The sequence below is a fragment of the Phascolarctos cinereus genome, unplaced genomic scaffold (genome assembly GCF_003287225.1).
Source record: "Phascolarctos cinereus isolate Bilbo 61053 unplaced genomic scaffold, phaCin_HiC Scaffold_9;HRSCAF=440, whole genome shotgun sequence".
NCBI classification, from domain to species: Eukaryota; Metazoa; Chordata; class Mammalia; order Diprotodontia; family Phascolarctidae; genus Phascolarctos; species Phascolarctos cinereus.
In genome coordinates, this window is record NW_027556402.1 from 257,089,361 (window position 1) to 257,157,878 (window position 68,518).

General features: G+C 51.8%; 4 protein-coding genes across 6 annotated transcripts in view; 3 read left to right on the plus strand and 1 right to left on the minus strand.

Moving 5' to 3' along the window:
• The first annotated feature begins 14,285 nt into the window (after positions 1 to 14,285).
• Positions 14,286 to 20,197, plus strand: NPAS4 (neuronal PAS domain protein 4). Its single transcript, XM_020968259.2, has 8 exons — positions 14,286 to 14,605; positions 15,258 to 15,409; positions 15,985 to 16,087; positions 16,217 to 16,484; positions 16,697 to 16,806; positions 17,281 to 17,416; positions 17,525 to 18,939; positions 19,405 to 20,197. Exons 1-8 carry the CDS (start codon positions 14,431 to 14,433, stop codon positions 19,431 to 19,433), a joined length of 2,388 nt encoding a protein of 795 aa, XP_020823918.1. The 5' UTR covers positions 14,286 to 14,430; the 3' UTR covers positions 19,434 to 20,197.
• Positions 20,198 to 22,393: 2,196 nt separating this feature from the next.
• MRPL11 (mitochondrial ribosomal protein L11) lies at positions 22,394 to 25,103 on the minus strand. 2 transcript variants are annotated; one of them, XM_078148196.1, is made up of 6 exons: positions 24,686 to 24,745; positions 23,861 to 24,379; positions 23,622 to 23,717; positions 23,166 to 23,259; positions 22,922 to 23,081; positions 22,394 to 22,670 (listed from the first exon to the last, which is right to left on the minus strand). In XM_078148196.1, exons 2-6 carry the CDS (start codon positions 23,921 to 23,923, stop codon positions 22,562 to 22,564), a joined length of 522 nt encoding a protein of 173 aa, XP_078004322.1. In that variant the 5' UTR covers positions 23,924 to 24,379; positions 24,686 to 24,745; the 3' UTR covers positions 22,394 to 22,561. The 2 variants fall into 2 exon arrangements, with proteins under 2 accessions (XP_078004322.1, XP_020824033.1); XM_020968374.2 differs by lacking the exon at positions 23,861 to 24,379 and having other exon boundaries at positions 24,686 to 25,103.
• Positions 25,104 to 40,837: 15,734 nt separating this feature from the next.
• On the plus strand, positions 40,838 to 55,492 carry PELI3 (pellino E3 ubiquitin protein ligase family member 3). The gene is given in 9 exon segments (XM_020968364.2): positions 40,838 to 41,046; positions 41,414 to 41,489; positions 42,204 to 42,273; positions 42,275 to 42,360; positions 43,832 to 43,961; positions 44,115 to 44,216; positions 46,402 to 46,596; positions 48,065 to 48,253; positions 54,302 to 55,492. Coding segments are annotated over 7 exon segments (1,341 nt in total). The 5' UTR covers positions 40,838 to 41,046; positions 41,414 to 41,489; position 42,204; the 3' UTR covers positions 54,872 to 55,492.
• Positions 55,493 to 60,498: 5,006 nt separating this feature from the next.
• DPP3 (dipeptidyl peptidase 3) overlaps positions 60,499 to 68,518 on the plus strand; it is an 11,066-nt gene continuing 3,046 nt past the window's right edge. Inside the window, exons 1-14 of one of the 2 annotated variants that reach the window (XM_020968272.2) lie at positions 60,499 to 60,559; positions 62,014 to 62,288; positions 62,492 to 62,581; positions 62,778 to 62,915; positions 64,765 to 64,839; positions 64,939 to 65,032; positions 65,766 to 65,896; positions 65,977 to 66,107; positions 66,190 to 66,248; positions 66,691 to 66,885; positions 67,328 to 67,440; positions 67,517 to 67,609; positions 68,223 to 68,285; positions 68,446 to 68,518. The exon at positions 68,446 to 68,518 is cut by the window's right edge and continues 52 nt beyond it. In XM_020968272.2, the coding sequence (XP_020823931.1) occupies positions 62,019 to 62,288; positions 62,492 to 62,581; positions 62,778 to 62,915; positions 64,765 to 64,839; positions 64,939 to 65,032; positions 65,766 to 65,896; positions 65,977 to 66,107; positions 66,190 to 66,248; positions 66,691 to 66,885; positions 67,328 to 67,440; positions 67,517 to 67,609; positions 68,223 to 68,285; positions 68,446 to 68,518 (1,525 nt within the window). In that variant the 5' untranslated portion in view covers positions 60,499 to 60,559; positions 62,014 to 62,018. Of the gene's footprint in view, positions 60,560 to 61,043; positions 61,274 to 62,013; positions 62,289 to 62,491; positions 62,582 to 62,777; positions 62,916 to 64,764; positions 64,840 to 64,938; positions 65,033 to 65,765; positions 65,897 to 65,976; positions 66,108 to 66,189; positions 66,249 to 66,690; positions 66,886 to 67,327; positions 67,441 to 67,516; positions 67,610 to 68,222; positions 68,286 to 68,445 lie in introns of those variants that run through there. The other variant, XM_078148585.1, reaches the window with a different exon arrangement.

The following is a 68,518-nucleotide window of genomic DNA, read 5'->3' on the forward strand; positions in this document are numbered from 1 at the left end:
CCCTTAACGAAAGCATTGTAGATTCTGGAGTTATTCATGTTATCACTAGTTTTCTCCCCTAATGATCTCCAGGTACCACATCTTGGCAGCTCTGGGGTGACACCCCACCCATTTGGGGTAACACATTCTTTGCTCCCCAGTGGCACATTTGAGCCTCACGCTAGCCTTGAAAAGATCAGCATGGCAAGTGACTGGTTATCTCCATTTTACAGAGAGGGAAACTGAGTCTCAGAGAAGGCGTATGACCTGTCCAAGGTAGTTAAGTGGGAGAGCCAGGACAGGAAGCCAGATCTACTGATTCCTGTTTTAGGGCTCCTGCTGACCTCACGCTCTAGAGCAAGAGTTCCAGATGAGGGTGTGTGAGCTTGTTTCTTTAAATATTTGATAACTGTATTGCAACATAATTTGTTTCCTTTGTAGTTTCATGGATTTTGTTTTATAGCTAGCACTTACATAAGTGCTTTAAGGTTTGCAAAGCACTTTATAAATATTATCTCTTCACAACAACCCTCAGAGGTAGGTGCTATTATCATCCCTGTTTTACAGAGGAGCAAACCCAGGGTCACACCGCTAGTAAGTGTCTGAGCCTGAATTGGAATGGATGTCCAGCACTCTATTCACTGTGCCAGCCAGTTGCCTAGGTTTTACATTTAAATTTTATGCCTTTAAAAACAGTATAATGAAAAGGACTTTCTAGGTTTCACCAGGCTCACTGCCCAAAGAATCCAGGTCACAAAAAAGGTTAAGGTCCCCTGATACAGAGAGATAGATGAAGGAGGAAGTATAGCTGGGCCTCTCTGGAGGGAAAAGGGCCCTGAGCAGAATTGCCTCTAAGGCTCTTTTGATATGATTGCTACAATCTCTGCCTTCCCAAAGACTTCTCTTCCCTAAAAGGCTCAGCTCAGACACATCTTCTCTGCACAGTTCCCATGATCCCCTCCTCCTTGGATTTTCCCAGAACAACCTGCTGCATCTTTCCTTGGCTCTTGTCTGTTAGCCTCTAACCTACACGATCCAGAATCTCAGAGTAGGAAGGAACCTTCATTGCTTCAAATATCTACACTGTCCCTGAAGGGCAAACGTCTCTGTGGAACATCTCCACCTAAGATCTACCCTTATATCAAGCAGTGGAGTTAGCCCTAGCTCTGGACCCAGAGGATGTGGATTCAAATATCTACCCACCTCTGATTTTATAAACAACTGGACCCCTGAGCCTTAGTTTCTTCATCTGTGAAAATCAGGAGGTTAGTCTAAGTGGTCTGTCAGGGCCCCTGAGGTTCTAAATCTGTGTGCACATCACTTCCCCTTCACCCCACCCCCAGTCACTGAGGATAGGCACTGTCATTGTGGGGCTTTGGGTCCCCAGTGCTTAGAACAGGGTCTGGCACATAGAAGGGACTTAGTAGATGTTTCATGAATTGAATTATACTTGTCCTAGCCCAGGTATGTTTTATATATTCTGTCCATGGCAGGTTTTTCTTCTGTGCTTAATTAGTATGAGGAGAAGAGGTCAGTAGGTGCGGGTGTATATTCAGGGGCAGGGACGTTGGATTCATACCATCTTGGAGATGAGAAAGGCTGTGACATGGAGGCACAGGCTACTTTTGGTAGATTGTGGATGGGAGAGTGAAGAGCTTCTGAAGTAAATTATAACTAACCTTGGCCACTGGGGATTTGCTCCGTTACATTTTCACCCAGATAGGGAACTTCCTCCACTTGGTGGCAGTGCTCAGGGCCATTGGGTCAAAGAAGGACAGTGTCCCCCACCACCCTCACAGGTGCCTTCACCATCATGCCCCTCTCTGGTGTCCCCCCTTTACCTTAACACAGATATCTAACAGGGCCAGGCCTGGGCTGCTAGCCTAACCAAGGTGGCAGGGATCATCAGTAATGGCCGTGTGTCTGGTGACGTAAGGTTTCCCAAGTGCTTTCTTCACGCCAACCCTGAGAAGTAGGAAATACAAGCATGATTGTCTCCATTGTGTAATCTAGGGACCTGTGGCACTAAGACGGGACGGGAGGGAAGGGAAGGGAGGGAAGGGAGGCTCCTCAGATTCCATTCCCTCCCCTCCTTCCCAGCCCCTCTGTTTGCTTCAAACAGTAAGCCAGATAGATCACAGTGGGCTGCTGCTTCCCTATGCTGTTTAGAGGAAGAAATGTGTTCAAAGGCTCCCCAAAACTCCAAAAAAGAAGCTGGAAGGGGCCTCAGTAGCTACCAGCCAGCCCTGATTTTAAACAGAATCATCTCTACCATCCCCAAACACTTGTTGTGCATCCATTGCTTGCAGCCCTCCAGTGGCAGGAGCCCACCCTCACCCCAGGCAGTTCACCCCACTTTGGACAGCTCCGATGGTCTGGGATATTTCCTGGCACCAAACACTTCGAAGAGAAAAAAGCCCCTAAGTCCAGGCCATCCCAGAGCTGCTGCCATTTGGGATTCAGCCCTCCAAGCTGGGATCCTGGAACCTGCAGGTGGCTGTGTTGGGCTCTCATCACAAACAAAGGGGATCTGGGTCTGGTAGGGTGGGGGGAGAAGGAGGAGAGATGAGCAAATCAGAGGAAGGACTGTGACTTCCGCATGCCAATTTGGGTGGTTTCCAGTGGTCCGATTGCTCAGCAGCTGGTCATCTCTGAGAAATATGGAAGTTGAGTCACCAAACACAGAATCTTACTGCTGGGCATATATCCTATGTCAAGGGCTGAGGGAGAGGGCCCATTCACACACAAATATTCACCTCACCATTTTTTTTGGTTAATCAGCATCTTCTGTGCCAGACAATAGCAGTGATAACTAGAATTTATGCAGGGCTTTAGTATTTGCAAAGTACTTTACATACATCATCTCACTTCATCCTCACAACAATGTTGGGGGGTAGGTGCTACTCTTATTCACCTTTTTGCAAATGAGGAAACTGAGGAAGATAGGGGTTAAGTGACTTGCCTGAGGTCACACATCTAGCAAGTTTCTGAATTCAGATCTTTTTGACTTGGGGGTAGCTAGTTGGCACAGTGGATAGAGTGCCCCCCTGGAGTCAGAAGGACAAGGGTTCAAATCCAGCCTCAGACACTTACAGTTGTGTGACCCTGGGCAAGTCATTTAATCCTGCTTGCCTCAGTTTCCACATCTGTAAAATGAGCTGGAGAATGAAATGGTCAACCACTCTAGGATCTCTGCCAAGAAAACCCCAAATGGGGTCAGGGAGAGTCGGACATGGCTGAAATGACTCAACCACACCGTCAACAGGGGCCTACAAGTGAAGATTATTACTGTTGGTCTTCATATCACAGATTTAGAGAAGGGACTGGACAGGTCATCTAATGCAACCTCTTCTGCTTACAGGTAAGGAAATGAAGCTTCAGCTCTTACATGAGGCCTTGACCGCTCTCTCCCCTAACCAGCTGCTAGATCTTCCTGGCCCCAAATTGCCTCGTGTATATATATATTTGTAAATTCTAGGTATTCATGTTGTTTTCCCTGATAGAATGTGAGCCCCTTGAGGGCAGGAACAGTTTCATTTTTGTCTTTGTATTTCCAGAGCCTAGCAAAGTTTGTGACACATAGCAGGTGCTTTCTGAATGCTTCGAAATGAAGCAACTTGCGAGACTACATAGATGGTAAGTGACAGAGCTGAGATTTGAACAGAGGCCCTGGTTTCAAATCCGACATGCTTTCCCACTGACCCCTGTCTGCTTCTGTCACTGGGGCAGCTGGTTTGGCTCAGTAGTTTTTCTTTGTTACGATAGGGTTCTATGGAGTTGCGCTCCTCAGAAAATGATGCTGTTAAAAAAAACCAATGTTTATCTAAAAAATATGGGCTTTGTATATACATGGTGTCCCAGTAGAGTTGAGGCCTCTCTTCTTGAACATCTCGGATTCTCTAAGACCTTGCTGAGAAATATTCCAGCAAAAGGGGACATTCTAGAGAATTCCAGAAGAGGTCATTGTTTGAGAGAATCCTGGGGTTCTGTGGGCCCAGTTGTCTAGTCCTCAAGTTGGGGGCTGAAGTAGTTATGTGACCACAAGGATGGAGGTAAGAGCTCCTTCACACCCAACCCATTGAATGGAAAGTGAATTCATTTAAATTCAAATCACCAGGATCCAGACATGGCAGTGGGTGCTGGAGATGTGAGAGGTAAAAGGTCTCCCTACCCTCAAGGAGAGCTGCTCCCAGCTTAAGGGCCAGTAAACAAAGTGGAGACAGAATAATTTCGGGAGAAAGTTAATAGCTGGGGGTCTGGGCAGCACTTGGAGATCAAGATAGGCTTCCTGAAGGAGGCAGCCCCCAGGCTGTGTTTTGAAGTTCTCCGGGCTGTAGAGTGGGAAAGGACCCAAGATGTCATCCAATCCAATTCCCTCATAGTTCATATGAGGAAGGAGGCAGCTAGATGGCACAGTGGGTAGAGCACCAGACCTGGAGTTAGGAAGACCTGAGTTCAAATCTGGCCTCAGACACTTACTAGCTGTGTGACCCTGGGCAAGTCATTTAACCCCAATTGCCTTTAAAAAAGAAGTTCATATGAGGAAACTGAGTCCCAGAGGGGAGTAGTGACCTGACCAAAAGCTCGGCTAACAGTGATGGATTTCTGAGTCCAATGTGTAGCACTCCTAATCACTCTGACTCCTGAGTCAATAAATGACAAGATCATCTTAGAAAGGGAGGCATTAGGTGGTGCCCAGCTTAGCACTTAAGCCTGAAACCACACAGTATCAATAAATATTGAATGGAATTAAATGGAATCTTTGTTTGCTTATGAGGCTAGTGAGATGCAAAGCTCAGGTAAGTCTTACAGCATGGTACATTTTGAAGGGCATTGGACTTGTAGTCAAGATTCACACTCAAATCCTGACTCTGCCCTGGATGCCTGTGTGACCTTGGGCGGGTCACTGGGCCTCTCTTGGTCTCAGTTTCCTCCTCTGTAGAATGAAAGGGGTTAGACAAGAGGGCTTCTGAGGAACCCTCTAATTCCAGATTTCTGATCCTTTCATCCTGAGCACAAACAGAAATAGCTGTACTGCCTGACTCGACAGATCAGAGAGAGGCTCGAACATGGTGCCACGTGAACTCTGGGGGAAGACTGTTGTTTCAGCTCACAGGGGTTTGGGGACGTTTCATGGAGGAGGTGGACTGAAAAAAAATGGGTAGGACTTTGACAGGTGAAGAGGGGGAGGAAAGACACGGAAAGAGCGTGAGCAAGGGCGCGGAGGCGGGATTACACGATCCTATTTAAAGATTGGAGACATCCCGGCTTCCCTAGGAAACTCAGCCCAGTATTTACTGCCTTTGCAGTCTGGAGGGGGTTCCACAAACCCAATCCCTCCTCCACAAACCTCAGCCTGTGTCCTCTCATGGCATCCAAGGTGGAGATGGAGAGGAACTGGGCATCATCACGAGAAGGTCTGCTTCTGCAGCAAGCCCCTTAAAACTAGCAAAGCAAGTATAATGTTCCCACTGTACAGATGAGGAAACTGAGGCCCAAAGGTGGGAAAGTGGCTTGTCCAAGGTCTCAGGGCTAACTGGTCAGTGTCACCAATAGGATTCTTACCTGGCCTCCTCAATCCAAGCTCAGAACCATTATACCTCCATCTCTCATCTCCAGGCCTTTGGACAAGCTATTCCCTATGACTGGAATTCACGTTCCTCTTTACCCCACCCTCTATGTTAGAATCTTTAACTCTCTTCAAGGCATAGACTAAGTGTTGCCTGACCCCCTCCCCCCTTCCAGTATTATTTGATATTTGTTCTGTGTGTACTTACTATGCATTTACCCTAGTAGAATGTAAGCTCCTTGAGGGCAGGGATTGTTTCTGATTTTTTTCCTTGTGTCATCAATTCTTAGATTGATGAATAAATGAATGAATGAATGAATGAGTAGATGGCCCAATTTTAGTTCTCGTTTTCCCACAGTGACCAACATGTAAGCCTTTTGCCATCTCTGTGGCTCACTTGACCTGTTGTGAGTTCTCCTAATCTCATTTCCTGCCATCCTTGAGCCCTGGTAGCTGTTTCTCAATTTATGTTTGGGGAGATGGGTTTCCCTCTGGGAAAGTGCATGCTGTGCCACATATAGTCAATTTCTCCAACTGATCCAGATCTGGTTGAAGAGGGAAGCCTGGCATCCAGGGCTGCCTACCCAGCCCAGATTTAAAATCTACTCCAAGTCATCCTCAAAGCCAAAGAAGGAAGTCAATGAAATAAGGAATCCAGACCTAGTTCCTGATGGGCACTGAGTGGCAAAATGCCAGTGCCCATCTGTCCATGGCTACCCAAGAGCCCTCCTCTAGAACATGCCTGATACGTGGTTACCTAACCATTACTCGAAACCATCCAATGGTGAGGCCTTCTCTCTCTCCTCTCTCCTCTCTCTCCTCTCTCCTCTCTCTCCTCTCTCTTTTCCTCTGCTTTCTCACCTTCCTTCACTACCTCCTGAGCTAGCCTATTGTACTTTAGAACAGCTTACAAAAGTAGGAAGGTTTTCCTGAATCCAGCCTCAGTCTGCCTGTCTGCAGCTCTACTCCTCCCCCACCCCATTTCTCCTTATTCTGCCCTCTGAGACCAAGCACAACAAATCTGATCTCTCTTTTGCGTGAAGACAGTGGCCACATCCCCAGCCCCCGAATCACCTCCTTCCCAGACTGCATAAACATGTCTAATACTCACTATCTGGTGTCCAGTCATCTCCCAGTCCACTTCTCAGTGTCTTTCCTAAGATGTGGGGCTCAGGACTGGACACGGGACCACCCATGTGGCCTGACAACTGGGCTATCACTTCTAGAATGCACTTCTAAAATCTGATTTTTATTGAGGTCTCTTGTTTTTACACTGTTTTTATTTTTGAACGTATTCCTTCCTGGCTCCCCTATCCAATAATAATCGTGTCTTGTAACAAAGATTTGAAAAGAGGAAACAGAAGCAACTCAGCCAAAGCACTTCACATATTGGTTGTCTTACAGTATATGCAATATTCCGACACAGCTCCTTCCTCCTCTCCCTGCAGCTTCAGTTATTGGGGGGGGGGGCAGGAAGGAAGGCTTCCATGTCATACCTTCCCACTTTGTGTGTTACTTGGCTCCTCATGTCTCCAGGAAGCCTCCTCTAACCACTTCATTGATCGACTTTTTCTGGAATCCCAAAGCCCCAAGTCTTGGCATGATACAATCTGACCCTTAGAAATACACAAATAAGGGTTCTTAGTCGTATCTCTTTCAACTATCTCTAGGCTTCCTAAGCTATGTCTTATACTTCTGCACCCACTAGGCCTAGTAGGATTATTTGAACTTAACACACATTGGATTCATTCTTGTTCCCCTGCTTGGAAGGGAAGGGTTTCTAGTCAAACTTATCTGTGGGATTTGTGTCTGGGGATAATGGGAAAAGCATGGGGTTTGGAGTCTGAGGATCTGGTCGGGTGGTTTTGTGCAAGTCATTTACTTATCCAGAAGTTATCTGAAAACAAAGTGTTTAGACTACCTTTCCAAACTGTAGTCCTATCATCTTTTGCATGTGCACCATTTCTGAGACCCAGAAAATCTTTTCTCTTCCCTAATTCACTAACTGACCATCTCCTCTGGAATCCAGCTCCCAGCCCACCTCCAGAAGCCTTGCCACCCAACTCTTAACGTATTTGAAGTTGTTGGAGGGTGCTTGTATTCTGGTTAAACCTTTTTGAGCGCCTAAATTCTCTCCCCAGTTAGACTGCAAGCTCTTTGAGGGTAGGAAGACCTCATATCCTGCATCCTCCATTTCCTGGGATACCCAGCATGGGATCTGTCCACGACACATGTTATCTGTCTGATATCATCCTCTTGAGGAAAATTTTTATCTAGAAATCAACTCCAAATCCCCAAGTCATGGGTTAGAAGATAACAAGTCCAAATCTCCCAAAGGGGTGGAACAGGGAATGGTGGCTGTTCATTGGCAGAGCCTGTGTATGTTGCCATGGGAACAGGAGGCAGAGAAACACTCCTGCAGAGAGATGCTGCTGAGGATCTTCCTGCACCTCTGAAGGCCCTGGCCTGTACACATTTTGTGAGGGGGTACTGCATAAAGGGCAGAGGAGAATGAGTGCTCCTGTCTGTCTATCTGTCCTCCCCATGGCTGCATCTTTAGAAGAGGCTCAGAGATGCTGGACTTCAGTAGTCATTTCTTCCTCACCCAATCCTCAACCAGAGAAAGGAAGCTGAGGGAAGGTGTGGTCTGTCTATGACCAAAGCATACATTGATAGACAATGCCCTTCTATATGTGAAGAAGGGAGAGACAGAAGAAATTTCCATTTGGCAAATTATAGAGCACAGCTTATACAACTTTAGCATGGGAAAAGTCCTTGGAACTTAGAACATAGCATACCAGAGATGGAAGGGACTTCACAACACCTAATAAATATTGTTAGAGCTGGGAGGGCCCTTAAAACATTGAATGTCATGGTAGGAACACAGAATATAGAATGCTACATCTAGAAGGAAGCTTAGAACATAGCCTGTCAGAGCTGGGAGGGACTTTAGATCATAGAACAGCAGAGCTGGAAGGAGCCTTAGAACACAGAGTATGAGGCACCTTAAAACACATAGCATAGAACACATGCTTCTTATTTCACAGAGCAGGAAATTTAAGACCCCAAGAGCAACAGTGACTTCCTAAGGTCCCATGGTAAATTAGCAGCCGTTAGGACCAAAATCCAGGTCTCCAGTACACTGCTCTTTCCAGTGATTCCAAATCTTGATGAAAGGCAGCTGACCCATATCATCCTGGTTTCAATATTGTAGGCAGAGATAACTAATCACTGGGGTCACTGTATTTTCCCAGCTATCTTCATCTCTGTGGTTGTGCCAAATTGTCTTGGAAGCTACTCAGACTCAGGAGCTGTCTCTACCCTAGCATACCCTGGAGTGGTGGATCTGTCCAGTTGGCTATTTGTGGACAAAGTTACAGTATGATTCTCTGGGTTCCAGTCCAGGGTGATCCCATTTCTGTAGTGAGCCAAGACCAGGGGCAAACCAGGGATTTAGAGCCATCAAAGCATTTGGCAGGAAAAGCTGAGCTCACACTTGAAAGTGATGTGTATTCCGTGGCTCCCTGCCAACCTTGGTCTAGAGCTTTCTGGGTATTGGGGTTAGCTTGGGTCCTCTCTAGAGCTGTCACCTACATTCAGAGCTTCCTTGGATCTTGGGCTGAACCACAGTCAGTAGTCTAGAGGTCAACAGAGTGTCTGCCTCTACCCCAGTATAATAGGCAGTTAGCTCAAGGCATAGAGGATCTTTCTGGAGCCTTCTGGTCCACCATCTGACCTGATAAGTCTATCTCAAATCTCAGTCTAAGCTGAGATTCTTGGACTTCTGTTCAATTTCTCTCTAATGCCAAAGGATGCCAGGAGGTTAAACCTCCATCTAGAATAGGCATATCTGTCCAAGTTGACAGCTGAAGTATTCTAACACCTCCCTAGAGATGTTTTGACTCTTCAAGACTCCAGGAAGCCCTAAGGCTTCCGTAGACAGACCATAGCTCTCTAGAGAAAAAGATTACCACCCAACATCCATTTCTCTCCACAGATGGTCTGTCTAGCCAAAGCCCCTGAAAGAGATTAGCCCCTACTCTTCCCTCCTTCCTGATAAGGTGGCCAGTGAGAAGGGGGGTGTTCCCCCAGGAACCCTCTAAAACCATTCAAGGCAGGAGCCAGGGACTGCATGGCCTGTTCTGGCTATAAAAAGCCCTTTTTCGGGAAAAAAATCATAAAGGAAGAAATCAGCCAATCCCTCCCTGCTGCCATCACCTCTTCTTGGTGAATTTTCGGGGAAGGAGTGGGAGGGTTGCCATGGCAACAGATGCGAGAGCTCGGCTCCGTAAAGAAGGGACCTTGATATTTTTTTTCTCTTTCTCTCTCTTGGTTTTGTGTATATGTGTGTGTGTATGTGTGTGCACACTCCACAGATTTTTTTAGATCTAAAGCAACCCCTCCTCTCCCTGCAGCACCCCAAATATGGAGCGATGGAAAACCACTCACTCCCCCAGGGCAAGGAAAATTGAGAACGGCTCCAGGAGGAGGGAAGCCCCCTTCCCTAGCATGGAAGGCTCACCTTCCCCCTGAAGAAGTTGCATGCATTGGGGAGGGGTGCTTCCCAGAGATTTGGGGACTAATTGTGGAAATGGGATGGGGGGGTGAGTGGGGCTAAGGAAGGGATTGAAGGAGGGGCCTGGGGTGAAGAGGGTTTGATCAGATAACACAGGAGACTGAGCAAGAGAAGGCAAAATGAGTTGAACTTGGGACTGCAAGGGCAGACAGAGCTTCATACACAGTCCTACTGACACAGACAGACAGACAGACATACCCAAGTATCTGTTATGCAGATACAGATAAACACACAGAGAGATACATATAAATAGTTCCCCACACAGCTAGATGTAGACATGCAGAGACAGACCCATATGCAGACCCAGACCCAGATAGACATATACACATAAACACAGCCACACAAATATGGACAGAGCTCCATACATACACATGCATATAAATATACACAGACCCACAAAGATAGATGCAAACAAGATGCACACAGACACAGATATACCTAGATTCACATACATGGATGCACACAGACACAAACACACATATAAACACACAGACACACAAAGGCAGCTACATACACAGTTAACCTCATGTTCACATGTATGTTCCCATAGCTCAGCTCCTATATGAGCCATTGCATACACACACACACACACACACACACACACACACACACACACACATCCCCCTATCCCAGCACTAAAAGGCTTCATGGGTATGTGAACATTTGTTTGTGTTTGTGCATGTTATTTGTGTATATGTCTCAAGCACTGAGTCTTTTTCCTTCTGCCATCTCATTTTACTTGTCCCCTGCCCCTTTATCTCAAGAGCTTCCTTGCCTAACCCCTAGCCCCTCTTTTTCCAGGAAAACTGGGGTCCCTAGTCCCCTAGTTTGCATAGAGCAAAGCCTTTCATTCCTCAGTCTATCCAGCGCCCTCCCTCCCAGCCCAGGAACGGGGGTGACTCAGCTGGGGCCAGGCTGACTCACTGCGACAGTATTTTTAGCCCCGGCCAGGAGCTCTCTAGCGGTGCCAGCCGCCCCCCTCCTCCTGCCTGCTATTTCTGAACCGTCACTGGTGATATAAATAGCTCCTCTCCCACGGCCTGAAGCTGCTTCCAGGTTATTTTTGGTTCTAAGAAGTTAAAAATAACTACATGAAGGTGGGAGGCCAGGGGGCTGGGGGACGGCCTGGGAAGGAGGGAGCTTGGGGTAACTAGATCTTCTTGCCTTGAACTAAAGTAGACTAGGTTGATTTTACCACTCCCCCCATTACACACACACACACACACACACACACACACACACACACACACACGTCCTTTTTCAGGACTTATTGTGCTCCCAGACCCCAACATCCTAATCCCACTCTCCTTCCAGAATCTCAGTAACTGCTCCCCTGGACCTCAATTCTCCCTTCATCAATTCTTACTTCCCTTCCATAATCCAGATATCCTGCCCCCCAGTCCCCAGTAGAGGTTTGACAGGCTGCAGAGGGAGATTCCCTGAAGGTGGTGGATTTCCTAGTGTTTACAAGGTGGTATGGGGGAAGGAGGCAAAGGCAGGAGACTTGAATGGGGGCAGCCAGGAGGGGGAGCTGCACAGACAGAGAGGCAAACAACACGTACATAAATACAGACAAATAGATACATACACAGGGACCCTAACTTAGGTTAGTAAGGTCTTGGGACTGACCCGCTATTTAGGCCGGATTCTTCACATAGAGCTGAGGAATCTTCAGCACCATGGACAGTAACAAGCCTCCCTCGGTGATCTTGACAAGTAACACTGACTGGGCTCTGGGGGGAAAGGAAACATTTCCTCCCACTGTGAAACGAGTCTAAATTGTCCTCCACTTCTCCCATTATGTTTCCATGCACATCTGGGTGGGTGGGGGGGGCTAAGAGGAAAAGGGGACAGTGAGATGAGTTGGGAGAAAAGATTGAGAAAGAAGTCATACAGGGAGATAGAGATAAAGAGGGGGCAAAATAGTTTGGGGTCACAGGGAAATGGATGTAGAGACATCAAATTTACAATGAGCTTCCCATCTTCCATCTAAATACAGAGACAGAAAGATAGAGACCAAGAGACAGAGGTATCACACCTACCTACCCCGGAGGCCCTCCACCTCCTGACAGCACCATTGGAGAGGGAGGAGGGAAGGATGTGTCTATTGAAGGCCTCAGCTAAAACACAGAAAGGGATAAGAATTTGCCTTTGAAACTACTGCCTCAGCTTTATCCACAGATGGACCCTGCTTCTGTGTAACGCCCCCCCCCTTCAGTATATACTTTTTCTACTGGGCAGTACTGAACAGTACTCTTGCCCCACTCCATTCCCCAAATTCTTGTTTTCACAATCAGATGTCCAATTCACAACCTATTTTATTTGTTCTTTATCAAACGTCACAGTTTATATTCCACTCCCCACCCGCAGAGATCTGAAAGATGCCTATCTCCAAACTCCCAGGCTACTTCCTCTTCTCTAAATCCCCAGGAAGAGGGTCCAGTATTCAGCATCCTGGCTTCCTCTCCCTTTCCAAATCTAGGAGGCCCTACACCTGCACCTTCCCAGGCCCCTGGGAAGAGGATCAATTTCACCTCGAGAGGCACATAGTGTGGTCTTCCTCATTCATCTCCACCTGGGAGCGGTCATAGAGGGAGGGATAGAGATGGAAACAAAGATACAGAGATAGCAAAGCAGAGACAGAGAGTGAGGCAGAGCTAACGACCCAAACAAATAGAAAGGAAAAGAGAGTAGACAGACAAAAAGTCAAAAAAGACAGAGACAGAATTTACAGAGATACCAATTAATACAGAGAAACAGAGAGAGAAAAGACAGAAAGGAGAGACAGAATGATGTCTCTCATGAGAGACAGAGACATTATTTAAAATGGTGGGGGGACTTGAGAAAGAAATGGAAGGCAAAGGCAGAGACAGAGATCCAAAGAGGCCGAGAGGAAGAGATTAGAAGAGATTTGGAGACTGAAAGACAGAGAGTTGGGAAAAGGCTGAGGGTGGGGGGCAAGATGGAAGACAGCCAGACAGACAGAGAGTAGTGGGACAAGCTGAGAGCAGGGAGGGCGTCCAAGGAGAACTGGGGCTCTTTCTTTGCGCCTCGCCCCCAGAGGCCCAGCCGCTAGGGAAAGGGGGCGGGGGAGCCTTTAAAAGCAGAGAGCTGAAGCACAGAGGCCCCGCCCCGCCGGCCGCTCCAGGAGGTTTCCTGCCCTAATATGGAGTTGGGATTCCCCCAGCCCCGCCCCCGCCCCCCGCCCCCGGCCCGCTGAGGCGAGGGGAGGGTGAGGGAGGGGAGGAGAAGGGCGCAGAGACGCCAAGACCGAAGCTGGGGGAAGAGGAGCCAGCACGGACTTGGGGCAGGGATATCTGGGTCCCAGTTACGAACCTCGAGGGTTTCTTTCCTTGTGCCTCAATTCTCATTTCCCCTCTGCACCCCCAGGAGCGGTCTGGAGACCCTCTGTATTCAGGGGGCCAGAAAAAGAAAGGCGGGGGAAGGGAGGTGCAAAAAGAAACATCCCCCACCAGTTAGTCAATCAGTCTATGGGCCCTCTGGAGCGGTGCCTAGGGAGGAGGGACAGGGGCTTTGAAAAGTGGCCTCCAGGGGGCACCAGAGAGCCTGTGGGAATCCCTGCTCTGGGCAGCCCTCATGCCCTCTCACCCCATCCCCTTCCCCTCCCAGAAGAATACTTGGGGCAACGTAGGGGCTATAGGGCCAGTGCACAGACTCTAGGCAGGACCTTGGCCCATAAGGCAGGGAGCAGCAGAACCCTGGGCTGGAGACACGGGATCAGAATCAGATCCTTGATTGGGGGGAAGGACAGGGGGCCGAGGGGGGCTCGCGCAACTTTCAGAAAGGTCCTTCTCTAGTTTCCCGCAAGCGCCTGCACTCTAGAACCCCCAGCTTTCCTCCTGCATGGCGGCGCTGAGCCTTGGCTCCATCCCCTCCAGGCTCGGCCCCTGCTTTGCTTCTCTTCTCCCCCTGCACCCCCCCTCCGCAGTTCCCCCTCCCTCTCTCGTTCTACGTCATGCGGATGACGTCGGAGGCTGGGGAGGGAGGAGGAGCGGGGGCCCCCCCCCAGCCGGCAGCTCCCCGTGCAGCCCGCTTGGCCCGGCCCCCCGCTCCTCCCGCCCCCCTCCCCATCCCTGAATCGAGCCCCCCACGCCTGGCTGGGGCTATATAAAGCGAAGCGAGACAGGCGAGGGGGGCAGATCTGCCAATCGGAGCCCGAGAGAGGGAGAGAGACAGAGACCGAGAGAGACGGAGGAGAGAGAGGAGGAAGAAGCCGAAGAAGGCGCGTCGGGGCGGGTACCCAGGTGTCCAAAGCGCCCAGGCGCGAGCTCCGCCGCCAACAGCCATGTATCGTTCCACCAAGGGCGCTTCTAAGGCGCGGCGCGACCAGATCAACGCGGAGATCCGGAGCCTCAAGGAGCTGCTGCCGCTGGCCGAAGCGGACAAGGTGCGGCTATCTTACCTGCACATCATGTCGCTAGCCTGCATCTACACCCGCAAGGGAGTCTTCTTTGCCGGAGGTGAGCGGGACTGGGCTGGCGGAGACCCTGGTGGGAGTCCGGGGCTGGAACTCCAGGGACCACTCCCAGGCTAGGAGAGGAGTCTATTCAGAAAGGAGCCGGACAGGGAAGAGACCTAGGAGTGCCAGACTTCCCTCCTTTGCTCCCCAAGACCTCAGGGTGCCTTCCTTAATGTCAGCACGCTGGACTGGGAAGCGCCGCGAATGTAATAGTCCCCAGTCCGCAAGGGCACATCCCGTTAGGAGATCCCTTTTGCAGGGAAGTGCAGGGAAGCGCAGGCAGATAGAGCAGCCCGGAACCTGAGGCTCTGTCCGAGGTTCTGACACTGCCGGTAGAGCATCGGTCTTGGGGATGTGTGGTGCTGAACCCAAGGAGTCTTGGCTGCGGGTGCTGTCCATGGTTCTTAACCTTACTGGGGTCGGAGCGTGCTGTCCCTGGCTTGGGCATTAAAGAATCCAATCAACAGGTCCCTCGGCCAGGAGATCGGGGAGCGGGGTCAACAGGTGGGCGCTACTCGCGGGGCTGATCCATTGGGATCCCTATGGATTCCTGAAAATCACTCCCTTTTCTCGCTCCATATAGCATTTTCTCTTCTTGTCTCCAGTCTTCTGGAGAGTCCCTCCTGACTCACCCTGTTTCTCTCTCCCATCAGGCGCCCCTCTGGCTGGCCCAGCTGGGCTGCTTTCGGCGCAGGAACTGGAAGACATCGTGGCGGCGCTGCCCGGGTTCCTGCTCATGTTTACAGCTGAGGGAAAGCTTCTCTATCTGTCCGACAACGTGAGCGAGCACTTGGGCCATTCCATGGTGAGTGCCTTCTTGTAACGGGAATTGACCAGGGCACAAATAGATCCAACCAAGAAAGCTCTTCCCAGCCTAGAGGATGTTTAGAACAGCTGAGGCAGGGAAGCAACTGAAGGTCCAATTTTGATATTCAGAGGTTTTCTGAGGGTTCTGGAAAACATCCTCCTCCTCTCTTCACCCCCTCCCCAGGTGGGAAATAGAATAACGTAGTTAAGAGAGCATGGGGGGGGGCTTGGAGCCAGAAACCAGGGGCTACTCACAGTTCTTCACCATAGCCAGTCACATAACCAGTGCTTTGTGACTTTCAATAAATAAATCCCTTCCCCTCCCTGGGCCACAGTTTCCACACCTTTGCCATGAAGGCTTGGACTAGATGATCCTGTATGTCCTTTGCAATTATATGCTCCTACTCCATCCTGAGATTGTCCCCATGGTAATTACGTGCATCCCATGGGACAGGGCAGTGTTGCACACCAAGGCTTAAGGAACCGGGAAACTAAAGCTATCTAGGGTCAACACTAGATTTTCCCTCCATTCACTGATGGTCCTCTTTCTTTCCACCTTTTCCTGCTCCCCAGGTGGATCTGGTTGCCCAAGGTGACAGCATCTATGATATTATTGATCCTGCTGACCACCTCACTGTCCGTCAGCAGCTGACTCTGCCCTCCATACCTGACACTGGTGAGTACTTGGCTTCCTTCCGTCTTCTCTACCTTCTCTTGCATTGGACAAGTCCCTTTTCTTAGTCTTTTTCTTTCTACAATTATCATCCATTCACCCATTCACTGACTCACTCTTCTTTCCATTCAGATCGCCTTTTCCGATGCCGATTCAACACTTCCAAGTCCCTGAGGCGCCAGAGTGCAGGCAACAAACTTGTGCTCATCCGTGGCCGCTTCCATCCTCATCCCCCTGGAGCCTACTGGGCAGGGAATCCTGTCTTCACAGCCTTCTGTGCCCCACTTGATCCCCGAGCCCGCTCTGGACCAGGGTGTGGCCCTGGTCTGGCCTCAATCTTCTTGGCTGTGTTTCAGAGCCACCATGCCAAGAACCTCGCGCTGCTGGATGTCTCTGAGAGGTGAGTTTGGGGTGCCCGGGTCATGAGTAGAAAAACAGAGCTTCTACTACTGGAGAGGGCACATGTGACTTCCAAGAATCATGGGAGAGTCAGGGGCTGTAGCAAAAAGAGTTGGTGTCTGGGAGGGAGTAAGCTGGGGTTCAAGGGTGCAGGATGCTTGGGTATCAGGATGGGATAGCAGAAAGCTGACCTCCTGCCTTTGCCCTTCCTAGTGTCCTAGTCTACCTGGGCTTTGAGCGCAGCGAGCTGGTCTGTAAATCATGGTATGGACTTCTGCACCCTGAGGACCTGGCCCATGCTTCGGCCCAGCACTACCGCCTGCGTGAGTGTCCTAGTGCACCCATGGGGCAGGAGCAGAGCCAGGAATAACGGGGGAGGATATGAGCCAAAGGGGGAAGGACCAGGTCAGTGGTACTGATGTGCTTTAGCAGAAGATGGGACTTTAGATCCAAGGTCTACTTGGTACCTATGTGACCTTGGCAAGTCAAGTGACCTCTCTGGGCCTCAGTTTCCTCATGTGCAAAAACTTGATGAGATGATTGCTAAGGTCCCTTCTGGCTCTAAATCTATGATCCCATGAACCTATACATGGGCAGGTTTGTAATAGGATTGGGATGAAAGGTGATATCAGAGTCAGAATTCCAGGGATAGAGTGTGTGTAGGGGAGGGAGTTGAGGTGAGGACTGGTGAGAACTAGGGCTGGATCAAGCCAGGTAAGAGGTGGGCTGTTAGGGTGTTGGTAGTGGTGGTAGCTGATGGACACTGGGCTAACCTTCCATCTCCTCTTTTCCCCTAGTGGCCGACAGTGGTGATGCTCAGGCAGAAATGGTAGTGAGACTGCAGGCCAAGACTGGAGGCTGGGTATGGATATACTCCCTGATGCATCCCGAGGGTTCAGATGGCCCCATCACTGCCAACAACTACCCAATCAGGTGAGCCAAAGCCCAAGATTTGGGAAGGGGATTGGCTGGAGAGTCGCTTGGGTTCTTAGACAAGGGAACCAGGCTTCTCACCCCAGGTTCTCTTTTCTTCAAACTTAGTGACTCGGAAGCCTGGTGTCTCCGCCAGCAGCTCAGCTCTGAAGATGCCCATCTGGCTTATGTTCTGGGCACCTCAACTGCACCAGCCACCTTCTCAGAAAGCCTCCTCTCTCCAGCCCCGTGTGCAAGCCCTGACTCGACCTTCACCCCAGCCTTTGGGGGTCCCAGAAGCACAAACTTCCCCACTGGCCCAGAATTGGCATCCATGTCCTCCGGAGAGCAGCTGCCGCAGCCCCCCAAGGAAATGGATTTCAATTATTTGGCATTCCCTACAGGCCCAGAGTCTACCTTTCAAGGAGATCTGTGCAAAGATTTTGTGTGCACCCCACCATACACACCTCACCAGCCAGGGGGGTGTGCCTTCCTCTTCAGCCTGCAAGAGCCCTTCCAGACCCACATCTCCACCCCTTCCAGCTCCATCCAAGAGCAGCTGACTCCCAGAACTGCCATCTTCCCTGACCAGCTGACCCCCAGCAGTGCCACCTTTCCTGAGTTGACCAGCCCCATTCAAGGCCAGTTGACTGATGCCACAGCCCAGACCTATGAAGACCAGCTGACTCCCTGTGCCACAACTTTTCAAGAGCAGTTGATGCCCAACACTGCCACCTTCCAGGAGCAGTTGGCCAGCCCTGTCCAAGAACAACTGACCCCACCCAGCACAGCTTTCCAAACTCACCTGGCCAGCCCCAGCCAGACCTTCCCAGACCAACTGAGCCCTAACCCCACCAAAACTTACTTCCCCCAAGACGGCTGCAATTTTCTCTATGAGAAGTTGCCCCCCAGCCCTAACAGTCCTGGTAATGGGGACTGCACTCTCCTGGCTCTGGCCCAGCTCCGGGGGCCACTCTCTGTGGATGTACCCCTGGTGCCTGATGGCTTGCTTACGCCAGAGGCCTCCCCAGTCAAACAGAGTTTCTTCCATTACTCAGAAAAGGAGAGAAGTGAGATAGAGCGACTTATCCAGCAGATCAGCCAACTGGCCCAGGGCATGGACTGCCCTTTCCCAGCAGAGCCTGGAACAGAGGGACTTGAACCCCTGGGCCAAAGTCTCTCCTTCCCGGGGGCTGGTCCCCCTGTATTCAGCCTGGACCTTAAATCTTGGAAAAGTCAGGAGGTGGCATTCTTAGATGCCCCTGAGGACCAATTCCTGGAAGAGAAGTCTGTGGAAGACATCTTCATGGGCCTCTCCACCCCAACACCCCAGGGGGATTGGGGACCAGGGGGTCCTGAGACTTCAGGCCCAGGGGGGGCCCCGTCGCCCAGCACCGACCTGTCCCCAGAAGATCACAGCTTCCTGGAGGACCTGGCCGCATACGAAACCGACTTTGAGACAGGTGTCTCAGCATTCCCCTGTGATGGATGTACCGATGAGTTGTATCAACTCCAGAGTCATGTTCAAGACAGCTTCCATGACGGTGAGCCGCCCCACCCACTGACCTAATAAGAAGCTGAGGAGGGAGGGAAGAGTGCAGTCCAAAGATGAGGAAACTGAGGCTAGCTGACTTGTCCCAAACTAACAGAACTCATTAGTATTGGCCCTGGGGGTAGAAACTCTGTGCGTGTTGGTGGTGGGTGGATGAGAAGGGTCTCCTGACTCCTAGTTCAGCATTTTACCACCAGGAAAGAGACAGAAAGAAAAGGCTGGTACAGCTCAGAGGCACAGACAGAATGGGATAGGAGCTGCCCCATGTCCCCATTTCATAGCAGCCTTATTGGCTCAGATCCTTTCCCAGAATCCAAACAGCTCAATTCATCCCATTTATCACCATTATGGGGTCCTCAGTGTGCCTGCAGCCCTGCTTGAAAAGAGGGGAGGGATCCATTCTATGAGCTGACCCAGGCTTCTCTAACCCTGTTTCCTTGGTTTGCTCTTTCCTCAGATGGAAGTGGAGGGGAACCAGCGTTCTGAATAAGTCTGTGACTTAACGTTGCTGAGTATGGCATATTGTCATCAAGGAGTGGAGGTGTTCTCCACCACCCGGGACACGTTAGTGGGATCCTTGGGGCTCGGAGGGGACGGGTCTGATCCCTCCCACCCTGAAGGATGGGAAGGGGGGAGGAAGGGTGGTGGGAAGAAGGGCAAGGGGGATTATTTTTAGAATCAAGAGACTTTGAGCAATCCTAGTTTCCATCTCAATCTGTATTCACTCGTAGTGAGTTTCCTTGAATGGGATTCCATACAGAGAATGGGGGAGTCACAGCTTCCCTTCCATGCTGCCCAAGGGGCCTGGGGGGAATTCTCCACTCCCAGGGGCCATAGGGGCCCCTGGGCTTCTGTGGGGGAAAAGGCCGGACCCGGGCTAGCCAGTGCCCCGTGGGGCTCTTGACACTCACGTAGAATTGTCTACACTCCAGTAACAGGATTTCAATTCCTATGAACTTGGCCGCCTGCTGCGGCTTTTCCTGTGACTTTTGCGCCCTGCGCCTGGGGTGGGGGGCGTGAAGCGACTCTATCGTTTCTTTCCGATGAAGGAAGACAGATCTGTCGTCACGCCGTGTGTGTGTGTGCGTGTGTGTGTATACACATGGGTGCACGTTTGCGTGCGTGTGCGTGTGTGTGTGTGTGTGTGTGTGTGTGTGTGTGTGTGTGTGTGTGTATATACAAGCAGTCAGGGATACCCTGGCTGCTGTGTCGGCCCCTGGGCCTCCATGCAGTGAAACTTGTGGTGCTGTGTTGACTTTGTAACCAACTTTATAATAAAGTCCGGTTCGCCTTTTTTGTAGCCCTGGTGTTGTTTGCTGAGGTAGAAGAGAGGTGGGCTGGGGGTGCGCCGGGGGACCTTTGGTGGGGGAGGCTTGAGGATCGGGAAGAGCTCAGCCACTGAGCCCAAGCCAAGCCTACTCTAAGAGCCAAAGGCTGAGGGCTCTGAGCCTGCAGTTAATCCCGGCTCCTTCCTTTCTGCAGGCTGTCGCTCTTTCCCCACGGGGGTGATGGAGGGGCAGGCTTCAAGATCTTCAAGATCACACCTAGGCCGAGTTTCCCTCCGGGACCAGCAGCCTAGGCTGATTAGACCATGGAGGATGAGAAAGCTGAAGACTTTGGGTCTGGGCTTCTCTCCTCCTCCGGGCTCTCCCCAACACTGCTCAGCTGGTCTCGTGTGCCTGAAGCCCCTCAGTCGGCAGTACCCGCTGATTAGCATTAGCAGCAGCCGTCCCTCAGGGCTTCCCTAATACGGTCTGGGAGCCTTGCCTTAGACACACACGTCGCACTCGGAGCAAGCCTCAGCTTCCCGTTGGCTTTGCAAGGGAAGGATTAGAACGGGCTGGTCAACTTTTTTGATTTCTCAGGGAGATCTAACAATGTGCTGGTCGAGAGAAAAAGCCCCCTTGCCTCATCCCTGCGCTGAAGGCCAATGAGGAAGCAAAGGTTCCAAGGTGGGCTCTCTTGGAACCTTGCAGCAGCTAAAGCCTGTTCAGCCCCAAGAGCTCACTGTTTCCTGCACCCCAGATTCCAGCAGGGTTGACCTGGGAACCTTCTGTGTCCTTCCCGAATACTCAAGTTCTGAGGCCTTCAGCATCAAAACAGTCACCTAATTCCTTGAGGAATTTGGGGGGCAGGAGACTTTCTCTAATGGAGTCTCCAATGAGCTCCAGTTACAACCTAAAAAACTAAAGCTCTCCCAAGGGGGGCATGACTGGTACAGGGCAGCTGCCGGGGTCCTGTCTAGTGGAGGCATAGGTCATATGGGGCGGTTGCCAGGGTCCCATCCACAGGGGGCATGACTGGTACAGGGTGGTTGTCGGGGTCCCATCCAGCTCTGAAACTGCTCGAGGCTGATTTTCTGCCTCCATGCTCAGGGCTGTTTTCCCTACCCCACCTCATTGATCCCCCTGCATTTTGCTGCACAAAAGCCTTCCTCCACACCCTCTCAGCTTCTCCGAGTCCAATAGGGTTTTAAGATAGGATGGAGAGGAACCGGGGCCTCCTGCTGGAGAGAAAACTTCTCTTTCATTCCACCTTTGGGAAGGTGGAAGGAGAGTCACTGACTCTGAAAAAAAGCCACAGGTCCTGCAGGTGGCTGGGGAGGCCCCTCATTCTCCAGCCCAAGAGACAGTGCTGCTCAGGATGGGGTGGGAGGTGGGGGGAAGCACCTAATTCCCAGACGGCAGCCCAAGGCCTCTCAGTTCTCAAACTGATTCTTCCCTTTCTCATGGGGAGAAGTCCAGAGACTCAGACTCTCACCTCCACCCACTGCAGGGCACTCCTTCCTTCACTGCCCAGATGCCCAGGGGTCAAGTGTCGGCAAGGAAGGAGAAGACAATGAAAGCCAGAAGGACATCTTAGGAAACCGCACCCAACCTGACCGTCCAACCAGCCTCCAGAGCCTCCCCAGACCCTCCTGATCCAATATTCCCTCCAGTTCTGCCTGTGGCTGCCTGGCCAGGGTCCTAGGCCTGAGACCCTAAGCCAGCCTTATCCTGCCAAGGAGAAATCTGAGGCCAGCTGGGAGGGCATTTGCCCAAGGTCACACAGGGAGAGAGCATCAGAGAGAAAATTTGAACCGAGATCCTCTGACCCAGAGCCAATATTCTTTCCCTGTTTCCCTCAACTGTTCTCCCTTAGTGGGAGTCTTAGAGACAGAGGGTAGATGAGCCCTGGGGGCACAGCTTCGGGGGGAGGGAGTGGGGGGGGCAGCTGCTGGGTCCTGTCCAGTGGGGGCACAGCTCGTATGGGGCGGCTGCTGGGGGTCCCATCCACAGGGGGCACGACAGGTACAGGGTGGTTGTCAGGGTCCTGTCCAGCTCTGAAACTGCTCAAAGCTGATTTTCTGCCTCCACACTCGGAGCTGTTTTCCCTACCCTATCCCAGTGATCTCCCTGCCTTTTCCCCATCACCCCCTGAGCAGCAGACAGACAAGCAGAACAAGGTAACAAATGACACAGTATTTATTAGGGTCTTTAGCCCTTCAAATTATAGACTGACATGATACATAAAAAGTAAAGTAGGGTCACAGGTGACCATCAGCCCTCTCTGTCCCCAGGTGCATGCAGCCAGTGACCCTGAGGGAGCGGAGGGGGGCAGGGCAGGTGGAGGGCTCACTTCTTGGCCGCCTCTGCCGCGGCGGCTTCAGCATCTGCCAGAGCCTGGGACGCCAGGAACTGGGCACGCTCCTCCTGGAAGGCAGCCAGCTGGTCTGTGCTGAGGCTGCAGAGAGGAAGAGGAAGGTCAGCGCCCTGGGGGTCCTACGGTTCAGGTGCCTGGGCTTCCCAGCCTCAGACCCAACCCAGCCCACTGCTCCTGCAAGAGCTGAACACCACACCCACACCCACTGTTCTCATAGATACAGTCCAGGATTCTGGCCTTCCTTCCTTCCTTATACCTCAGCCCCCTACCAGAGCCCTCAGCTCACCCAGGGTCCCTGCTTCCCAGGACCACCTCACTCCCTGCTCACTCACTCCTTCACCACTTGGATACCCAGCGAGCGGGCACTCCCAATGATGGACCGGACAACCGAGGAGAGGGGGACATCCTGCAAAGCGAAGGCCTTGTCCTGAGCCTTCACACGGGCGATCTCATACACATGCTTCACAGTGATCAAGCCAGCCACCTCATGCCCTGAAAGGGAGGAAGGTACCTCAGCTGTCACCACCACCTGCCAGGCCGTCCCCCCAGTCCCAGCCCAGGTGCCAGGCCCATCACCTGTGCGCCTGGCTCCCTTTTCTATGCCAGCTGCTGCCTTCAGGAAGTAGGAAACTGTAGGCTGATTTATCTCGAGCTCAAACGTCCTGTCAGGCTGGAAGAGAGAAGCCAGAATCAGGGTTATCCCCCACCTCTGAGCCAACGGGATGTGCAGGTAGTTGGAGGGGAGAGCTTAGGGCTGGCTCCATGAACCTGGGAGTGCCCCAAGTGACGCTGGACCATGGGAGTGTGTGAAACCACTGAGAGAAAGAGGGTAGGGAAGAAGAGGCCCGAGGACAGAGTCTGGAGGCCCCCCTCACTCAGGAGGATTCCCATCAATGGGGACAGAGGAGGAGCAGTCAGAGAGGTGGCGGCCGAGACAGGACTTCTGGAGGGAGGGAGGCTGTGCCTTGTGCTTCTCTGGCCTCCTGGACCCAGAGAAGGGAGGGCAGGGAGTGCGGCCCAGGGTCCCCACACCTTCACGATGATCTTGGTGGGCAGGGGGATCCCCTCTTTGATGTCCTTTGTCTTCTCATTGAACTCCTTGCAGAACTGGCTGATGGCGAGGCCATGCTGCCGGGGAGAAGGGGAGCGTGAGTGCCGAGAAGCTCAGATGACCCCCCGCCCACTCCTGCCCAAAGCTTCAAGGGGCTCCCTCCCTCCACTCTCCTCCCTTGGGAGGCTGATGCTCCACGGGTCATTCACATGTCTCTTACTTTGTGTGGAAACTCCCCAGAACACCAGCTCTTGTTCTGATAGGGGGACTTTGGTGCTATCATCCCTGGCCATCAGACCAGCCCTCCTCCTCGTGCTCAGCTGGGGCTCTGGACAGCAGACACCACCCATCCCCAGCTCATCATGTACATGTGCCAGAGCTTGTGGTCCACTGGCACCTTGGGATCACCTCCAAGCCACAGGGGAATGGACCGAGGAAGCCTCAGGACAGAGAGCAGGACCCTGAATCCCCTGGCTGCAGTTTCTTCCTTACTATCAATGCAAGCGGGGTCCGGGATACCCCAGCCTCGAGGTCCCTTCCAGCTCTAGACCTAGGACCCTATGGGGTCTTTATACCCCCACGACACCCCCCCCATTATACAGAGGAAGAGACAACACCACAGAGGCCAGGAGAGGTGGCAGCCTAGCGCGGACCCTCGATTCGAATTTCGCCTCTGAAGAGTCCCGGATGTGTGGCTTTGGGCGAGTCACTGCTCCTTTTGGGGCCTCAGTTTGCTGATCTGCAAAGTAGGTGCAATACCCGGCCCTGGATAGTTGACTGAGACGATGTACTTAAAGACCTAGATGGCTGGCTATTTTATCATTATTATTATTAAATGTCACGACTGGGTGCCACAATTTATAGGTGTCGGAGATATTACTCGAACCCGCGACCCCAGACTCCAAGTCAGCGGGGACTGCCTCGGAGTTGGGGCTACAAGAGCGTGTCCCGGTCGTGCATGCGTGGTACCCTCCTCATTCCCCCCCCCAACAGCTCCCCTCCCCCCCCCCGCGCACGCGCACCCCAGTCGGGCTCCGTCGCCTACCTGACCCAGGATGGGCCCCAGTGGGGGCCCGGGCATCGCTTGGCCCGCGCGCACGATGGCCCGGATGACGCCGCTGCCCTCGATCTTCCGAATGGAGCGCGGGGCCCGGCTGAGCTTCGACATGGCGCGGGCTGTGGGGTGCGGGCAGGAGCAGGAGAAGAGGACAGAGCGGGAGCCTGGCCCCAACAAGTCCGGTCGGCCTCACCGCGACCGCGACCCGAATACGGGCGTCGCCATATTGGGTTAAAGGTCACGGGTCCTCGCGGAGCTCCTCGGGTGCTTCACTTTCAACCCGGGACGAAGGAGGAATACTGGAAGGGGGAAGCACACAGACCCGGAGATAGCAACGAAAGGCTGGGAGCCGCCGTCTCCCGTCCGCCATCAGCAAACGAGGAAAGATCGCAAAAAGCTGTTCTTTCCACAGGCGATCGTGAGGGCAGCCGTGAAGGGGGGGGTGTCCTTAAAAGCCCACAAAGCGTCTTGGGACGTGTAGTTTCTTGCCGGACTCCAGCTTCTCGAGGCAGAGATTACATCGTGCTCTGGCGCCATCTTGTGGTGTGGAGGCAGCAGAACACATTGCTGCAGTCCTTGGCTCCTATCAGAGACACCTTACCTTCTAGATTGATGCACCCTAGCCAAAAATGTCCTCACTTGTAAAATGGTGTTAATAATTAGGATTAATCCCGATCCACTTCCTGGGGTTCCTACCAGTAATCAAATAGCATCATGTATGTAAAGTGCTTTGCAAACCTTTAATAATATAAATAATATTGACAATAAGAGTCAGCTGTTAACCATTCATTGTTGTTTCTCAGAAATGACATTCATTTCTCTTCTCACCTCTCCGCCTTTGCACATGCTGTGCCCTGTGCCTGTGAGCCTTTCCTTCTAACCTCTGCCTCTCAGAATTCTGAGTTTTTGTCTCTGCAAGCTCCACCTCCCACAGGGGACCTTTCCTGATTGCCCCCTATTGCCTCCTATTCACATTGTATGTGTTTTGCTCGGGTTCATGTGTGTATGTGTTATATATAGACTAGAGGCTGTGGAAGATATTCATTCCCTTCTGCTCTTTCTCAGTCTGCCGTTCCTCTCTGGAGAAGTAAATTGGGGCAGCTAGGTGGCACAGTGGGTAGACTCGTGGAATTAGGAAGACCTGAGTTCAAATTCAGCCTAAGACATTTACTACCTGTGTGACTTGCCTGGGCATTTAACCCTTGTTTGCCTCAATTTCCTATCTGTAAACATAGCAATCATAATGGCACCTCCCTCCCAGGGTTGTTGTGAGATAATATTTGGAGAGGACTTTGCAAGCCTTGAAGTGCCACGTAATTGTTAGCTATTATTAATCAGCCATACCGTTACAATACTTGGTGACAACATACTTGCCCTCATGTTCATATGGTACCCTTCTCTGAAAATTTATGCAGTTTGTATCAGGTAGAAAGTTATTAATACCAATGCAATATCTTAGAGCCCCCAGTTAGGAAAATTCCTAACATTCAGACAGAGGTCTGGCTTTTCTCTAGTTTAGATTTGGTATTTCCAGCTGACCTCAGGTTTCATTATATTTGAGACACAATCAGCATACAAGAAGTGCTTAGGCAGTAGAGGTAAGAAGAATGAGTGACACAACCGAGTCACCGTACAGGCACAGGGAGCGGAACCTGGAGAGAGAGTGGACCTTTTTAAATATCCCTCAGTCCTTGAAGAGGTGGTCATAACCAGCAGCTTCATTCTGAATTCTCCCCTTCCAAGCGTCTGAAGGAGTTCAACGGCCCACTTCTGCCGAACCTCAACTCTCTTGTCAGTTTTCTCCTTTCCACTGTTGTCTCTGATTCCAACTTTGTTTCTTAAGTACGAGCTGGAGCAGGGGACGCTGTCTACTCACTGCTACTGGTAACTTTGCGTAGTCCTAGCTACTCCCTTTCAGTCTACTCTCTTGTAGACTGCATGTGTCTTTTTAAAAACTCCCAGGCTTGGGGACAGCTAGGTGGCACAGTGGATATTGCACCGGCCCTGGATTCAGGAGGACCTGAGTTCAAGCCTGGCCTCAGACACATCACACTTACTAGCTGTGTGACCCTGAGCAAGTCACTTAACCCCATTGCCTAGCAAAAAAAAAAAAAGATTAAAAAACAAACGAACAACAAAAAACAAAAAAACTCCCAGGCTTGACTCAAGTTGGTCTTCTGGCTCAGAATTGAGATAGTCCTAATCACTTTCAAGGTTGAGAGAGAATGCTTATCCCTCTGACCTACACATCGTAGGATGCCAGTCAGTTGTCAAACCCTATTTCATATTTTTGTCTTTGTACACAGTATATGCCTCATAGTGCGTGATCTAGAAATGCTTCTTGCGTTAATTAACCGTAGCCCAACCAGAAGGAAGCCCGTGAAAACTGAAACCTGGGGAAGTTGAATGACTCAAAGTCATTCAACTGATAAGGGGCAGAGTCACAAAGTCTTCTGACTGCTGAGATCAATCTCAGGTGCTCCTGATTAACACCTCTACTCTGACCCATATGGAGGGACCATCAGGTCTGGAGTCAGGATCTAGGCTAAAATTCCAGTGCTGCATGATCTTGAGAAAGTCCTTCATGGCACCTCTCAGAGCCTTGGTTTTCTAAACTGCAAAGTAGAAGGATTTTGCTGGATTATAGGAAGTAGTGCCTTATAGGGAAGGAGTTGGCACAATCATATACTGTACTGACTCCTTCAAAGTAAAGAACATTTTCACCCGTAATTTCATTGGAAAATAGATGAGTAGCTCTTGAGTGTGGGACACACACACACACACACACACACACACACACACACACACACACACACACACACACACACACACACACACACACACGAGCATGCGCTGTGCTGCGGCTCCGAACAGCTGCTATAGGGTGTACAGGCCACCAGGTGGTACCCAAAGCTCAAGTGGTGCTCACTGAGCCTGTGTGAAATGAGCACATGTGGAGAAAGGCACTTTCCCACCTCCTGATTCTCCTTCATCCCCTGGGTTCACATTTTAAAATCTAATAGTGTGAATGAATTCCCTAAAAGTCCTAACTTTCCTTTACTCATTGAGCCCCCAATCTTGCCCCCCAGCACAGCACAGGCCCCTAAATTCACTTACTTAGCACTTAGGTTACAGCACTTACTAAAATGAAATCCAAAAGAAACCGCAACCTGGTCAGCATCCTAATCAGCTCTGATACATATACAGAAGGTTGGGATTCCCAATACCTCCCACCATCTCTTCTGCATCTGGGGTTGCTAGTAGGTGCACAGTGCACAGAGCCCTGCATCCAGAGTGAGGAAGGCCAGAGTTCAAATCTAGCCTCAGACACTTATGAAGTGTGTGACCTTGGGCACGGCACTTCACCCTGTTTGCCTCAGTTTCCTCATCTGTAAGATGAGCTGGAGAAGGAAATGGTTCACCACTCTGGTATTTCTGCCAAGAAAACCCCAAATAGCATCACAAAGAATTAGACATGACTGAAAACAACTGAACACCAACAAAGAAAAATCAAAGAACTGGAAGAATTCAGAGGATGGGAAGGTTTATATGAAGGTTCATAAGCCAAGTGCAGTTAGAAAACTATTTAGAAACAGAAATTGACCCATGAATCTGTGTAATGACCCAGCACAGCCCAAGGGAAGAGGGGAGCCAAGGCTTCGCCCTCCTTCCCCCCGAGGGTAGGAGACCTTGGACGTGGAGTGTCCTAAAGAGTTGAATGACACCTGAGAGGAAGAGCCAGGTGTTCACAAGAGCGATCTGCAGACTCGTCTATGATCCTCATTCTGTTCTACTTTGCAGATGGAAACGCTCATTTTACGCAAGTCACAGAGCACTTAGTAAGGGCTTCCTGTATGCCAGGCAATGGAAATACGAAGAAAAGCCAAAAAATGATCCCTGCTCTCAGGGAGCTTAGTCTAGGGAGGGAGCCAGCAGGCAGAGATTTACAAACAAGATAAACGGTGGATAGCCCCCAGGGGGTCAGCTAGCACTGAGGGGACCTGGGAAAGGCCTTTTGCAGAAGGTAGAATTTGAGCTGGGACTTGAAGGAAAACCAGGATGTGGAGAAGAAGAGGGAAAGCATTGCAGACACAAGAGCATCGCCAGAGAAAGAGCACAGAGTAGGGGGATGGAGCTTTGTGTAGGAGGAACAGTGTTAATGATTCTTGGATATGGAGAGAAGAAAAGTAGGTAGCACAGTGGATAGAGCTGGGCCTGAAGTCAGGAAGACGCATCTTCCTGAGTTCAAATACAGCCTCAGACTCTTCCTAGCTGTGCGACCCTGGGCAAGGCTCTTCACCCTGTTTGCCTCAGTTTCCTCATCTGTAAAATGAGATGGTAATGGAAAACCACTCCAATATTTCTGCCAAGGAAACTCCAAATGGGGTCACAAAGAGCTGGATATGACTGAAAAATGACTGAACGATAACAAAAGTGTTAAGAAGACTAGAGTGGTAGGAGGAGGCCAGGAAGGACTCTAAAGGCCAGAGGAGGTGACAGGGAACCACTGGAATTCATTGAATAGGGACGTGCAGGCTGGACTGGAGCAGGGGAGGAGGGCCACCAGCCAGCAGCCTTGGAGATGGCCCGTCAGGACATGAGGGGCTGCACCAGCGGGAGTCACCGGGGTGGAGAGAGAGGGCCACGTATGTGGAGAGCGAGCCAGCAAGACTTAGTGTCAGACTGGCCCTCTGCGGTGAGTGTGACGGAAAGGCAAGACTGGAAGCCGGCAGGAAATGCCGAATTTTAAAAACTGGCAAAGGAAGGTTCTCAATACTTTGTTAGTTTGGCTTCCTTCCCCTCCTCTCATCCGACTCTGAGGCTCCCTGGCTTCCTTCCAGGCCCAGATGAAGCACCCCCACACCCCTTCTGGGCGGGCTTTCCAGCTCCTCCCCAGCCGAAGTGCCTTCCCCTCTCCGACCACCTTCCATCCACTGAGGATAGATCTTGTCCTATCCTAGCTCATGCGTGTTGTTTCCTCCAATAGAATGTAAGCTCTTTTGACAAAAACTGCTGGGAAAACTGGAAAATAGCACGGCAGAAACTAGGCATAGAGCAACGCCTTACACCATATACCAAAATAAAGTCAAAATAGGTACACAATTTAGATATAAAGGCTAATACCGTAAGCAAACTGGGAGAGCAAGGAATAGTTTACCTGTCAGATTTATGGAGAACAGAAGAATTTATGACCAAACAAGAGACGGAGAACATTACGAAATGCAAAATGGATAATTTTTATTATGTTAAATTGAAAAATGTTTGCACAAATAAAGCCAATACAACCAAGATTAGGAGGGAAGCAAAAAATTGGGAAAGAATTTTTGCAATCAGATAAAAGCCTCATTTCTAAAGTATGTAGAGAACTGACTCAAATTTATAAGAATACAAGTCATTCCCTGATTGATAAATGGTCAAAGGATACGAACAGGCAGTTTTCAGATGAAGAAATTAAAGTTATCTATAGTCATATTAAAATGCTCTAAATCACTATTAATTAGAGAAATGCAAATCAAAACAACTCTGAGGTACCACGTCACACCTATCAGATTGGCGAACATGACAAAATAGGAAAATTATAACTGCTGGAGAAGATGCTGGAAAATTGGAACACTAATGCGTTGTTGGTGGAGTTGTGAACTGATCCAACCATTCTGGAAAGCAATTTGGAACTATGCCCAAAGGGCTACAGAAATGTGTGTACCCTTTGACCCAGCAATAGCACTTCTAGGGCTGTGTCTCAAAGAGATCATAAAAAAGGGAAAAGGATCCACATGTACAAAAATATTTGTAGCAGCTCTTTATGTGGTGGCAAAGAATTGGAAATTGAGGAGATGCCCATCCATTGGGGAATGGCTGAGCAAGCTGTGGTATAGGAATGTAATGGAATTCTATTGTTCCATAAGAAATGATGAGCAGGCGGACTTTAGAAAAACCAGGAGAGGCTTACATGAACAGACAATGAGTGACTGAGCAGAACCAGGAGAACGTTGTACACAATAGTGGCAACATTGTGTGCTGACTGACTTAGCACTTCTCAGCAATGCAAGGATCTAAGACATCTCCAAAGGTCTCATGATGGAAAATGCAATCCACATCCAGAGAAAGAACTTTGGAGTCTGAATGCAGATCGAAGCAGACTGTTTGCTCTTTCTTTCTTTCTTTCTTTCTTTCTTTCTTTCTTTCTTTCTTTCTTTCTGTTTGTTTCTTCTTTCTTGTGGTTTCTCCCATTGGTTCTAATTCTTTTTTACAACATGACTAATGTGAAAATATGTTCAATATGAATGTGTATGTAGAAGCCTAAATCAGATTGCATGATGTCTTTGGGTGGGGGGAGGAAAATTTGGAACTCAGAATCTTATGGAAGTGAACGTCGAAAGCTAAAAACAAATACGTTAATTTAAAGGAAGAAAAAGAACGTAAGCCCCTTGAAGGCAGGGGCTGGTTTTGCTTTTTGTTTGTACCCTCAGCTCTCGGCACAGTCAGAGCTTAAAAAAGGCTCTTCGATTGCTTCATTACTAATTTTTAAAAATTCTCTGTTATGTGGGATGGCTCTCTGGGTAGAAGAGGGGGGAAGGATTTCTTTTAAAAGGAGATGGTGTCAAAACAAAGAATAAATTTCAATAAAAACAGTTTTTGAAAAGTGACACCAGAATTCAGCCTCTGCCGGCAGGCTGGCCCCGCTGTGGCTACTCCAACCCTGCTTCTCATTTCTACCTTGCTTTGTGATGCAAGATCCAGAAAATGCAGGTGAGTGAAGACAGTAAGGGCAGCTCATGCAGGGGAGTAAACAGAAGGGGACCTTTTTTTCCTCACTCTCTTGTTAAAGTTGAAATGGGCCGCTAGGTGGCGCCATAGTGCATAGCCAGCGCTGGCCTGGAGTCAGGCTGACTCATCTTCCTGGGTTCAAATACAGCTTCAGATGCTTCCTAGCTGTGTGACCCTGGGCAAGTCGCTTAGCTCAGTTTGCCTCAGTTTCCTCATCTGTAAAACGAACTGGAGAAGGAAAGGGCATCTTCCACTTCCATATCTCTGTCAAGAAGACCTCAAAAGGTCACAAAGAGTTGGGCACAACTCAATGACGAAGTTGATGCACGCTTTTCTTTTTCACAAAGTATAAATGATGGATATTTACATTTTTACAGAGAAACGTTTTTCCATCGTTGGTATATTTCCATTCTCATTTTGAGAAAAAAGGCCCATTGCCTTCTCCTCTGGGTCACAGAATCCTTAGCTTCTTCAGAAAGCTCAGCTCAGGTACCCAGAGCTAAAAGTTGCCTGAGTCAGCAGGGCTTTACTCCCAGCTGCTTCTATGTGGGGCTGCACTTCTCTCCCCCATTCCCTAGTCTTTCCTCATGGCAGGCCAACAAGACAGTTTAACTGTCCATAGGCCACTGTGCCCAAGAGTTCTATCACTCCCGTGCCCTTCTCCTCACCACCACCCTACTCCGTGTCTGAGGGACTCTTTGGCTGGCGCCTCTGGGGGGGGGGACACCCCTTGTCCAGGCAAGACTACATCTGCATTCAGACTGCCTGCCTTATGTTCCAATTCACCTTAATTTTCCCCAGCCTCAAGAATTCTCCCACAGCCACAGTAACTGAAGGCTTTTCTGATTTCCTTTGTGACTGATTAATGCTCTCTTTCCCCTCAAATTATCAGGTAGAGTACATGACACGAATAGAAGGACTCGCTTCATCAAAAACTCAGAAGAGGACGAGACCAAGTGCCGTCAGCACTGAGTCAAGGGGAGGATTCTCAACCAAACAAGTGATGGGAGAGTTCATCCAAACAAAAATGAATCTTTTTGACATCAACCTGCTTCCATTTACCTTGACGCATCATAGAAAGTCATTTTCATTTCTCAAGCAATACTGTATCAGGTGATCTCAGAGTAAGAAAATGACCAGAATAAAACTAGAAAACAGCATGAGTAGGAGGTTGTATGTAGGAAGAAAGAGAAGAAAAACTCCTAAGAAATTCTGTTCTATGTATTTTGTTGCTTGCTAATATAAAAGCAGTGCATTCTCCTCACCCTGCACCCCTGTGGAGGGCTTATCTATGAATTTTGACATATTAAGGTTTATAAGAATTGCCCTATAGACTCCTGATCTAGGTATTGACTACATGAAATTTTAAAGTTTTTGAACAAATAAAAATCAATAAAGACAGAATTAGAAGAGAAGTAATAGAGAGGGAAAATGTGTCAAATATAACTGAGAAGCTTACTGATTATCATTAATCGTTAGTTTAACTATTAACAAATCACTAATCATTAAAATTACTGGTACTCATATTTTTACAACCAAAATAGTTAGGGAATAGATTCGAGTTTATGATCCCAAGATTCGTTTGCCAATATATAGACGTAGGCTACATATACTTTTCTAAATAAGAATTGCAAACTACAAATGTCTGTGTGAAAACATGCTGCAGATTGCAAGAGTGTGATAAACCCAAGTTAAATAAAATAGATGACTTCGCCTCACACTCGGCAAATTGGCAAAGATGGCAAAAGAGAGGAATGATCTTTGGTGGTGGGGCTGTGGGCACACTGATTCCCTGTTGGAGGTGGTACAGCTATGCTGGGCTCTCATTTTGGAATGATGCAAGAAAATGATGAAGTTCCTCCTGCCCTTTCCACCCAGTGATCCTGCCACTGGGCATCAACTCCAGAGAAGTCAAAGACAGTAACAGAGATTGAATATATGCCAAAACAGCCACAGAAGAACTTTTTGTGATAGCAAACAATGGAAAACAAAGTGAATGTCCCTTGGTTGGGAAATGGCTGAAAAGCTGTGGTATGTGAAGATAATGGAGAAGTATTGTGCGGTAAGAAGTGATGAATGTCAGGAATTCAGAGGAGCTGGGAAGTTTTGTATGAACTCGTGGCAAGGAAAAAATAACCAGAACTAGAAGGGTAGTAGATACCATGATGGCAAGAATGTACATGAAGAGATTTCTAAAAAGTAGAGATGAAAAGCCAAGCAAGTTTCCAGAGAAATGATAAGGAGATAATGTACTTTCTCTCTCACCACAAGAGAGGTGGGGGGGGGTAACTAGGGCAGAATGATATCTACATTGTCAGATGTGGTTTCTGTATTGGATACTTTTGTTTCATTGGGTTGGTTTTTTTTTTTATGGTTTATTCTTCTGAACCTGGGTTTCATCTGGAGGTAGTGGAGATGGGAAATGATTGTGATGGAAAGTTAAAGGGCTTCAACAAAATGCATTTTTTTTTAACAAGTTCTGTTGTTACCTGTTTCCCTGCTGTATTTCATCCCTCAGAATCTGGGCTCCTTGGGGCAGCCAGGTGGCACAGTGGATAGAGTACCAGCTCTGAAGTCAGGAGGACCTGAGTTCAAATCTTGCCTCAGACCACACACTTGTACACTTACTAGCTGTGTGACCCTGGGCAAGTCACTTAACCCCAATTGCCTAAAAAAACATTTTAAAAAAGAATCTTGGCTCCTTGAGGGCAGGGATCATGCTTAGTGTTTATGTTTGGTTCTCTCCTGTGGGAGTCTAAGTTCCTTATACATAGTAGGTACATAATAAATGTGTTTTCTTCTCAGATCTTTTATGAATTCCACTACCTCCCCTCCATCATTTCCTGCTTATCCTGTCTATAGCCAGCTTCATCGATATCTGTGGCCTTTCTTTGTATCCCCCTCACTTAGCATAATGCCTGGCGTGATGCACATAGTGGGAGCTTAATAAATGTTGATTGATTGAGATCATCTCTTAGGTGCCTCCAGTTGTCTGGCCAGCTCCTACCTGTGCTGCCTCGGCACTGGCTCTCTTCCAACTTCCGCTGAGGTCTAGAGTCCAGGCCTCAGTTTCCCCATCTGTAAAATAGAGATAATAATGGCACCTGCTTCATAGACTCAAATGAGATAATGCAGGTAATGTGCCATATATACATTAGCCATTATTATCTAGTCAATCCCCTTCTTTTACAGATGAGGAAACTGAGGCCTAAGGTGATTTAAATGACTTGCCCAATGCTCTCTCCACCATGCCAGGCTGGTTGACCTCTGAGGTTCCTTCCAACTATGAGGCCTCTGGTGGCCCAGCGGATAGAGTCCTAGGCTTGGAGTCAGGGAGACCTGAGTTCAAATCCAGCCTTTTCTAGTTACCTATGTAAATCTTCAGCCACTCCCTTAACCTCTGTCTGCCTCAGTTTCTTCAACTGTAAAGTAAGGATAATAAATAACCACTGAGGTATATAGTGTTATTATCATCCCCATTTTACAGATGAGGAAACTGAGACAGGCAGCAGTTAAGTGACTTACCCAGGTTCACACAATTAAGCCCAGACCTCCGTCCACCAAGCTGCCTCACAGTTGGAAGTGAAGAAAGGGTGACCTCAGATAGACTAGTGGTCAGTTGCTGTGTGACTGCCTGGCTTAGAGGCTTAGGAAAACCTGGGTTTGAATCTAGCTTCAGGCACTTCCTGGCTGTATGACCCTGGGGAAGGCAGTCGGCCTTTCTGAGCTCCAGTTTGCTCATCTATAAAATGTGGGGGCCTGACTGGAAGATCCCCAAGACTCCTGGCAGCTCATAATCGAAGATCCTATGACTCCTCGACCCTTAGGGCCAGAAGAAACCTTAGCAGTTTACACTCGATTTTATAAAGGGAAAAATGAAAGGGCAAAGCCACAGTCCCAAGGTCACACTGGGAGCATTAGAAGAGGCTGGACATGAAAGGTCTGTATGTCTTTCATCTCCTTTCAATTGTACGTTTTCTTCTTTGTCTTTCTCTTCAAGCCTACAAGGTGCCCTGCTTGCTTAGGAATGAGTGTTCTCTAGAATCGTCCCCTAAAGGTTTGATGTGTGTTCTCTCTCCTCTGGACTAAGGTCTTCTGGAGGGCAGGGACCCAGGCTTCCATTCTCGGTGGGTCACCCCCCAGTGCCTGATGTGGCCTGGGCTCACAGTAAGTACCCGGAAAGGCCTTGTGGGGCTGGGCACACAGTAGACCCAGAAAGGCCTTGGGGGACTGGGCACACAATAGGTACCCAGAAAGGCCTTGGGGGGCTGGGCACACAGTAGACCCCCAGAAAGGCCAGGGGGGGCTGTGCGCACAGTAGGTACCCAGAAAGGCCTTGGGGTGATGGGCGCACAGTAGACCCCCAGAAAGGCCTTGGGGGGCTGGGCACACAGTAGCCCCAGAAAGGCCTTGGGGGGCTGGGCACACAGTAGGTACCCAGAAAGGCCTTGGGGGGGCTGGGCACACAGTAGCCCCAGAAAGGCCTTGGGGGGCTGGGCGCACAGTAGCCCCAGAAAGGCCTTGGGGGGCTGGGCACACAATAGCCCCAGAAAGGCCTTGGGGGACTGGGCACACAGTAGGTACCCAGAAAGGCCTTGGGGGGGGCTGGGCACACAGTAGACCCCCAGAGAGGCCTTGGATCCTGCAAAAAAGCCAAGTTCAGAGGGAGGAGTGGGAACACTAGTGAGAAGGGAGGAGGCGGAAACGCGGGAATGAGCTGGGAACAGAAGATGGGGGAGGCAGAGAATGAGCGAGAGCAGCCTCTGTGCCCAGTGCTGGGCATTCCATGTGGAGGGGCCGAGGCACCTGGAGCTGGGCCCAAACCAGCTAACTTCACACCCAGGACAAAAGCAGGACGCTGGGGCCGCTCTCCTACTGACCTGCGGGGGCAGAGTTTTTTGCTTTTTTGTTTTTACATATTTCACATATTTTTCTCCATTTTTAAGCTCTGTGAATGCAAAGGCAGCTCCTCTCTTGGCTCACCCGTGTTACATCCTGCCCTGGATTGACCCTGCAGGGCTGGCGGGAGGCAGAGACACTTTTTAGATGCTGCCCAAAGCGCTGGTCCGCTAATGCTAACCACAGCTCCCAAATACTAAGGAATCCATGGGCTTTCCTCCCTTGAAGTCCTCCTGTGATTCACCCTTACACAAAGGGGTGACCTCTCAGAGCTCTCCTAGGAAATCATCATCTACTTCCCAGGAATCCCCGTGATTGTGAAAGACACAGTCCATCAGGCTTCACAGCCCCAGTGGTGAATGCTCAGGTGGCAGGACTGTCTACCTCTGGAATTTTTTTTTTCATGAGAGTCTCTCCGGGCAGGCTAGAGAGTGGTCAAAGCCTTTCCCATCAACTCCAGAGTTGTTAGGGTCCAGCTCTCAGAACTGGGGACCCCACACAGTCCCCTCTCTCCTCTCTCCCTCAGACCCCAGCCCAGCTTCCTGCCTTTCCTGGGTCAGCTCCTCCTGTCCTCCTGCTTCTGACAGTCCCTGTTATGGAGCTCTCCCCACTAAAGTCCTCATGCCAGGACATCTGAACCATCGTCCTGCCCAAGCATTGTGGGAAAGGAAGTCCTAAAGTCACGCCCACTAGCTCCAAGTTATCTTATAGGTGGTCCTGCAATGCAAGTACCAAAAGCATTCCTCACTTTACAGATGAGGAAACTGAGACACAGAGGGGTTATATCAGCCACACAAGGTTAGGCACACGGCCAGTAAGTTCTAGGACCAGATTGAAGGCTCCAAGTCTTACGTTCCTTCCGCCAGGATTCAACCATTGCCTCTCTGGCATCCATCTTATGAAAATGGACATCTCTGTGGGGACCTTCCCCAGGAGGACAACAGACAACATGGCATTATTCAACCAATCAATCACCAAGCTTTTATTAAGCGTTTGCTTTGATCTGGGCATTTTTTTGGGCTTCATGCTCCATTGCGGAGTCTGCCTCATAGGAGGGAGAGGTGATTAGTGAGGAGTTAGTAAGGAAAGGCTAGGTCAGGGATAAAGGGCTGCAGCTTGAGGGATAGGTATGTTGGAAGAGGGGAGGAGGGAGGGCATTGAAAGGTGTAGATTTGGGATAGGGGAAGTGGGAGGGCACTGGGGAGAAGACTGGAGGAACAAAAGTGCAATTGTCATTCAATGTTTCATTCATTCATCTGACAAATATTTCAGTCTGTTCTGCTCTTGATGGTTTACGGCAGTATAAGGATAAGGAAGACATGATCTCTGGCCTTGAGGAGTTTACAGACTAGAGGTGATCGGTCATATGCAAAGAGAATACCCATTAGACCAGGGCTCTTAACCTAGGGTCTGTAGATAGATTTCTGGTTTTTTTTTATTATTACATAAAAATTATTTTAAAATTGTCTGTATTTCAATATATTGTGTTTCAGTTGTAATTCTATGTATTTTGTTTTACTTTATGCATTTAAAGACATTAATCTGTGAAGGGGTAAGCTTCAGCAGACTGCCTTTTATAACACAGAAAAGGTTGAGAAACCTTGGATTTGACTGTGGCTAAGTGGGAGTGAGCTTTACAGAGGGGTGGGATGTGAGAGGAAGGAATCCCTCGAAGTTGGAACATCAGGGGAGGTCTGCACTGACTCTTGTGTGTTTGCTGGTGGGGAGATACTCAGAGAAAGGCCGAGTGGACCAGGCCTGATCTGCTCCTGCTGCTGATACTGGCTCCCCAAGGGCTACATCTTACCTAGTTAGCCATTTACCCTCTGGTTCCACTGCAGGAATGGTGCAAGATGCCCGATCTTTTCTAGATGAAGTCAGATTCTGGATGGATTCACTTTTCTGGAGCTAAGGGAAGAGGCCAGAGGGAGGGAGAAGTAGTTGCATTATGTGCAAGTATGGTATCCATCACTAGGGAGATGTGAACCCCCGGGGCTCTGCCCTGGCCTGCAGGATGCAGAGGGTTCAGATCGGAGGGCTACATGTTAGGAGCTGCAGACCACTGGAGGGGCCCAGGGAAGCACCACCAAACCCTGGTCTAATGAGTATTATCTCTGTCTGACTTATCACCTTTGGACTGCTAACTCCTCAAGACCCAGGATCACATCTTCCCTACCCTCCTGCTGCCAAGGAGATCGGGCCACATGAGGATGGGGACGGAGCCTGGAGAAGAAAAGGCTTACCGCTCAGGAAACCTGCCAGCTGTCATCAAGGGTCTGAAAGGCCATCCTGTGCGAAAGGGGGGTTGTGTTTATTCTGCTTGGTCCCAGGGGATGGAACTGAGTGCAAAGGCTCGGGGTTCCGGAAAGGACAACGCTTTCTTGGGCACCAGCGGGGATCTGAGGATGGCTGAGCTCACTTTCTGCTCTCTGATTTTGTGATTCTGTGTGACCTCGCTTGGGAATTTGTGACATGATACTGTGAATCTGATTTATCTGTGTCTGCTTGTCCTCACCATCCCTTACTTTGAACACCATGACGGCAGGGAGCCGGTTCAAGCTTCACCCCTCCCCTCCCTCAGCATGCAGCCCAGAACTCAGCACACTGTGAATTCACCTGTTTTTCCCTCAGCTGCACAAACGTTTGCTGACCCCAGCCAGTCCTGGATTTGAAACCCAAAGGCCTGGTACACCGGCTCTGCCACACTGGCTAGTTCTGTGACCTTAGGCCATTCACTTAACTGCCTCAGTTTCCTCATATGCAAAATAGGGGTAATAGAAATACCTACTTTCCAGGGTTGTTGTGAGACTCAAAAAACAGACAGAAAACACTTCGTAAACCTTAAAACACTATAAACATGCTAGGTATTATTATTATAATAAAAAGTACTATGTGAATGAATGAAAAAGCATTTCTTAAGCATTTACTATGTGCCAAGCACTGAGGATCCAGACAGAAAATCAAGAAAGTGGCCACCCTCAAGGAGCTACCTACCATTCTACAAGTAGAAACAACTCCTAGGGGAGTGGTGGCCAGGGAGGCTGCAGGGATGGCTAGTGTGGGCTGCTGGGGATGTCTGCCCTCCAGAAGCCCCCGGTTTGGCAGGAGTGAGAGAGGGAGGCAGAGGAGGGTAACACAAGCCAGGTGATCCATCCCTCGGGGCTGGGGGCAGGGTGGCCTGGAAGGATCCTTCCAGCTTGGAGCCCCTTGGCCTCCTGGTCCCTTTTAGCTGAAGGAGAGGGAGTTCATGGGAGGACAGCCTTCTCAAAAGCATGAAAGCAAGAGAGGATGAGGTAAGTTGGATGGAACAACACGGTCTGGAGGGAAGCTGATGGGGGTCAGGTGGGACTGGCAGAGGTGCAGGCCGGAGTCCCGCTGCAGAGGGCCTTGGATTCCAGACTGCAGGCAAGGAATGGATTCAGGAGCCCCTGAGCACGACCACCATGAAATCAGAAGGGGGAGGAGACACTTCCAGGGAGGGCCCTGTTTCCATTTCTCCCCTCTGTGTAGATCATGGACTGGGTTTTCAAAGGTGCTCCTCAGTTTCTTCCCCGAGTTTGGGCAACAGTTCTATGTCCCCTCCTCTCTCCAAGAAGCAACAGATGGGCTTGGGGTCTCAGGGTCCTGGCTTAAGAATCATAAAGGAAGTTTTCTTGTTCAAGACCTTTATTTTTAAAGATGGGGAAACTGAGGCCCAGAGAAGTCACATAACTTGCCCAAGGAAACACAGGGAGGAGTTTGAATCCAGGTTCTCTAACTCCAGAGCCAAGGCTCGATGCCCCAAACTGCTGTGGGCTGGGGCAGAGCCAGGCATAGGTCCTGACCCTTTGACAGATGTTCTTTCTTTTTTCTAGACACACCTGGCTTAGAGACCCTGGCTTTCCCTGATTCCCCCACAGGCTTCAAATCCTTGGGGCCTCTTGACCTGCGAGGTCTGAGAGCTAGAAGGGATTGTAGGGGCCATTTAGTGCACCTACCCATTTTATAGAGGGGGAAAAGAGAGGCCCAGAGCCCTAAAGTGACTGGTTGGAGGTTACAGAACTAGCAAGGGGTAGAGCTGGGATTCTAGCCCTCTGGACCCTCATGCAGGGCTCTTCAACCACTGCCCTGACCCTCTGACTCAGCCCCTGGGCTTTGCTGCCTCCTTCCTTCCTCCTCCTTCTCCTCTGTCCTTCCTGAACCCGCACCTGCCTTCCTACCATCACACACACACACACACACACACACACACACACACACACACACACACACACACACACACAGAGAATGAGCATCAGAGTAGTTGGAAGAGGCCAGACTCAGCGAAGGATGGGGGTCCCCAGGCCAGGCGGGAGGTGGGGGGCGCGGGTAAAGAAGGAGGAGGGTTTTCTCCAGGAGGGGCGGAGCCCCGTGGAAGGGGGCGGGGCCTCGCCCGAGGTGCGAAGTTTCGCCGCAGGAGGAGGAGCTCGAGGAGGTGTAGCTCCGTCCCGGAGGGCGGGGCCTGACGAGGGGGCGGGGCCTCTGGGTGGTGCGCGTCCCCCTCCCCTTCCTTGTCCTTCTCGCCCTCCCCCCAACTCTGGGTGTCCCCGTGACGAGGCAGCGCGGTGGTGCCGCCGGGCCGGCCCAGCCCAGCTCGGCCCGGAGCATCCCAGCCCGGTCCAGCCGCTGCGGTCCTGCCTGCTGCCAGGAGCGCCCGGGGCTAGGTAAGGGGCAACCCCAGGGGGCAGCCAGAAAGGTGGGCGGGGCCTGGAGGCCGGGATGCGGGGGAACACTGGAGGGAGGGGGCTGCAGGGGTCCCAGCGTCCAGACCCCCCGCGGCCAGACCCCCAGGGTCCCCCGCGGTTGTCTGGCAGGGCGCGCGCTCTGCGCCCTGGGACTCCCGGGGGGATCTGCGTAGGTGCCTGGCTTCCCAGTGGCTGGTCCTAGTCTGGCTCCTGATGCTGCTGCTGTCGCCCCCCCGCGGCGGCGGCGCCAGCCGTCTCGGGATGCGCGGCTCAGGCCGCCCCCCTCTTCTCCCCTCCCTCTCTCCCTCCCGCGCGCGTCCCCTGCGTGGCTGTGTTTCCCAAACAGGTTCCCTGCAGGAGGGCGAGTCTGCTGCAGCCTGAGCTCAGGGCGCACCGGGAGGGTCAGAGGAGGAGAGATGAGGGTGAGAGCAGCCCCCGCCGCATCCCCGAACACACTGGGACACGCACACGCAGATGGGCAGATGGGCAGGGGGACCACCACTGGCCCAGGGGAAGCCTAGCCTGCTGAGCAGAAATCCGGAGGGCGGGAGGGACACTGTAGGGGAGGCGGAGGAAGCAGACTGTCAGAGGCAGAGATAAATGGGGAGACGCGGAGAGAGACCAGGAGAGACGAGGAGAGACCCGAGGGAGTGCCGCAAGGCCAGGGGCAGAGACTGCCCGAAGTGCTTTGCCTAAGAGAGGGCCATGGGGGGAGCCAGGGACCCCGAGGGCCGATGGGGCTGAGGGCTTCTTACTCCCTGGTGTCCAAAAAGGGGGAAAGCTTCTTCTAAGGGGGAGGGGTCTTGTCCAGGAGGCAGCCCAGATCCTCTCCTGAGGAGAGGAAAGTCCCCAGCCAGGCAGGCCACATGTCTCTGTAGCCCCATAGCTTCACCACCTCTGTCCCAGGCATCCCTTTCCCTCTATTCCCCCCTCCCCCATTACCATGGTAACTAGGCAGCTGGGGGAGGCAAAGGTGGCAGTGTTGCCATGGTGATGGGGGGAGGTGAAAGGTCCCCTGTTCAGAAAGGGGGGAGGCCAGGGGACTGGGGCCCAGATTGTGTCCAGCTGTCTGGGGGAGGCTGGGTGGAGGGGGGAGTCTGAGCAGCTTTCTCTCCCTCTCCTTGGCTCTCTGGTAGGATGGTGTTGGAAGGCAGCACTGACGTGGGGACCCCAGGATCCCTGGGCCTCCGGCAGACCAGCACCAAACCCCCCCCGAATCCTTCCTGCTCCTCCTTCGGACAGTTTGCTGCTGGGCAAGGAGCCTGTCAAATATGGGGAACTCATCGTGCTGGGGTGAGGGCCTGAAGTTAGAGGCCTGGGTGGGAATGGGAGATGAGGGGAGGGTGCCCAGAAAGACCCCAGGGAGCTGTGTGGAGAACAGGAATGCTCCACCCTTCCTCAGGCTGAAGGCTTACAGCCAAGCAAGGAGCTAATGTTCAAAAACATTCAAAGCGCAAAGGGAACTCAGTTCATCCCGTTCACTTTACAGAGGGGTAAACTGAGGCCCAAAGAGAGGGAGTGATGTGCCCAAGTTCGTGCACTCCTCAAGTGGCAGAGCCAAGACTACAACCCATGTCTCCTGCGCTGCTGCCCCTTTGGTGGTCGTTGGAACCTTCTGGCCCCTTTTCTGGGCTCTGGGAGCCATTCCTGGTCCTCTTCCCCAATTCAGTGCCATGCAATGGAGCAAAGAGTGCTCACAGTCTTGTTCTGTACAGAGCCTTGTGCTGGGCATTGGGAGAAAGAGGAAGCTGAGACAGGCACAGATCCTGCCCTCTTGGAACTTCTAGTCTAGGTGGGGGGTTAGGCACAAACTCAGAGAACTAGGACACAGGACATGGTATGATCAGAGCGGGGTTTGGTCTGAGGGAGGAAGTCCATACTGATAGGGGGCGATCAGGGCAGGCTCCCCTGAAGGAGGAAGCATTGGAGTTGGGCTTTGAAGGAGGGATTAAGAGATTGGAGGGTCTTCCCTATGAAGAGTAAGGCATGGGTGAAAGGCAAGGAGGGGACAGAGTGGAGTCGTTTGGAGATCATAGAGGGATTTAGGATGAAATACTGCTTGAAGGGGAGGATGGGTTAGACAGACAGGCTGGGAAGTCGAATTTGAACTTTAATCAGTAGGCAGCAGGGAGAAGATTTGAGCAGAGGAGAGAGACTTACCCAGTTCTATGGGTAAGGAAGATCCTTCTGGTAGTAGTCTGAAGGATGCATTGAAAGAAAGGTCAGGGGGCAGCTAGGTGGCGCAGTGGATAGAGCACCGGCCCTGAAGTCGGGAGGACCTGAGTTCAAATCCGACCTCAGACCAAACACTTGACACTTACTAGCTGTGTGACCCTGGGCAAGTCACTTAACCCCAATTTCCTAAAAAAAAAGAAAGAAAGAAAGGTCAGAAGGGAGGATGGCCAGGAGACTCTCACAGGTGTCCAGGCAGGTAGCAATGCAAGCCTGAGCAGAGGCAGAGGGAATAAAGTGGGGGGACATTTGTGAAGGCTTTCATGGAGGTGAGACTGAGAATCTGGGACAGCTGATTGGGGATGAAGGATGAGGGAAAGGGAAGAGGCAACCATGATGTCCAGCTTCAAAAGAGGAAAAGCAACGGATGGTGGTATCCCAGACAGGAGGATAGAGGGGAAGACAAGCTGAGGAGTTCACAAAGCTTTTCCTTGTGTCTGCCCCTCAGCAGCTCAGTGTTATTTTGGGGTCTTCCTAGAAGGTGAGTGTGTCAGACTAGAACAGCGCTCACCATGCCTTTCTCTCTATATAGCTACAATGGGTCCCTGGCCAGTGGAGACAAGGGCCGCCGCCGTAGCCGCCTGGCGCTGAGCCGGAGACCCCAGGCCAATGGGGTGAAGCCTGATGTTGTCCACCATATTTCTACCCCACTTGTGTCCAAAGTAAGGGACAGCCCAGCCTAGACATTTCTCCTTGTCTCCTATCCCGTTCTTCCCTAGTGATCTTCTCTCCTTATAGATCCTACCATTTTCCTAGAGAGGCTGGCAAGAATGGGACTGGGGGCTGGGTGGGTGATTGTCCCTTATTCCTCCCAGGCACTGAGTAACCGGGGCCAGCACAGTATCTCCTACACACTGTCTCGGAGCCACTCGGTCATCGTGGAATACACTCACGACAATGACACAGACATGTTCCAGGTATGGCTCTTCCCCTTCCTCAATCCTTCCTTCCTTCCATCCCTCTATCCCTTCTTTCCTCGCTTCCCCCCTCCCTTCCTTCCTTTTCTCTTTCCCTTTCTTCCTTCCTCCCCTTTCTTCCTTCTTTCCCTTCTTACCTCTTTCCTTCCCCTTTCCTCTCTCCCTCCATTCCTTCCTTCCTTCCTTCCCCCTCTCTCTCTCCTTACATTCCTTCCTTCCTTCCTTCCTTCCTTCCTTCCTTCCTTCTTCCTTCCTTCCTTCCTCCCTCCGTTCCTTCCTTCCTTCCTTCCCCCCTCCCTCCCTCTCACCTTTCCTTCCTTCCTTCCTTCCTTCCTTCCTTCCTTCCTTCCTTCCTTCCTTCCTTCCTTCCTTCCTTCCTTCCTTCTTTCCTTCCTTCCTTCTTTCCTTCCCTTCCTTCCTTCCTCCCTTCCTCCCTCCCACCTTTCCTTCCTTCTTTCCACACTTAGTAAGTGGCCTATAGTTTAGCAAAGACCTAATTCTTGCTTTACCAAAGCTGACAGTTTAGTTGAGTAAAGAATGGTAGGGAAGTGCTAGGAAGGTCTAGGTCTGGGATGATGAAAGCAGGTTAGGAGGACCAAAGAAGGACTCAGGAGTGGTGAGCATGTCTGAAGCAACAAGTATTTATCCAGGGCTGATACTACTCAGTCAGTCTAGCGCTAAGTATTATGGGGGAGAGAAGAGAATTAAATTTGGTTCATATTCAGTGCCTACTCCATGCTAGGCACTGGGTAGGGAGTGTGAAAGCCAAAGTCCCTGCCCTCACAGGGTTTATACTCCAATAGGGAGGTAAGGTGTATGCACAGATGACTGATATAAGGCAGTAGGTACAGAATCCTGAGGTGGGTTGCTTTGGCAGTAAATAGCTGGGACTGTGGAGAAAGGAGAATGTGCTTCTAGCTGGGGAGATCAGGGAGGACTTCCTGGAGGAGGTGTCATTAGAGCCAGGTCTTGAAGGATGGGAAGGGCTTTGATAGGCAGCCAAGTGGTGGCTTAGATAAAGAGTTCTGTACTTCAAATCAAGAAGACCTGAATTAAAATCCTGCTTCAGACACTTATTAGCTGTGTGACCCTGGGCAAGTAGCTTAAACTCAGTTTCTTCATTTGTAAAATGGGATTATAATAGCACCTACCTCCCTGGATTGTCGTGAGGATCAAATAAAATAACACGAGTAAAGTACTTTGCAAATGTTAGATTGTAGATAAAGGAAGCTAAAAGAGAGTGTCTTCCTGTAGTCAAAAGGGTTGACCATCTCCCTAAGCATCACTTCCTTTCTCTGAGCCTCAATTTCTGTATCTGTCCTATGGGGATAATAACAGTTTCACTGCCTGCCTCCTGGGGTGGGCGGGAGGAAAGCACTGCATAAATCCTACCTCACTGGAGAAAGAGGAGCCGTTCTAGACAGTTCAGTGGAAAGGAAAGGAGATGGGGAGTCAGAGGACCTGGGTCTAAAATCCTGGCTTTGTCGCAAAAGATAAAATAGATGATTTCTATTCAATTAAGAAGCTTTTGCACAGATAAAATCAATGTAGCTAGTAAAAGAAAGGAAGCAGTTGGCTGGGGAAAAGTCTTTTAGTCAAATATCTCTGGTAAGGGTTTGATACAACTAAGAAGCAGACGCAAATGGATTAGACCAAAACCTGTTCCTCAGCAGCTGAGTAATCAAAGGAAATGTGCAAAGAGCTCTCGAATCCAGGGTCTCCTTCTCCCTCCCTGTGTGACCCTGAGTAAGAAACTTCCGCTCCCTAGGCTTGTTCCCTCATCGGTAAAGTGAGGATATTGAACTAGGTGACTTCTGGGGTTCCTCCTAGCCCTAAAACTCTGACCTTCTGCTCCTGGCCCTGCCCTAAGTCCCCCGGGCCTTGGGTCTCACCCATTGTCGAACCCTGCCAGGCCCTGGGGGAGGAACTGCTGAAGGGCTCCTGGTTGAAGGTGGGAGGTCCCAGGGGAAAGTGAAAGCAGTGCTGGTTGGACCTGGCCTTCCGCCTGTCCTCTGGGCCCTGGGCCCTGCGGGAAGGAAAGACTTTGTGAGCCTTCACATCGCATAGGAGTGGGCATTAGGTCAATGCTTCTGGTCTGTGAGCATCCTCAAATAGTCACCATCATTCTCTATCCCCCCCACCTGCTTCCCTGGTGGGTGGGGTTGGGGGGAGTGGGGACTCACAGATTGGCCGCTCTACGGAGAACATGATCGACTTCGTGGTCACTGACACCACCCCGGGGGGAGTAGCCGGGGAGGGCCCGGCTGCCCAGAGCACCATCTCACGGTATGCCTGCCGGGTCATCTGTGAGCGCTGGCCCCCCTACACAGCACGGATCTATGCCGCTGGCTTTGATGCTTCCAGCAACATCTTCCTTGGAGTGAGTGGACTCGGGGCTGGAGTGGGGGGTGACACAGAGGGGAGGGGGACGTGTACGCCCTGGATGGCCTTGGTGGAAAATGGCGCCCACAGAGCAGATGGGGGCAGGACATGCTTGGCACACAAATAGACGGTGAAGGTCAGGTCTGGAGGGTGGGTACCCTGGAATCCAGCCGGGACCACTCAATTCCCCCTTGGAATCAATACACTCCAGTGGCTTCCTGTTACCTCTAGGGCCAATACAAGCTCCTTCTTGGTGTTCAACACCCATTACATCCTGGTTCCATCTTCCTTTCCAGCCCTTCTACATGTGACTCCCCTATCCTCCCTCTAAGGTCCTTCCCAACCAGCCTTGCTGACACACACCCATAGCAGTCTGTTTCTCCCCTCTCTGCCTCTGCAATGATTGTCCCTCATGCTCAGAAAGCCCCCCTTCTCACCTCTGCCTCGTAGAGGCCCCACACCTCTTACACAAAGCCTTTCCCGCTCTTCCTCCACCTCCTCCCCACCATGGTCCCCTTTTTTTGTTTCTACCTACATATGTGTAGCCTCCTCCGTAAGACCTCCCTGAAAGAATGGAAGCTCCATGTGGGCAGGGACTGTTTTATTTATCACCCGGAGCCCAATACTGTCCCTGGCATATAGTAGGTGCTTAATAAATGTTTGTTGAATGATCATTCAACATATAGTAAGCTTCTCCTGTGTGCAGAACACTGTGCTAGATTTTGAGGAAAAGTGTGCAAATGCAAATGTGAAGTTTAGAGAAGACATCCCTGTCTGTGAGGAGCATGTAACTGAGGAGGGAGTGAAAGGCAAGTAGACATGTGATTATAATACACAACATTTCATGAAAACTATACTCTGTGAGTAGGAAGGGGAAGGTTGTTACTGACAAAATGGGGATCGGTCCTCTTTATGGAGAAGGCTGGAGAACCACGGCAGGCCAGTTAGACATTACACACCTACTGTATATAAGGCACTCGTTAGGGGCCAGGAAGGCCAGACCAAACCTGCCCTCAAGTCCCTTACCCTGTGCTAGAACACGTACACAAGCCAGGAAAGATATGACGGGGAATGACGCGGACAGTAGAGAGACCCAGATCTGAGGAGGGGAGAGGACTTAGGGCTGCCTGAGCTGAGCCTCTAAGGAGAAGGATTCTGAAAGGTGACCAGGAGAATCAGTCCATCAATAAACACGTATGAAGCACTGACTGTGTGCCAGGCACTGGGGTAAGTGCTGAGGATGCAGAGGGGCCCAAGGCAGCGCCCCACCCTCAAGGAGCTTACAGTCTAATGGGAGAAGGGGGTCAATTCCCAGCATGATTCATAGAGGTGGAAGATGGAGGAGTAAGTGCAGAGGACAAACAGCCGGGTCCCACTGGACTGGGCCACAACGGGGAGGGAAAACATTGCAGACACAGGGACAAAGTGGGAGATCAGAGGGTGTGACTGCTTCTCCCTGGTACCAGGAGCGGGCGGCCAAGTGGCGGACTCCCGACGGGCTGATGGACGGCCTGACCACCAATGGTGTCCTGGTGATGCACCCGGCCGGCGGCTTCTGCGAGGGCTCGTTGCCTGGTGTCTGGAGGGAAATCTCTGTCTGCGGCAATGTGTACACCCTGCGGGATAGCCGCTCTGCCCAGCAGCGGGGGAAGCTGGTAGGGGTCCCGCAGCCGGGGGTGGGAGGCTTGTCACCCTGGGCCCTTGCGTTCTTTCCCAGGCATTGCACCTGCCCTGGTGACTGCTGGGTTGGCTGTCCTCTGACCCTTCCATCCTGCCTAGAATCTAGGTCTTATGTCCTCCCTAGTCCAAGGCCCAGTGCAGGTGGCAGACAGCTCCATGGGGGTTGGGGGAGGGGAGCGAGGAGGCATTCCTTATGGAAAGTCTCTCCCCTAAGTCTGAAGCCCAGGCTCAGAGCCCAGGTAACTCTGGCAAGTGCTAAATACCCTAGAGCATTATTTTACAGAGGGGAAGAGAATGTCAGAACTGGGACCGACCTTAGAACATGGAATATGAGACCTACAGGGACCTTAGAACATGGAATGTTAGAGCTTGGGGTGGAGGGGAACCTTAGAACAGAGGATGTCAAAGATGGGAGGGGTCTTAGATGTCACCTAGTCCCAATAAGAACACAGAATCATGGCTCTAGTGCTGGAAGGGGCTTGAGGTCATCTACTCCACCCCCTTCATTTTACAGATGAGGAAACTGAGGCCCAGGGGGACATGACTTGCCCACAGTCACGCAGGCAGTAAGCGTCGGGGGGGGTTTGAACCCAGCTCCATTGACTCCACGTCCTAGAAAGAGGAGTCCTCACACTCTACTTCGCCTAAAGGGGGGGATTTCAACAGCTCGTGAAGAGAACCATGCTGTGTCCCGCCTGTGGGTTTTGTGGCAGCCTGGGCTCAGCATCAAGAAGAGCCGGGTTCTAATCCTGCCTTTGACCTTTACCGGCTCTGTGACCCTGAGGAAGTCACTCACCTCTCTAAGCCTCAGTTTCCTGTCTTGTAAAATGCGGCTGCCGATGGCAGTGTGTGCCTCAGCAGGCTGTTGTGAGGTTCAGATGAGGTAACGGAGGCAAAGGGCTGTAGGACTGTGAAATGACGAGCATGAGGGTTCTCATCATCCTTACTCCATCTTGAAGAAGATGAATGTAGGGGCAGCTAGGTGGCACAGCAGATAGAGCACCGGCTGTGGAGTCAGCAGGACCTGAGTTCAAATCCAACCTCAGACACATACCACTCACTAGCTGTGTGACCCTGGCCAAGTCACTTAACCCCATTGCTTAGCCAAAAAAAAAAAAAAAGAAAGAAAGATGAATGTGCAGCTCAAGCAGATGGGCTTAGGAAGGGGCCAGGCCTACAAGGAGTCAGGGGTACAGGCCTAGTAGTTTCCTGAGCTTTAGAGTGGGAAGATACTTTGAGAGATAGTTTCAGCCAATCTCCTCATCTTACAAATGGAGAAACTGAGGCCTAGAGAGGGGAAGGGACTTGTCCAAGGCTGCAGAATCGTGGAGTGGGGAGGAACTTCAGTGGAGGCATGAAAGGAATTCCTTCACATGGGGTCCCATCCAGCCTGTGCTCAAGGACGTCTAGAGGAGGTCAGATGAGGTCAGAGCACAGGGGGGACCATCCCCACATTATTCCTGGGAGCTCCAACCCCTCTCAATGCAGCCCAGCTGCCCTCTCACCACTGACGGGTGCGGAGTCCTCAATCTACTGAAAAGCCACCAATCTGTTTTTTGACAAACTTCTGATGTCTGACCGATGCCCCATCCTTGTGAAGCTGATTTTTGAACCCAGATCTAAGACGTTACATTTACCCCTATTGAATTTCTTTTTTAAAAAATGTTCTTATTGAAATTAGCCCCTTATCCCTCCCCTTCTCCTTCACAGAGAGCCACCCCGCAGCACAAGTGTTAGCACAGCTGGTCGATTGTGGACCTCCCGCCCCCATGAAGGGGCAGGCCAGGGGCGCCTTTTCGCCTCTCCACATCTGAGTCTCGCCTATCTTTATAATTTTACTTTTGATTTTTGGTGTCCTTGTTCTTTCTATTCACACTGTCATGGTCACTGTGCGGATTGTTTTCTTGGCTCTGCATCAGTTCAGATAGTTCTTCCCAGGCTCCTTTCTGTTCATCACACACATCATTTCTGCCAGCACAGTAATAGTCTTTTATATTTACCTACCACTATTTGTATAGCCGTTCTCTGATGGATGGGCATCTACTTTGTTTCCAATTCTAAGCTGTCACAAAAAGTTCTACTATAAATATATTGGAGTATATGAGGGCTTTCTTCTTATTGATGGTTTCCTCGGTTATAAACTCAGTAAAGAGTCTCTGGTTCAATGGGCACAGGTATTTTAGTCACTTTATTTGTATAATTCCAAACTGCTTTCTGGAATGGTTGTACCATTTCATGGGTCCACCAACAATGTATTAGTTGCCTCTTTTCCCACAACTTCTCCAACATTGAATGTTTTGGTCATTTTTGGTCATTCTTTCCAGTTGGCAGGGCATGAGATGAAGCCTCATGGTTGTTTTGATTTGCATTTTATTATTAGCAATTTGGAGCATTTTTTCATGTGGTAGTGAATATTTTGCATTCTTTTAAGAGCTGTTTGTTCAAATCCTTTGACTGTCCATTCAGGAATGGCAACTAGTTACATATTCACACGTATATATATGTGTACATATGTGTGTGTGTGTGTTTGTGTGTGTGTGTATTATATATATATATATATATATATATATATATATATGTATATATATATATATATATATATGTATATATATATATGTATATATATATATGTTATATATATATATATATATATGTATATATATATATGTATATATATATATATTATAATATATATATATATATATATATATATATATATATATATATATATATATATATATATATATGTATACACACACATACCCCAAGCCCTTAACAGAGAAATTTGGTACAAAGATTTTCTCCCCATTTTTATCCTAGATGCGCTAATGTTGTCTGAGCAGTTTTTCAGTTTCAAGTTGCCTTTTCTGCTGCAGACACAGTATTACATACCTTCAGTTACTTTACTTTTAGTCTTTTTTTAGGGTGGCCTTGTTTCCCCTGCTTCTCTTCCCCTCACCCCTGGTCCCCTCTTCTCATTTGATATTTCCTCTCTTTCTCCTCCCCTTCAGCTAGTCTGTTCCTTACTTTTTTAATTTCTTTTTTTTTGTGCCTCTTTCTAAAAAGGATTACATTCACTCTCTTCATTATCCATCTTTTCTTTCTATTTATTCTAGACCCTTGTGCTCCGATTCATGTCACCGAGAACTATCTGATCCCTCCCTTTTCTCTGCATTCTTCATGCAATCAAGGCTTCCAAAGTATCCTTTCTGGGCTCTCCCCTTACAACACTGCCTTGTAGGGCTTGTCCCATGGATTCCCTTTTTCCATTGTGCCTCATTTCCAGAATAAGCCAATAATTGCAGGTGTCAGAGAGGACACTGTCCCCCCCAGCCGGGTCCCTGATTATGCAGCCCATATGGATCTATACCTACATTTGCCTGGAAATCTCCCTGGGTCCATGCTCTCCTGTGCCTCCAGATGCCAGTTACCCCCTGGGGTTCCACCTCCCTCCTCCCAGGACAGACTTTTAGGCACCAACATCCCCAGGCCTCGTCCAGTGTAAAGTCCTCATCTCCCTCCACCCATAGGAGCTATCTTCGGTGGGACCCCCTCCCACCTTCACAGTGAGGCCTCTTCCTTCTTTTTCCTTCATCTTTCAATCTTTCCCCCTCCTCCTCACCCACTCCCCTGTAGGCTCTTCTCTTTCTGAGACCACAGAGGTCCCCTCCTCCTCATTGCCAGCCTCTGGTTTGACCTGGTGCATCACTCCCCTCCCCCCTTTATGTACTCCCCCATGTTGTAATGCAGTCCCACAGAAGCAGCACTCTCCCTCCACCCCTCACTGATACCTCTGTCAGATTTCTGTCCTCATCCTCGTCTCCTTGTGGCCCTTTAGGAAGAAGTCTCTTCGTGGTCTCCCTGTTGTCATTGTTGCTGCTGCTGGCCTTGCCCGCAGCATTTTATTCACTCTCCCTGCATTTCTGTGGTTTGGGGAGTTTGAGATACAAACCCTCTCTTCTGCTCTGGCTTTCTTCATACAGATGTTTCAAACTCTTCTTCATTATTGAACACCCACCTTTGGTCCTGCATGCTGAAGCTCAGATTTGCAGGATGGGTCACCCTGGGCTGCATCCTGAGCTCCTGCTCTTCAGAACGTTGTATTCCAGTCTCTCCTTCTTTTCTGGTGGCTGCAGAATAGTCTTGCTTTGTTCAAATGCCCTTTCCTTTGTATCTGAAGGTCTTTCTCCTGATGACTTGCAGAACTTGTTGTTTCTGAATTGAATTGTTAAATTTAACCACTGTGTGTCTTGAAGTTTGCAGCCTCTTTTTTTTTTTCTGGTGGCAGTCTATGAATTCTTTCATTTGGAACTTCATTTTCTACGTTCAGAATTTCTTGTCACTTTTCTTCTACTGTTTCCTGCATTATGGTATTAAGGGTTTTGTCCTGTCGTGCTCTTCTGGGAGACGTATGATCCTTAGGTTGTCTCTGCATACCCCATCCTCAAGGTCTGCAGGTTTTGTTTGCATAATGAGCATTTTTTTCTCCTCTTCTTTGAGATTGTCTTTTTCTTTGTGTTTGCGTTCCAGTCTGCTGTTTTCTCTTCTGTTTCTTTGGTGAGGTTTGCCATTACACATTCCAGTTTTTCTATTCCATTCATTATTTTTGCTGCACAGGCCATAAATTCTGCTCTCATAATTCTCATTTCTCTTTTAAACCATTAGGAACAGCATGCTGTGGTTCCATGTTCTCAACTTCCACAGAATCCTCTGTCTTATTGAGAGTTTGATCATCTTCCTTTATTCTGCTGTATTTATTCACAGATGCCTGAACTCATTTATCTGGAGGCCGTGTTCCCTTCTGTTGTTACTGCTTTTCCTGTTTATTTATCTGTTTATGTTCAAGGTCGTTGAGTTTTCTTCTTCTTGAAATCTTTGATAATTTCTGTATTTTTTCCCCCTTAATTTTCCCCATCACTCACTTCCTGACTCCCTCCCCTCTGATTGTGGTTTCCTTAGGGGCTGGATCTCAAAGCGTTTCAGCTTCCTTCTATGCTGGGCAGTTCCCAGTTCACCAATATAGGTCCCTTCCCCAGCTGAGTTTGGGGTGATCAGAACTGGCCCTAGCGGGATGCTGTGCTCTCCCCTCAGGCCTCGTGGAATTCATCCCCAGCACATGGCGCCCTGTCCTGGTGACCTGTCCCATCCTCTATGTTCCTCAGTTCTCTGGCCTAGTACTGGCAGATCAGAGCTTTTCAGCAGGGCAGACCTTTGCTTCTGACGGGCTATGGACAAGCTGGCTGTCGAGACCCAACAAACTTCCACAGCCTAGAGCTGGGGTCTCTAGAGCACTGGAAAGAGGGAGAGAGGAACAGGGTGCAGGGGGCAATTTTGATGCAAACCTTTGTTGTGTCTCTAGCCTTACTGACAGTAGGTGGGAGTGGCAGGGGGGAGCAGAGTGAGCTCAGTGTCAGCATCATTTCCTGCATTGTTGAATTTTGTTTTGGTTTTTGTGTTTTGGGGGGTTTTTGTTGTTTTTTACCTTCTTTTGGATTCTGGGTGCCCTAGACCATGAAGAAAGTTGACTTTGCTTTATCTTTGGTGCATAATTTCTGTTTTGGAGAGGTTTGAGAGGTCATGGGGATCGGAGAAAATGTTGTAAGATGACCCAGCAGTCACCCTTATTGAATTTCATTGATGCTAAAGCCTGGGTTTCCGGACCAGGCAAGGTAAGAATTTAATAGACCAAGAGATATATTTAATAGGAATGTAAATGTATAGCCTAACAACAAAAACAAAAATAGACCAAGAGAAGAAAGGAGAATATTCCAGGCAAAGGCAGCAGTGTGGGCAAAGGCATGGAGGTGATAGAATACAGGGTCTATCCATGTAATAAAGGAATGATATGAGATTAGATGGGAAATATAGCAAATAGTGACTCAGAAGCAGCCCTGGGTTTACCAAGCCTCTGGGGCTTACTCCATGTCCTTCCTCCAAGCCCAGGGCTCTTGCTATCATGTCTCTAATGCTGCTCAGCTATCTTGGAGCTCCTCCCTCTCTAACGCTGTCCCTGCCTTCCCCAGGTGGAGAATGAGTCCAACGTGCTTCGGGATGGCTCTCTGATCGACCTGTGTGGGGCCACCCTCTTGTGGCGCACTCCAGCCGGCCTCCTTCGGGCACCCACCCTGAAGCAGCTGGAGGCCCAGAGGCAGGAGGCCAATGCAGCCCGGCCCCAGTGCCCCGTGGGGCTCAGCACCCTGGCTTTCCCCAGCCCGGCCCGGGGCCGAGATGTCCCAGACAAGCAGCAACCGTGGGTGTACGTGCGATGTGGCCATGTCCACGGCTACCACAGCTGGGGCTGCCGGCGGGAGCGGGGTCCGCAGGAGCGTGAGTGCCCTCTATGCCGCCTAGTGGGGCCCTACGTGCCCTTGTGGCTGGGCCAAGAGGCAGGGCTGTGCCTGGACCCTGGGCCCCCGAGCCATGCCTTTGCACCCTGTGGCCACGTCTGCTCTGAGAAAACAGCCCGCTACTGGGCCCAGACACCGCTGCCCCACGGCACCCACGCCTTCCACGCCGCCTGTCCCTTCTGTGGGGCCTGGCTCACGGGGGAGAATGGCTGTGTCCGCCTTATCTTCCAGGGCCCGCTGGACTAGGACAGGAGTGTGAGTCTCCTGGCTCCAGACTGAGGTCCCCCAGCTCTGGGACCCGGGTCTCTTACCTCCTGCTGTATCAGATTGGAGAGATGGGACAGCCCTCTGGGACTGAAGGGTGCCCCCAGCCCTGGCGGCACTGACTCATGGTGTCTGTGAGATGCGTGGTTCCCCCCCCAGGACGTCTGCCTGGATGATTGCTCAGACTGAGGGGGGTCCGGGTGGGGAGAGGGGCGCAGGTCACCTTCCCAGATCTGCATCAGCCTCCGGTGACGGCTCCTCTGGCCAAGGGGAGTTCTCCGTGGCTCTCCCCCATTCACCATCGGATGGACAAAGTCCCCGGCACCGGGATTTCCCCTCTTGCTTCATTGGACCCAACGTCTAGGCTGGTCCCGGGGACGCCTCCGCCCCGCACGTCCCCCATCATGCCGTGTAACACTGTGCCCTAGGGGAAGGGAAGGAGGGAGTCTGGGAGGGTAGCATCCCCTCTCCCCTGCCCTGCCGTGCTGCTCGCCCCCTGGCAGAAGAGCCGTCCCAGGCCTGAGCCCTTTGCCGTGTCCAGCTGCTCAGATCTTCCTGCTTCTATGCCCCAGGTCTCTTTATAAACCTCACTGCTCAGCTGCCCTTCTCTGGTGTTCTGTGCTTGCTCTGGTTATGGGGGTGGGGAGGGTGGGGCCCAGAGAATGAAGCCAATGAACCCCTCCCTGACCCCCAGGAGGAGGGTAAGAGCCATGGGAGAGGAAAGAAGCGTGGGAAAAGCCCAGCTGGACGAGCCCTGGCCCCTGGAGCTGCCCCCTTTCTCTCCCCCCCCCCCATACGCAGTGGCCCATCCCATGGCCTAGGACACATGGTCCCCAAGGTCCACAATCAGCTCTCCTTCCCCTCTGGGTCCGTGGCAGCGTCCCCCGGTATGTCCGAGCTGTGTGCACACTTCTGGGGCTGCAACCTAGCCAACCAGTCAGAAAAGAGAGAGAGGTGGGCCGTCTCCCAGTGGAGAGGATGAGTGATCAGGGTCGTCCCTCGTCAGTCCTGGCCTCACCTGCATGGAGCCCCCAGGGGAGGAAGGGAGGAATGCCCAACAGGCGCATGAACAAAGACCCCTCCGGCAGCGCTCCGTGCTGGGCTAGACCGTGCTGAAGGGCCCTTGTGTCCCCTGGGGCCCGGCTGGCCAGGGAGCCACAAGCGAGCTCCCACATGGCCTCAGGATCCAGCCGGTCTACTGCTGGAGGCGAGCAGGATGGGCTCAGACAGGGCCGGGCCAGTGAGAAGCTTGGCTGGCCAGCAGCCTCTGAGAGGAGCGCGCGGGCCACCCCGCTCTCTTCCCAAGCTCATGCTCGCCAAACGAGCTTCTATTCTGTCGTCGTTCAGTCATTTCAGTCGCGTCTGACTCTTCGTGGCCCCATTTGGGGTTTTCTTCACAGAGATGCTGGAGGGGTTGGCCATTTCCTTCTCCAGCTCATGTTACCGACGAGGAAACTGAGGCAAACACAGTTAAGTGACTTGCCCAGGGTCACACAACTAGTAAGTATCTGAGGCCACATTTGAACTCAGGAGCATCAGTCTTCCTGACTCCAGGCCGAGGACTCGGTGCCCCGTGGCGCCACCTAGCGGCCCATCGATGCTGATAAGGAAGTAAAAGTGCTGTCAAAATGTAACAGTTTTTAAAGCTGCGCAATATTTTTAGATCACGATTTTAAATTATTGCACCCCCTCACTTTCAGTGTCCTGGGACGAAACGAGTCACCCCTCTTTAGTTTCGGCTCCAGGAAAGCCAATCAACATAATCACTGGAGACATACTGAAGATAATATATTCCTATTTCCATAACCTTGACAGCTCGCAAAGTCCCTTCCCCAGAACAGCCTTGTGAAGCAATGAAGATATCATTGCTCCATTTTACAGATAAGGAAACAGGCAGAGAGCCTTGCCCACAGGCACGCAGCAAGCAACACCAGGGCTGGAATCCAGGGCTTTCAACTTTGCCCTTTGCCCTTCTCCAAGCAGTCCGCCTTGCCGTGGGGCAGGGCTAAGCTGAATTTATTTTTTTGCCAAATGCTATTATGTCGGTCTTTTTGTTTGGTCTCCACAACAAGCCTGTGAGAGAGGCAGAAGAGATATGATCACCCACATTTTTCAGATGGGCTAAGACCCAGGGAGGCTGAACCACAGAGTCAGGACTAGAATCTGTCTCAGCTCAGGACAGCGGGGGGAGTGCAGGGAGAGTCGGAGAGATCGTCCACTTGGGTGATGAGATCTTGACAGGCCAGTATGGTGGGTCGACTAACGGGATGGAGTGTGATAAGAGTAAATGTAAAGCCTAACACGAGAGATCAATTAATCAATTATGCAAGGACGCAGATGGAGAGGCATGGCTAGAAAATCGTCCCTGTGGGAAAGGTCTGGGGACTTTAGTGGCCTACAAAAATGTCTTTGGAATCCGGCCTCAGACACATAACACTTACTAGCTGTGTGACCCTGGGCAAGTCACTTATCCCATTCCCCAACCCCCCCCCCCAAATATCTTTGGAATCTGAATGAGAGAGCTCCATGGTGTCCTGAACGCAATGGAGCTTACCGCCGCTGTCCTTTGCCCTGGCTAGAGCACTGTGGTCAGTTCTGGGCTTCCACTTAAAGAGGACCATTGATGAGCCTGTCCGAGGGAGCAGGATGGGGAAAGGACCAGAAGCCAAGCAGGCCATGTGAGGAGCAGCAAAAGGAGCTTGGGACACTCGTCCTGGGGATGGGGCGGGGTGGAGTGGTTGGACTTGCTCTGATTGGTCCCAGAGAGCTGAAGCAGGAACAAGGATTGGAGCTCAGAGTCCTCATAATTCCAACTTTCCCAAAGTGGGAGGGGCTGCTTTAGAGGCCAATAGGTTCTTCCCTGGGGGACTTCAGGCCGAGCCTGGATGATTCTTTGATGTTCGCCTATAGGTTAGACTAGATGGTTTCTCAGGTTCTTTCCAACTCTATGATGTGATGGTATCTCTATTCCTGGTGCCTAGCACACAGTAGGTACTTAATAAATGCTTGTCATATGAATGACTGAATAATGAAGTTGAGATTGGGTTCTGGGGGTCAGTTGATTCAGGGCTATTTCCTTCTATATACAGGGGTGAGAGCACTGAATTTGGAGTTCAGGGTCCTAGCTCAACTGAGTAGTGGTACCTGTGGAACCTTGGGCTAGTCACTTAACTTTTCTGGCAGTCTCAGTTGGCCATCTGTAAAATGGGCAGTCAGAATTCATCACTTCATGGCCAGCATCCTGGGGGTGAACTTCTCCATTCTCATTTAGAAAGCAGTCTCCAGTCTTTGACAGTTTCATCCTCCAAAACCCCTCCAAGGTGATAGAATTACCTGTGCTTGCATTCCATTGGCAGTACAGGGTCACCTCCGTGTCATGCTGAGGCATCAGAGGGGAATTTGTGGCCCAGAATTGAGCAGGAAGAAGAGAGTGGGCCAGGTGGCCTTTGGGATCTTGCAAAGCTCTTTTAATGACTACAAGCATCTTTCTGAAAGGAAGGCCTGTCTTTTTAAGGCCAGTACCCTCTGGAGGGGCAGTACAGCTTTGAGTCATGGAATGTTATGGTCTCTGAAGAGCAGAGATGTGAAAATCCACCCAAAGCAATAGAGAGGGCTGTGGCAGGTGTAAGCAGGCAGTAGCCCTCGATAACACTGAAGTATAGAAGGAAGGATTGTGGGTGTCCTCTAAGACACACGTGAGTGACAAGAAGGACAAGAGAGCCACTGGACAGATGGAGCCTTCCACTGGTTTCTTCAAGACTTCAAGAGAAAGCGTGGAAGGGCCCCAGCATTTTGAATGTGAACTTTAAGGAGGCCCGGACACAGGTTGTACAGGACGGTAAGGCATCGTTGGTGATGGGGTTAGGGCCAGAAGGGACCGTAGGGATCATCTGGCCCAGCTCCCTCATTTTACAGATGAGGAAACTGAGGACCCAGCAAGTAGAGTAGAGCACAGGCGTCACCTTAGGACAGTCAGGGATTGCAGGAAGTATTCGAGGGAATACCTAGCTGGAAGATGAGATCCAAAGAGGTCTAATCTAAAAAGATGAAATATAGATAAATGTAATGTTTGAAACTTGGGTCCAAAAAATTAACCATTCAACTACGTGACATGGGGCACATGGCTAGACAACAGTTCCCATGACACAAGATCTGACTTGCCCTAGGTCACCCAAGTAAGTTACAGAGCCAGGATTTGAAGCCAGGTTCTCTGGTATCTTTCCTGTACAAGAAGCTCCTCCATCATCTCAGAGAATACCCACAAGGAGGAGAGAGCAGCTCCAGTGAGCAGCTAGCTGATGTCTAAGTCCTGTCCTCCCAAACCCCTAAGCTGGCCCCAGTCTAAGGGAAGTGAACAATGGGACAGTAAGAACTTGGAAGGAGTGGGTGGAAATCATAGAGAAATAACTGAAAGCCCAGAAGCAAGGGCCCCAGCCAACGCCACTGGCTTCTGTTCTTACCAATTGCCATTTTGATGATAAGGAAAGCAAGGGGGGCTTACCAAAAGCAGCCTGGAGGAGTGAGTGGCGAGAGCCCTGGGCCTGTAGTTAGGAGCCCTTTTTTCCTTTGGTTCTGTTTTGTTGAGTCTGGTCTGGAAGGGTGAGAACAGGGAATCCTCTGGTGGCCAGGGCCACTTGGGTCCGCGGTCACTCCTGGACACTAGTTTACCAGCCAGGATGCTTTACACCTATGCTGCCCACACTGCCCGCTGGTGGCCATGTTGTGCCCTGGCTGGCCTATGTCTAGAATCTGACTCTTAAGGCTGCCAGAGAGGGGCCTCAGAGGGCAGGGACCAGTCCAAGACTCCTGGCCATGGGGCCATTCCACCTTGCCAGCCGTCTGCTCCTCACAGCCCGTCTGTTTTACAGGGGAGGAGACTGAAGCCCATTAATTAAAGATCCTGGACTAAAGGGAGGGATGTGTATTTGCACTGAGTCTAACTTTCCAGGAGATCTCTTCAGACTTGGGGTCAAGGAAGGCTTTAGGGGCACAAGGACTAGAGAACTTGGGGTCAAATCCTCCATCCGCTCCCGGCTATCTGGGTGACTCAGGAAGGTCACTGCCCATTGCTGAGCCTCAGTTTCCCCATCTGTCAAATGAGCTGGAGAAGGAAATGACAAACCACTCCAGGAGCTTTACCAAGAAAACCCCAAACGGGGTCACAGAGAGTGGGACACCACTGAAAAACGACGCAACAATTATCTCAATGTCATTGTTTCCTCTCTAAACACACGCACTTAATTATGGCTTCACCAGCCGCCAAAGGGGTCCATGACCCCAGAAAAGGTTAAGGGCCCCTCCTCTAGGGCCGCTGTCTCATTTTACAGATGAGTAAACTGAGGTCCAGAGAGGCCGGACCAATAAGGGTGAGAGCCTAGGGAAGGGGGAGCACCCCACTGGAAAGACAAGGCTTGGGGATCCCTGCGGGGAGCCAGCCGCCCGAGCCAATCCCCAGTAGCCTCAGCAGCACGTGCGGGAGGAGGCGGAGGAAGGGGGAGGAGGGTGGGGCCGGGACGAGGACCTCCGCGCTCATTGGTCCCTGGCTGTGCCGGTCACGACGAGGGTGGACACTGATTGGGCGTTGGGGGCGGGCGTTGCGAAGCCCCAATGAATGGGCAGCCGGAAGCAGGAAGTGAGTGAGAGAGTGAGACAGAGAAGCAGCTGGTGCAGGTGAGGGCGCCCCGTGGGGGGCTGAGGGCGGGGCGGGGGGAGAGGGTGCGGAGGGGGGTGCTAGGGACCCCCCTCGGACCCCAGCCAGGATCTCCTAGCCCTGGAAGGGCCCCGATCGGAACGGAGCCGGGGGCGCCCCGTGTGGCGACAGGTGACAAAAAATGCAACCGCCCCGGGCACTTGCAGGAGCCCCGCCCCCACTCCCCACCCAGGGAAACTGAGGCCCAGGGGCAGGGCTAGGACTTGAGCCTAGCGGGTCCCTCCAAGTCACTGTATGTACCAGGGCATCGGGAAAGAAGGAATCTTGAGAGCTTCAGAGAGGGCAGTGATTCGATTGGCGAGCGTCTATCAAGCGCCAACTGTGTGCCCGGCCTGCCTACCATCCGATGAATGGAATAGTCTCTGCCCTCAGGGAGTTTACAGTCAACAGTTTACAGGGGAGGGGTGGGATGTGGACAAGAAGGGAGGGGGATCAGAGGAGGAAGGGACGGGGCTTTAAGGTCCCTCCATTTCTTGGCCAATCAGCCTACCGTGGGGGCTGCACGCAGGGCCCATGCCAGACCCCGGGGAAGACGCTGGAGGCTTTGCCCTCCTGGCGCCAACATTCTGGTCAGAAGTGAAAGGTTCGCCTACTGGCGGGGGAGATCAGGATGGCTTCCCCCATCTTACAGAGGACAACGTGGGCTTGGAGACTGTAGAGCCCAGTAAGGAGAAGTGAGTCTGGCTCAGGGAGTGGGAGGGGGAATCTCAGGGCAGACTGGAGGATAGCCAGGAGGCCTTGGCTCCCCCCCTCTACAGGACAAATGGCCTCTCACCCCAGGGGTCACGTCCTGGGTCTGACAGGGAGGGGGCCCCACCACAGGATAGTCCAGCCCCTATCCCAAAGGAGCCCCTGTTACAACCACAACATGAGAGTGGCCACCTGCGTGCAGCGCCTGCCTTGAGGTTTGCAAAGTGCATTACAGCCCCCCCCACCCCCCAGGGGATGTTATCCCCTTTTACAGATGAAGAAACTGAGGCAGCTGGCAGTTCCGTGACTTGCCAGGTGTCACACAACATTCCTGACAAGTGGCCTCCCCAGGCACCTCGGTCCACTAATTCTGAGGCAGTTTTTCCTCACGTTCGACCAAAATTCATGTCCTTGGAACTTTCCTACATAGACATGTCCCCATGTGTACCACTCCCTCCTCATGCGTGCAGTACCTCCCCTCCTCTGGCTCCTGGAATCCCTTGTTCCCTTCAAGGCTAAGCCTTCTTACCCTTCGCATCATGTTGTATGTGATTTATGTGGACGTGAACGCAGGCGTATGTGTGTGTGTGTGTGTGTGTGTGTGTGTGTGCTCGCGCGCGTGCCCATTCTCCAGAATGGTCTCTGGCCTCACAGGGCCTGGCCCAGAGCAGACCCCTAATGAATGCTTTGCTGACTCATTTCTGTCCCCTCCTCACTTTGGCAGCCACGATGGCAGACCCCCAGTACATCCTCCCCAATGACATTGGTGTGGCCAGCCTCGACTGCCGCGAAGCCTTTGGACTGCTGTCCCCTATGGAGCGGCTCTACGCGCACCATTTGTCCCGGGCCGCTTGGTACGGGGGTCTGGTTGTGTTACTTCAGACTTCTCCCGAGGCCCCCCACATCTACACTCTCCTCAGCCGCCTCTTCCGTGCCCAGGATCCCGAGCAGCTCAAAGAGTGTGCCCTGAAGGAGGGTTTCACAGAGGATGAATATCAGGTGTGTCCTATGGCTTAGTCACCCCAGACCCTGAGTCCTTGCCGTCCCCCCCACATACACACGCGCACGCACACACGCACACACGCAGCCCTGCCTTCCTCTAAAGCACTGGAGGCCTAGGGGTGCTCTGGGCTGACCACCACAGCCCGAGTGGACCCCGCACTCCTGGCCCTCGTCTCTGACCTGCTTCCCTGCCCCCTCAGGCTTTCCTGGTCTATGCCGCAGGGATCTATGCCAACATGGGGAACTACAAGTCTTTTGGGGACACCAAGTTCATCCCCAATTTGCCCAAGGTGAGGCAGGAAGTGGAGAGGGACAGAGGGGCTGATGGGAGCTATCTGGGGCTCATGGTGTTACTTGGGGGCCAGAGGAGGGGAAGACGGGGGGCAGATTGGGAGATACCCAGTCCTGGCTTCTGGGACGTGACTGTGAGCGTGCAGGCCTGAATCTGAGCCCCTTTCTTCCCCCACCCCACCCCCTTCGGTGCAGGAGAAGCTGGAACGATTAGTGTTGGGGAGCCAGGCCGCCCGAGAGCATCCAGAAGAGATTGGGGGGCTCTGGCAGGTCTGTGGGAACCTCATGTTCTCTCTGGAGCCCCAGCAGCGCCATCTGGGCCTGGGAAGTGAGGTGAGAGCCTGGGACTGGAGAGACGCCATTGGACTGAGAGCCAGCAGGCCTGGGTTCATGCCTGTGTGTGTGTGTTTGCGCTCGTGCGTGTGCATGTATGCATGTGTGTGTACGTGTGCACACGTGCGTGTCTACCAGAGAGGCAGTGTCTAGCTAGCACGAGACATCACAATGCGGTGGGAGAGCTGAGGATGGCAGTCCAGCCGTGGTCTCCATCTCTGGCAGAAGAGGGGGGTGGGCGAGGTCAGGGGCACCCTCTGGCTTGTGTCCTGGACCATTGGGGGGAGCCTGGGGGCCCCCCTCAGTGTCTCCTCAGTGCTCACATTGATCATCAGAGGAAATGCTTGCTTTCTCTAGAGGTGAGTGAGAACAAAGATGTTGAGTGTTTGTGGGGTCCAGGTTCAGGTCTCCTGGACCAGATGGTCTCCAGGGTCCAGAACTCCAGAATTCTCACTACTTCTATGGGACAGTGGGACGGGACGGGACGGGAGGCCAGCAGGGGATGCCTTCCTTCCTTCCTGAAACCTTCTGTGGGTGGGAGCCAATGGGGGAGGGGGTGAGAATGAGGATGTACAGGGCGGGGTCCATGAGCAGGACCAGAGGACCAGGGGAACTGGAGAATTGGGTCGAAGAAGGCCAGGCTTGGAGAGGAAAGCGGCCACAGCTCCAGGGTCACTGAATGGGACTTGGAAAGAGGAGGATCTGAGTTCAAATCTTGCCTCTGACATTAGATGCATGACTGTGGGCAAAACCCTTAACTTGCAGAGCCTCATTTTCCTCGTCTGTCTCCAGTCCTCTGAAGCTGGGGGCGTCAGGAAGGCTCAGATATAAGAGGTGGTGTTTGAGGTGCGCTCTGAAGGGAAGTGGGAATTCTGGGTGATGGGGTGAAGGAGACCCTTCCCAGGCCCGGGGGACAAAGGCACAGAGGTGGGAGACGGAGGGTTTCGAGTAAGGGGTTCCAGGGCCAGTTTGGCCAGAATGGTGAGAGCATGAAGGGCAGTGCCAGGCTGGGAAGGGCCTTTGCCCCATCACACCCACTCTCTACAGTCCTGCCAAACTGAACTCATCCCGCCCCTGCTCACGCCACCTGTCCACCACACCCGGAACATCTCTCCTCACGTGCCTTTGCCTGGGGACAGTCCGGGGCCCGCCCCCTCCACGATCCTCCCTGAGCTCATTGTAGGGTATTTGAGGGTGGGGCTGGGCACCCCTGACTCCCAGGTCAAACTTTGGAGGGTTATTGTGAGGCCCGAGGCCTTCCGTGCCCTTCAATCCCCTGGAATGTCAGCGCCACAATCACTGAGGGCCCCTGGGGAGCCCCTGCCTGTGGCTCACGGCAGCTGTGGGCGCCTGGGCAGGCACCTCCCCCTTGGAGCGCCTATGCTGCTCCTGACGTGGGCAAGGCCCAGATGGGGCTGGTGCCACTGCAGCGTTTTGGATAAAGCGGGGGAGCGTGATCAGACCTGTACTTTAGGAAGATCGCTTTCCCATTTCCCCCAGTGTCTCATCACAGCAGGATGGGGGGCCTGGGCTCTCTACCACGTTCATCTCTAGCCTCCGTATCTTTGCCTGGGCTGGTCCCCTTCCTCCCTAGTTTCCTTCAAAGCTCAGCTGAGGTGCTCCCTCCTACAGGATGCCGTTTCTGATCCCCCAGGTTGTTGACCCTCCTCAAACGACCTTCTGTTTCCTTGCCTGTGCCCCTGTACCCCCCCCCCCCCGGCAGAGTGTTAGCTCCTCCTGGGCAGGGACGTTTTCTTGTCCTTGGGGCTGCAGCACCTAACATGGCCTCTCAGCTATAGGAGGCCCTTCATAGGAATTGCTGTTGATGACGGGCTTTCTTCCCCAACAGGGTACCACCACATATTTCTCTGAGAATTGTACCTTGGAAGATGCCAAGCTGGCCCAGAGCTTCTTGGATTCCCAGGTGGGAGGCCTGGGAGGGCGGATGCCCAGACTGTGGGTGTGGGTACGTGGGGGCCTCTTCCTCCCTCTCTGCAGACGCTCACCTCCTGCTGTCTTCCAGAATCTCAGTGCCTACAACACAAGGCTGTTCAAGGGGACGGACGCAGACGGGAAGCCGTGCTTTGAGGTGCGCCTGGCCTCTATCCTCCGAGAAGGTGAGCCGAGAGGCAGCCTAGGGCATGGGGCGGGGCTCTGGGAAGCTGGCCCTTGGAGCAGAGACTGCTTCGTCTTGGCCTGGGAGTTCAGGCCCAAGAGTAATGGGGGGTGTTGCCAAGAGGAGGATGGAGGCCCAGGGCTGGGCTGGCCCAGCAGGGAAGGGGCTGCCTGGGGGTGCCCCTGCCCACCTTCCCAGCTTTCTTCCATGTGATTACCCCTTTCATTCTGTAGTCTGGCCCGGCTGGTATTCCCCACATACAGTTGACCCTTCATCTCCTACCGCCTTTCCTTTGCCCTGGCTGTCAAGCAGCCCCCTCAGCAGGAGGCCTCTCCCAGTCCCTTCCCCCGCGGGCTGGTGCCTCCCCCTAAGATTACCGTGCACTTGTGTACTGTGGGCTCAGAATGTCCACGTGAATATGCTTGCACTTCCTCCCCTAGTAGAAAGTCAGCCCCTTGAGGACAGGCCTGTTTTGATTTTATCCCTGTGTCCTGAACACTAACGGGTGAAAAAGCGCTCAATATATCCCAAGCCCGGTGCTGACGGTTCACCAGCTTCCTGCCTCCGGTCTCTTGCCCCTCGCCTCACCGAGCCCCCTGGGCTTCTCCAGTCACCCTTCTGGGAAGGGGGGTGTCCCTGGGTTCCCTGCGAGCTCCATGAGGGCAGGGACCTAGTACCAGCCCTGCACCCAGTAGGTGCTTTATTCCTATTTGCTGTCTTCCTGTTCCCCATAGAGATCACCCCAGACTCAGACATGGTGCCGAAGCTGAAGAGCTACGACTTTGAGGGCTGCCGGTTCCAGGTGACCCGGGGAGATTACTCGCCCCTCCTCCAGAAGGTGGTGGAGCACCTGGAAAAGGCCAAGGTAGAGTCCCGTTGGGGCGGGAGGGGGTGAGGCAGCTCCCAGGAGACGGGCGGGACCCCTCTTGCCTTGTTCCCCAACAGGCCTACGCAGCCAACAGCCACCAGGAGCAGATGCTGAGCCAGTACGTCGAGAGCTTCACGGAGGGCTCCATTGAGGCCCACAAGAAGGGCTCTAGACACTGGATTCAGGACAAGGGCCCCATCGTGGAGAGGTGAGAGGGCCATGGGTCCCTGGACTCCCCGGCACCCATCCTGCCCGCCCCACGGGCTCCATCACTGCCCTTCTCTCCCCAGCTACATTGGCTTCATCGAGAGTTACCGAGACCCCTTCGGCTCCCGGGGAGAGTTTGAAGGTATCTTCTGTACCAGGAATGGGGTCCTAAGCTCAGAGGTCTAGAGCCGGGGGGTCCTTTGGGCCACCCTGCCGACAAGTGTCCCAGACCAGGCACCGGGCCCCTCGCTGAGCACCAGGGACACAAAGGAAGGCTGAAGCATGTCCTGTCCTCAGGGAGCTCTCAGTCCATTTGGGGAGGGGGGTGCTGGCAAACCCCTCTCATAGTGGTAGGCACTGAGGGGGTCATCCTGGGGCCACAGGGTCAGCTCAGGCCTTGGGAATGGGAGCTTTCCTGAGTCAGCCAGGCCCTGCCTCCAGGATGAGCACTCTTCCTGCTCTGCCCCTCACCTACCCCACTGAGGGCCCCTTATCCATCCCAGGGAGCACAGCTGCCTGGACAGTGGGCTGGTGAGGGAGTGGTGAGGGGCAGGGCTTCCAGCCCTCCCTTCCTGGGCCCTCAGGGTTTGTCGCTGTGGTGAACAAGTCCATGAGTGCCAAGTTTGAGTGCCTGGTGGAGAGCGCTGAGCAGCTGCTGAAAGAGCTGCCCTGGCCCCCGGCTTTTGAGAAGGACAGATTCCTCACCCCCGACTTCACCTCCCTCGATGTCCTCACCTTTGCGGGCTCCGGGATCCCTGCTGGCATCAACATCCCCAACTGTGAGTAATCCCCTGGGGAGGACGTCCCTCCCTGGCATCGCTGGCCCCCGGAGAAGGGGAGCCCTGGGGGGAGGGGAGGCGTGGGGACACAGGAAACCTAGGGGAGGAGCAGGGGGCACCAAAGCCCCGGGCCTGTTCCTGGCTCTGATGCCCACCTGGTGGGACCCTGCCTGGGCCAGCTGCTTGAGCTCTGGGCCTCTGCTTCCTGGGCTGGCACTCTCAGTCTGTGCCTTTGCGTCCCCCGTACCTAGAGCCTTGTGTTGCTCTATGACCTTTTCTTGCTGTGCTCCCAGCCCCCCACTTGCTCCCGAGCTCAGGGACTGCCCTGCCTTCACCTTTGTTCCCCCAGCACCTGTCCCACAGTTGGTGCTCCCCCCCTCCCCCTCTCCTCCCACTTCCCTTCTCTTCCCCTCTCCCCATCCCGAGCTGCTGCCTTCTCTAGATGATGATCTCCGGCAGCAGGAGGGCTTCAAGAACGTGTCTCTGGGCAACGTGCTGGCCGTGGCCTACACCACCCAGCGCGAAAAGCTCACCTTCCTAGAAGAAGAGGACAAGGTGAGGGAGGGTGGCCATGGGGGGCAGGGCAGGGAGTGGGGGGGGCACTGGGGGACCTGACCCTCCGCCTCTGTAGGACCTCTACATCCGCTGGAAAGGGCCATCCTTTGAGGTCCAGGTGGGGCTGCATGAGCTGCTGGGCCATGGTAGCGGGAAGCTCTTTATACAGGTGAGGAGCTGGTGCCTTGGGCCGGAGCAGACAACCCTGGGCACTCAGGGGGTCAGGGGTGTCATGTATGTGGGTACTCCCTCCACAAGTGCAGTAGCAGGCCATCTCCCCCTTCTTATTTTGTGTGATTTCCTGTCCTGTAAACCCCAAGACAGGTCGTGTCTGATGTCCCAGGGGGTTCAGCCCCCAAAGGTTAGCCACCCAATGATTTTGCCTGTGAGGGTGAGCCAGGGAAAAGCCACAATGGCCCTCTGTCCCACCTGCTTCCCTTGTGCCTCTGTGGTGAAGGTGGTGGAGAGGCAGGAGATCAGGTCACAAGTGCCTAGAAAAAGGCAGAGTCTGGAAAAGTCATGAGAGATGGAGGTGGGGGGCTACAACAGGTTAGGAGTGTCGCGTACAGTCTTTGGGCTTGCTGGCTCTGCTTAGCTGTTTTTGTTTGTTTCAAGGGAGGATGAGTGTGACAGAAAAACCAAAATTTCACAATAGAACTTATTTAGGAAAAAGGGAGGGAGTGGAAGGCACCCAGAGCCTGTCCTGCAGGCCTTGGATTTGGGACACAGGACATCCCTGGGTGTGGGGATCCCCCCCTTCTGTTCAATGGCTTTTCCTGCAGGATGAGAAAGGAGCTTTCAACTTTGACCAGAATACTGTGACCAACCCAGAAACGGGGGAGCAGGTGAGAGCCAGGCAGTGGGGAGGGTGATAGGAGAGGGGTTACCTGGAGACCCGAGGGAAGAGGATGTTGGGGAATCGTGCAGGGAAATCAGAGAGGGGGGAGCAGCTGGGCAGGGTTGCCAGGTAACCAGCTGCCTGCGCCATCCCTTGCCCCACACCAGATCAGGAACTGGTACCGGAGTGGAGAGACATGGGACAGCAGATTCAGTACCATCGCGTCCAGTTACGAGGAGT

Bases quoted from the DNA above. Each gene is read 5' to 3' on its own strand.
- NPAS4 (XM_020968259.2), top strand. From the start codon at position 14,431: ATGTATCGTTCCACCAAGGGCGCTTCTAAGGCGCGGCGCGACCAGATC. The intron at 14,606-15,257 runs GTGAGCGGGACT...CTCTCCCATCAG, and splicing joins GGGAGTCTTCTTTGCCGGAG to GCGCCCCTCTGGCTGGCCCA. The intron at 15,410-15,984 runs GTGAGTGCCTTC...CCTGCTCCCCAG, and splicing joins AGCACTTGGGCCATTCCATG to GTGGATCTGGTTGCCCAAGG.
- MRPL11 (XM_020968374.2), bottom strand. From the start codon at position 24,808: ATGTCGAAGCTCAGCCGGGCCCCGCGCTCCATTCGGAAGATCGAGGGC. The intron at 23,260-23,621 runs GTGTGGGGACCC...TCTCTCTTCCAG, and splicing joins CCACCAAGATCATCGTGAAG to CCTGACAGGACGTTTGAGCT. The intron at 23,082-23,165 runs GTGATGGGCCTG...CCTCCCTTTCAG, and splicing joins AAAGGGAGCCAGGCGCACAG to GGCATGAGGTGGCTGGCTTG.